This window comes from Myxocyprinus asiaticus, chromosome 16 (assembly GCF_019703515.2).
Source record: "Myxocyprinus asiaticus isolate MX2 ecotype Aquarium Trade chromosome 16, UBuf_Myxa_2, whole genome shotgun sequence".
NCBI lineage: Eukaryota > Metazoa > Chordata > Actinopteri > Cypriniformes > Catostomidae > Myxocyprinus > Myxocyprinus asiaticus.
The window spans coordinates 9,075,169-9,127,772 of NC_059359.1; the positions used below are offsets into that span (position 1 = coordinate 9,075,169).

The 52,604-nt window shown below is 39.5% G+C and overlaps 2 protein-coding genes across 2 annotated transcripts; both read left to right on the forward strand.

Moving 5' to 3' along the window:
- The first annotated feature begins 1,394 nt into the window (after positions 1-1,394).
- Positions 1,395-20,985, forward strand: LOC127454211 (metaxin-1-like). The gene is made up of 8 exons (XM_051721254.1): positions 1,395-1,486; positions 14,669-14,738; positions 15,080-15,159; positions 15,698-15,790; positions 15,871-16,053; positions 18,970-19,046; positions 19,215-19,372; positions 19,723-20,985. The coding sequence occupies exons 1-8, from the start codon at positions 1,406-1,408 to the stop codon at positions 19,944-19,946; spliced, it is 966 nt and encodes a 321-aa protein (XP_051577214.1). The 5' UTR covers positions 1,395-1,405; the 3' UTR covers positions 19,947-20,985.
- Positions 20,986-25,254: 4,269 nt separating this feature from the next.
- LOC127454189 (thrombospondin-3a) lies at positions 25,255-49,923 on the forward strand. The gene is made up of 21 exons (XM_051721217.1): positions 25,255-25,425; positions 29,291-29,497; positions 29,583-29,836; positions 31,197-31,299; positions 31,397-31,423; positions 31,538-31,620; positions 31,695-31,746; positions 32,485-32,633; positions 32,848-32,988; positions 34,620-34,694; positions 34,782-34,934; positions 36,378-36,488; positions 38,458-38,565; positions 38,661-38,820; positions 38,905-39,023; positions 40,574-40,626; positions 40,825-41,027; positions 41,136-41,314; positions 41,707-41,755; positions 41,845-42,041; positions 49,747-49,923. Exons 1-21 carry the CDS (start codon positions 25,350-25,352, stop codon positions 49,921-49,923), a joined length of 2,676 nt encoding a protein of 891 aa, XP_051577177.1. The 5' UTR covers positions 25,255-25,349.
- The last annotated feature ends 2,681 nt before the right edge of the window (positions 49,924-52,604 follow it).

Consider the following 52,604-nt stretch of genomic DNA (forward strand, 5'->3'; position numbering starts at 1 on the left):
GGACTCTAGAGTAGTGGAGACGCGTTCTCTGGAGTGACGAATCACGCTTCTCCATCTGGCAATCTGATGGAGGAGTCTGAGTTTGGCGGTTGCCAGGAGAATGGTACTTGTCTGACTGCATTGTGCCAACTGTGAAGTTTGGTGGAGGGGGGATTATGGTGTGGGGTTGTTTTTCAGGAGCTGGGCTTGGCCCCTTAGTTCCAGTGAAAGGAACTCTGAATGCTTCAGCATACCAAGAGATTTTGGACAATTCCATGCTCCCAACTTTGTGGGAACAGTTTGGGGATGGCCCCTTCCTGTTCCAACATGACTGCGCACCAGTGCACAAAGCAAGGTCCATAAAGACATGGATGAACGAGTTTGGTGTGGAAGAACTTGACTGGCCTGCACAGAGTCCTGACCTCAACCCAACAGAGCACCTTTGGGATGAATTAGAGCGAAGACTGCGAGCCAGGCCTTCTCGTCCAACATCAGTGTCTGACCTCACAAATGCGCTTCTGGAAGAATGGTCAAAAATTCCCATAAACACACTCCTAAACCTTGTGGAAAGCCTTCCCAGAAGAGTTGAAGCTGTTATAGCTGCAAAGGGTGGGCCGACATTATATTAAACCCTATGGATTAAGAATGGGATGTCACTTAACTTCATATGCGTCTAAAGGCAGATGAGCGAATACTTTTGGCAATATAGTGTATATATATATATATATATATATAAACTAATTGTATTCAAAACAACCTTCTGTTGTTATTGTTATTATTTTTTTTCACTCATATTATGTTGCTCCTTCAATATTCAATAAAAATAAACATATTTCTTAAATCTTGAGACACTTTGTGAAAAGAAAAAAGTAAATTTTCCTTAAGGTGGGAATTTAGCCCCGTTGTACCCTATTCAAAAAACATAAAGACTATAACCTTAACATTTTAAGACTTCTGAAAACTTTTTTGTTGTTGTTGTAAACTTTCAGGCAAGGCTGTGTCAGTGATTGTATTTTGGCATAAATATGGTTACCATGATACTTTTCTTTAAGGGTTGCAATATACCAATCTGCTACAAATGATAAAATGCATAATGCCCATTTTTCACAATATCACTAGTTTGTGTGTGTGTGTGTGTGTGTGTGTGTGTTTAGACATAAAACCATCTAAACAAGGTTTGATGCAATTTCCATTGTGAAAGACTCTAGGGCAGGCTATGTATACAAAACTGAATATATGAAAAACTCTTAGTTTTAAGGGCTGTGTTCTGAAAAACAGTTTGTTTCCCTTGCAATTATTTTAAATAAGAATCATATATCTAAATAATTTAAAACAATTATGAGAGCGCTATGAATTTATTAGATTATTTTACACAAAGTTGTTGGTGCAGCATCAGTTCCGGGTCAGAGGTGTTTGGATTGTAAAGATGGCGGCGCCCTGTGAGCTGTTCTGCTGGAAGTCTGGTTTGGGTTTACCGTCAGTAAACACGGACTGTCTGATCGTGTTGGTAAGTTGTCATCACTTGATTATTAAGACCGGAGGTTTATGGGTTGGGTTCTGCTCAAGTGTTCAAGATTCGGTTTTGGACCGTCAATCTGAGCTGATTTAAAAAAGGAGTGTGGCAGTACCATGATACTGTAATATCACATTATAAAACTGTGAGACTTACCTTGATATATAACTACTTAATGATTACCATATTTGTGTGCAGTGCTATTTACAGTGTTTTTTTCAGGTATTTCAAAGAATACCATGGTAATAACACGGTACTTTTTATTCGTTTGTTTTAGTAGTGGAAACTGATAGAGCGTTATTATTATGATTTAATATTGTTAATTCCACCCATTTGTTCTGTGAAACTTGTAATCTTGAGATTTTCAACTGTGATTTTTGATTATGAAAAATTACTATGTTTCAGTTAAGCTCCTCGTTACTTAAAGAACCGATATTGTTGCCATTTTCCATGTTTATTTTGACTTTCGAGTAGCCTGTTTGGAGTGGGTGAAGTAGCTAAAAAAAAAAAAGAATCCTTTTTTTTTTTTTTTAAAAGTGTTTTGATGATATTCAGTACATATATTCGTGATATTTATGTATTTGTCCTGAAATAGTTAAAAATAGTATAAATATGTTACCAAAAATGGTTTATTTTTATAAACAATTATTTTAGGTGGGGTCTTCCTCAGAAGTACTAAAATAATAGTTAAGGAACCAGAATTGTTAAATTCTGTATAATTCACATCTCTATTCGAGCTCTAATATGTCTACTTGATTCTTAAAGCAAAGTTCTTTTCAGCAGTTTTTTTTTTTTGTTTTTTTTTTGTGCATGATTCATCATGTGGGATATACTTTTCCTCCACTTTTCACATTTTTCCAGTGCAGTTTGGTCACACCAGGGCGCCCCTGTCTGTGCTACTTTCTGTAAACCACAAAACCCCTGTCACACTGCTTCAATCTCATCTCCCTTCAGCAGCAAATCAACATGCGGGCAAAGACCAGGATGACTTTTACTGAAATGGCATGTTAAAGTAATTAGGTTACATCAGAGCTGTGTGTTTTGGACTCTTTGAGTGTGGTGATATTTTTCCAGCACTCTAGCAGTTGGGTTGATGCCTGTGTTACAGTCTGTCTGCACCTAATGCAGGTGGTTTGAAAACCACAAGCATGCTTTGCTCCTTTCTGATGGTTTGGAAATGTGAAGTTCATTCAGAATTTTCCAGATTATCTCACTGCACCAACGGATCTAGTTGCATTTTAATTTTTTCATTGTGTTTTTGGCAGCTGAAGAACAAATCTCCAAACATCCTCAAGCCTCAATCAAAATGTTGGAAAATATTTAAACAGTTGATCTGACAGAGACTTCTATTTCTAATGCAGCTAAATATGCAGAGTCAGCTATAAGCCATTCTTAGGTTGATTTCCCCGCAAAGTGTAAACTTTGTGGCTCTATGGCGAGGTCAAAACATTGCTCTGTTTGTTTTATTCTACGAGCTCCAGTCTTAAAAAGGACAGTTCACCCAAAAATAAAAAAAATCTTTAATCTTTTACTCACCCTATTGTTGTTCCAAACACTTATGAATTTTCTTTCTTCCGTAGAACACAAAATATGAGCACTTTTTTTAGGAACACCTGTTCACCTACTTATTCATGCGATTATCTAATCGGCCAATCATATAGCAACAGTGTAATGCATAAAATCATGCAGATTAGTGGTCGACCAATATGTTTTTTTTTAATTACCGATATCCAGAGAGCAGGGTGGCCGATACAATGCCGATACACAGTCAGAAGTTTACATACACCTTAGCTAAATACATTTAAACTCAGTTTTTCACAATTCCTGACATTTAATCGTAGAAAACATTCCCTGTCTTAGGTCAGTTAGGATCACTATTTTAAAAATGTGAAATGTCAGAATAATAGTAGAGGGAATTATTTATTTCATCACATTCCCAGTGGGTCAGAAGTTTACATACACTTTGTTTAGTATTTGGTGGCATTGCCTTTAAATTGTTTAACTTGGGTCAAACATTTTGGGTAGTCCTTCCACAAGCTTCTCACAATAAGTTGCTGGAATTTTGGCCCATTCTTCCTGACAGAACTGGTGTAACTGAGTCAGGTTTGGAGGCCTCCTTGCTCGCACATGCTTTTTCAGTTCTGCCCACAAATTTTCTATTGGATTGAGGTCAGGGCTTTGTGATGGCCACCCCAATACCAATTTACCACAACTTTGGAGGTATGCTTGGGGTCATTGTCCATTTAGAAGACCCATTTACGACCGAGCTTTAACTTCCTGGCTGATGTCTTGAGATTTTGCTTCAATATATCCACATAATTTTCCTTCCTCATGATGCCATCTATTTTGTGAAGTGTACCAGTCCCTCCTGCAGCAAAGCAACCCCACAACATGATGCTGCCACCCCCATGCTTCACGTTTGGGATGGCAAGCCTCACCCTTTTTCCTCCAAACATAATGATGGTCATTATGGCCAAACAGTTACATTTTTGTTTCATTAGACCAGATGAGATTTCTCCAAAAAGTAAGATCTTTGTACCCATGTGCACTTGCAAACTGTAGTCTGGCTTTTTTTGGCAGTTTTGGAGTAGTGCCTTCTTCCTTGCTGAGCAGCCTTTCAGGTTATGTCGATATAGGACTCGTTTTACTGTGGATATAGATACTTGTCTACCAGCATCTTCACAAGGTCCTTTGCTGTTGTTCTGGGATTGATTTGCACTTTTCACACCAAACTACGTTCATCTCTAGGAGACAGAATGTGTCTTCTTCCTGAGCGGTATGATACTTGCGTACTGTTGTTTGTACAGATGAACGTGGTACCTTCATGCATTTGGAAATTGCTCCCAAGGATGAACCAGATGTGGAGCTCCACAATTATTTTTCTGAGGTCTTGGTTGATTTCTTTTGATTTTCCCATGGCAAAGAAGCGCTGAGTTTGAAGGTAGGCCTTAAAATACATCCACAGGTACACCTCCAATTCAGTACACCTCCTATCAGAAGCTAATTGGCTAGTTGTCTAAAGGCATGGCATAATTTTCTGGAATTTTCCAAGCTGCTTAAAGGCACAGTTAACTTAGTGTATGTAAACATCTGACCCACTGAAATTGTGATATAGTCAATTAAAAGTGAAACATCTGTCTGCAAACAATTGTTGGAAAAATTACTCATGTCATGCACAAAGTAGATGTCCTAAACGACTTGCCAAAATTATAGTTTGCTATAGTAAAAAAAAAAAAAAGGTTTTAATGACTTCAACCTAAGTGTGTATGTAAACTTCTGACTTCGACTGTATAACACAATTTAATATAGTAAATAACATATACATAAAATTGCTAAAAAAAATTATAAACTCATACTTGGTACTATATTTACACAATTTCACACAAAACTTTAACTGTGTTTAAAAGAATCTAAAAATAATATTGTATTTAAAATGGTAGATAGCAGTTTCTTCTGATTTCTGTTTAGACATCAAACTTTAGTAATTTATTTGCACATGAATTATTTTATTTTATATATATATATATATATATATATATATATATATATATTAGGAAGAAAGAAATAACAGTACACACAGTAGTCCAGCAACCATTGATGGCATGTCCTCGTTAGCAGTCGCATTTACTCAAAAATTACAGAATCAAACCAATTGCACATACAGTGCATAGTGAACAAGACATTTACTTGTAGCACACATGAAGCGCTTTTACCTTGAAGTTGCACCAGACACTGTTTAGCAGAGACGGGCCACTACTATTAAAATGAATGGGAGAAATTACAACGCCCAACTGCAGCCAATGGTCAACGGATGTAGATAGGAAGTCTCGATTTAAAGGTAAAAGAGCCAATCACCTTTTAGATACAGACATCGCCTGTCAATCAACTCGAGAACGCGCATGCGCATTAACTATAAAAGCTGGGAAAATTGCATTTTTTAGCATAATCTGAGGTAAAGAAGCATCATTTATGATCCCAGTGTTGTCAGATTTTACTACTGATTTGTAATATGTACTGTGATTGTAATCTTGACCAACCGTTTTGGAGATTTCAGTCTTTCTCCATTCAAGTAGATAGGAGCTGAACTTTCATAACTGGAAATAGCTTACCAAGAGTGATCCAAAGATGTAAGACAGTGGACTGACTTGCTAGAAAGATTTTAGTTGCACTCACGCACTCCTGTTGATCCAGTGCGAGCAGCAGTCTCCTGACAGTTTAAACAGACAATTTGGATCGCCTGCTTGGATTGTCACAGACTGACCGTCATGATTTGTGAATCAGAGGAACTTTTGATGCTGATCCTGAAGTTTTGATTCTGGCTGATAGAATACACGCTAAAGAGGAAGATATTAGATGAGTGCTCGATGGGAAGAAAACGCTGGATTTTCATGAGGTTCATGAATTACATCTTTTATCATTAGAATAAGTACAGGGAACTGTTGAGGAGAGAGAGGGAGAATGAAACAGGCGAGCACTTTAACATTATGAGCTCAAACGCTTCTGCTGCGGCTCTGATATTTGGACCGTTTAAATGACAGTGCGTTGCACACCGGTGTATTATTTTAGTAACATGATAGCATGTAACTACAAAACAAACCATGACTGGTCTTTACATGTCTCTGTCGCTTCACATGCAAACAGGTGATTCTCAGCACCCTCAAGAAAAAATCGGCCAAACAGGAATATTTATCGGCTGGTGCGATAATAAAAAGTCAGAATATCGGCCGATTTATCAGCCTCGTTGATATATCAGTCGACCACTAATGCAGATATGGGTCAGGAGCTTCAGTTAATGTTCACATCAACCATCAGAAAGGGGAAAAAATGTGATCTCAGTGATTTACTGACGGGCTGGTTTGAGTATTTTTGAAATTTTCACGTACAACAGTCTCTAGAGTTTACTGCCAAAAACAAAAAACATCCAGTGAGTGGCACACGGAAATGCCTTGTTGATGAGAGAGGTCAGTGGAGAATGGCCAGACATGTTTGACAGAAAGGCTACGGTAACTCAGATAACCACTCTGTACAATTGTAGTGAGCAAAATAGCATCTCAGAATGCACATCACGTCAAAACTTGAGGCGGATGGGCTACAACAGCAGAAGACCATGTCGGGCACTTAAGAGATGTTAGGCCGAATGTTAGCCTTAGGAACCATTCACTTTCATAGTATGGGGAAAAAAAAAAGCAATGGAAGTGAATGGTGACTGAGACAAACTTCTGAACATTGCCTTTTTCATGTTTCGAACAACATGAGGGTGATTAAATGACAAAATTTTAATTTGGGGGTGAACTATCCCTTTAACCTTGAACAATAGTATGCTTACATTCAATTTGTACTGTACTAAGTAATATTTGTTTATATTTCACTGGTTGAATACAATTTTCTTGGCCACCATTAAATAGATTCTTATATGAATTGACATAATTTTCAACACATTTGTCAAAAGTACTATTAATTTCTTTAGGTGTAAAACATTTTTGAAGTGGAAAAACAATTGGTGCACCTTTTAAATTTTAATATTAATAAGTGCTCTAATGAGAGAAACAATGTAATGTTACTATTAGACTGTGATGAGGAGGAGGGCGTGGCCGGGCTGTGATGGTGCATGGCCGGCGCTGAATCAGTTGATCAGTGGGAGAGCGAGATAAAGGGGAGCCGGAGGCACCAGTTCGAGAGAGAGAGAGAGACGCACGCATTGCATGTGTGTCTGTGTTCGTTTATGTTTGTTTTAAGTTAAGTTTGACATTAAAACTTTGTTTACTGTTCAGCTGGTCCCGCCTCCTGCTTGCCCGACCTTTACCTGTTACAGTGGTGCCGAAAAACCTGGGAAATTGGAGGAAATACGCCGGCATGGAGTCCTCGAGTTGGCGGAAGTCATCAAGTCCCTCGCCAGTATGCACCGTGCACAACATCAGGTCCTGCTCAAGCAGAGGACCGGCTTGCGATCCGGAACTTACTGCACCAGGAGAAAGCCCCGGCCGCGACCCCGGACCCAGCAGCCCCCATGCCTCCGGTCACCCTCACGAAGATGGGGGCAGAAGATGATCCGGAGGCATTCTTGGACTTATTTGAGAGGGAGGCCGAGATCTGGTGCTGGCCGCATGTTCAGTGGGCGGCCAGACTCATCCCACTGTTGTCCGGGGAAGCTCAGCTCGCGGCGCGACAACTACCGGCGGTGAGTATCGTGGTGTATTTGAGGAATACCATCCTGCAGCGGGTCAGTCACAGCCCTGAACAATACCGACAACTCTTCTGGTTGATGAAGATGGATGTGTGTGGCCACCCGTTTGCCTTCACTCAACAGCTCCGGGACACCTGCCAGAAGTGGCTGCTGGCTGAGGATCACGATGCTGAGGGAGTTATCGATCTTGTGGTACTGGAACAGCTTATCCGTTGTCTACCGAAAGGAATGGCAGAGTGGGTCCAGTGCCACTGCCCGGCGTAGCTGGAGGAGGTAGTCCAACTGGCAGAGTAACATATGTCGGCGTGTCAGAGGGTGGAAGAGCCCTCCCACTCTCTCTCCCCTCCCCCTGTATTTCCCCCTCTCTCTCCTCTCACTCCTCTCACTCTGTCCCTTTACTGCAGCCCATCCCAATTCCCCGAGGGCATGGAAATGTGCCGCCGGTGGCCCCAATGTCTCATCGCTCTCCCCATCAGGAGGTTGAACCCGCCCATACAGGTGCGGGCATAATGCCTGGGCCGGCCTGCTGGAGTTGCGGGGATCCAGGGCATTTCTGGGACCAATGCCCAGTGATGGAGCTGGGAACTGTAGTCCGGGTCCCCGACACTCCATGGGCTGCCCCAAATGAACTGGAGCATACAGAACGCCGGTGAGTGTCAAGGGGAGTACACATCAAGCCTTGGTGGATACGGGCTGCAACCAGACCACTATACACTAATTTGGTTCAAGACGAGGCTGAGGTGTGTGCATGGGGATATTCACAATTATCCTGAAGTGACACTCATTAAATTTCAGGGGCAGGGGAGGCAGAGCCGGGGCGGTCTTCGTCAGCACAACGTCGGGATGATGTAAGTGAGGGGGAGGCTTTCGCCCCTCTAGTCCTTAGAGGATTTTCTGAAGGGGATTTCTCTCTGGAGCAGTGGAGAGATGAAACCCTTAGGCATGCCCTTGACCAAGTGAAAGTTATTGATGGTCAACGGCTCCAGCCAAACATCGCGCTTTCATATCCGTTTTTCGCTATTATAAAAGAGCGGTTGTATCAAGTGACGCAGGACGCTCAGACAAAAGAGGATGCAACCCAATTTGTTAATGCCGCGTAGCCATCGGGAAATGTTATTCCAGACGGCTCATTATAATCCGATGGCGGGTCACTTAGGGCAAAAGACATTGAACCGACAAATGACCCATTTCTACTGGCCGGGCATTTGCGGGGATGTTCGCAGGTGGTGTGCGGCATGGCCATTATAGCAGACATCAAGCGGACATCGCTTTGTGTTGGTTCTGGTGGACTATATAATGCGATATCCGGAAACAGTGCCTCTGCGCAACATCTCAGCACGATTGTTGTGGAGGCACTCTTCAGAATAAAATCCCGAGTGGGGATACTGAAAGAAATCCTCACTGATCAAGGCACTACATTTATGTCACGAACACTACGCGAACTGTACGAATTATTAGCTATTAAATCGGTTTGCACCAGTGTTTACCACCCACAAACAGATGGGTTGGTGGAACGATTTAATAAAACCCTGAAAAATAGGATTTGTAAATTCGTGCACGAGAATGCTAGAAATTGGGATAAATGGCTTGAACCCCTGTTATTTGCAGTTCGAGAGGTCCCACAAGCCTCCACAGGGTTTTCCCAATGCAAGCTGCTGTATGGGCAGCGGCCGCGTGGCATGCTCGACATCATACGGGAAGCTTGGGAGAAGGGACCTTCAAACACAAAAATGATATTCAGTATGTTCTTGATCTTAGAGCAAAACTCCACACTTTGGGTCAACTAACACAGGAGAATTTGCTCCAAGCTCAAGAACGTCAAAGCCGACTGTATAACAGGGGTATTTGTACCAGGAGATAAAGTGCTCGTTTTACTCCCCACATCGAGCTCCAAATGACTCGCCAAGTGGCAAGGGCCCTTTGAGGTCACACGATGAGTGGGAGATCTCAATTATGAGGTTAAACGAACAGATAGAGGTGACGTACATCAAATATACCATCTCAACTTCCTGAAATTATGGAGGGAGGCGGCCCTTGTGACATTGGCAACGGTAGTTCCGAAAAGGGCGGAGCTTGGGTCAGAGGTGAATGTAAAAGCCAGTCATGTCGCCCCGGTCACTTGTGGAGACCACCTCTCAGTCTCAAGTCACAGAGGTTGCCAAGTTGCAGAAAGTATTTGCAGACGTGTTCTCTCCTCTGCCTGGTTTTACAATCCTCATTTAGCACCACATCGAGACTGTGCCCGGGGTAGTGGTACATAGCTGTCCCTACCGACTGCCCGAGCACAGAAAGAAAATTGTTCAGGAAGAATTAGATGCAATGCTCGATATGGGAGTAATAGAAGAATCCCACAGTGATTGGTCCAGCCCGGTTGTTCTAGTTCCTAAGAATGACGGGTCTGTACGGTTCTGTGTGGATTATAGGAAAGTCAATGCGGTGTCTAAATTTGACGCATACCCAGTGCCTTGTATTGATGAGTTTCTCGATCGGTTGGGCATAGCTCGCTTTTTCTCGACACTGGATTTAACAAAGGGTTATTGGCAGATCCCCTTAACGCCAATGTCCTGTGAAAAAACGGCCTTCTCCACACCGTTTGGCTTACACCAATTTGTGAAACTTCCATTCGGTTTGTTCAGGGCCCCAGCTAAGTTTCAGTGGCTTATGGACCGAGTCCTCAGACCACATACTGCTTATGCCGCTACCTGTCTGGATGACATCATTATATACAGTAATGATTGGCAGCGACACAAGCAGCATCTGAGGGCTGTTCTGAGGTCGCTGCGACGAGCGGGAGGTATGGTATCTGGAGTTTCACTTGGGTCACGGGCAGGTGCGTCCCAAAATTGATAAGACTGTGGCGATTGTGACCTACCCAAGACCAAAAAGGAGGTGAGACAGATCCTGTGGCTGGCTGGCTATTATAGAAGGGCAGATCGGATGACTCCTCAGCCTGAGTCGGGTGGTGGGGATATGTGGCGGCGGTGGTGGGGTTGAGCGTTCGTCCGGAGAGAAAGCAGTAAGGGTGCACACACCTGAGTGCTATAATGTCTAACACGTGTTTCTGATTGCAGTAAGCACTTGGGAGAGCGATATAAGGAGGAACCACTCCAGCGAGAGGCAGAGAGAGAGACACACGAAGACGAGTGTGTGAAAAGTGACTGCTGAAGAAAACAAAATCGTTATAAGTCGGCTGAAAAGCTATTTTTGAGTTTTGTCTAAATAAGAAACCTACCTTTTGAGTTAAAGACCCAATTTTCCCATTTCCTACTTTTCCACCCAACGAACTCCTTCACATAGACAAACACATTAGCACTAGCGTTTGTTAAATGAAAAATAAAACCCTTACTGTGGCTGCTTTGGGTGCATCAGGACTCTGTTCTTCAATGACAGAGCAGTGACTGGTCGCACAGCAGGGTAGGGGCGGGGCATAAAATCAGGACAGCCCAATCCTCTACTGCCTCACTCTATTTAATGATCTTATAAATGGCCCAAACAAATTATTACCATGTGCACTTTCAAGAGCAGCCGTTCTGTCATCAATGGCCTAATTTCAGTGTGTTTACGTGTACAGCAAGAGCCTGATGAATTGCTTTTACTGTGTGGGCTGTAAATTCTAAGTTGGCAAAGTGGACGTCAGCCAGCTGTAGTTTCCTCTTGATGTTTGTATTGGACTGTACTGAGTGGTTCACATAAGAAAGATCGTCTCCAATTTACGAGCCACAATGAAAGATTCTGTAGGAATCAGTCTAGTAATAAATCTGAGGCTATGATGTCAGCCTTTGATGCCATTAACGACACTCCAGCTCACCGCTCGACTGACACCAGAAAAATGAGAATATCTCAGAAACTCAATACTCTGCTCTTTCCACTGATCCTGTTTCCTCTCCCTCCTTTTGCAGTAAAAGTGAGTTTTAGAGTCATGTGCTGGAACTTGTAGTGGAATGTAAAAGGAATAGTTCAATATTGCAGAATAGTTAAATTCTGTCATTATTTACTCACCAACTTATCAGTCCAAACCTGTTTTTTGTTTTTTTTCTCCATGAAACACAAAAGGAGAAATATTGAAGAACATTTATGAAGCAGTTTATAAAGACCACGGCTGCCAAGCTCCTAAAGGGCGAAAAACACTGTAAAATACTGATATGCTATATTCTTTGTCTTCTGAAGCAATACAAAAGCTGTGTGTGAGAAACAAAGAAAATTCATTCACGCTAAAACGACCCCAAAAAAGTTTTTCTTCATGTGTCATAAAAGAATAGGACAGGCTAGAATGAATATGCGGAATGCAGCATGAGGTTTAACAGCTGCAGCAGAAGGGAATATTTTTAGTTAATAACAACCTAAATTTTGTTATGTTCCTCACACAAAGCTATTGTACTGTCTGAATAAAGTATATTCACTCACCAGCCACTTTATTAGGTACACCTGTTCATATACTTATTCATGTGATTATCTAATCAGCCAATCGTGTGGCAGCAGTGTAATGTATAAAATCATGCATATATGGGTCAGGAACTTCAGTTAATGTTCACATCAACCATCAGAATGGGGAAAAAATGTGATCTCAGTGATTTCAACCATGGCATGATTGTTGGTGCCAGACTGGCTGGTTTGAGTATTTCTGTAACTGCTGATCTCCTGGGATTTTCATGCACAAACATTTCTAGAGTGTAAAGAGAATGGTGTGAAAAACAACCAGCAAGCGACAGTTCTGTGGATGAAAACGGCTTGTTAATGACAGAGGTCAGAGGAGAATGGCCAGACTGGTCCGAGCTGACAGGAAGGTGACGGTAACCCAAATAAACACGCGTTACAACTGTGCTATGCAGAAAAGCACTTCAGCACATATAACATGTTGAACATTGAGGCGGATGGACTACAGCAGCAGAAGACCCCTCCGGGTACCACTACTGTCAGCTTAGAACTGGAAACTGAGGCTGCAGTAGGCACAGGCTCACCAAGACTGGTACACAAATGGTAGGCCCACTGCAGCCTCAATTTTCTGTTCTTGGCTGACAGAAGTGGAACCCAACGTGGTCTTCTGCTGTTATAGCCCATCTGCCTAAAGGTTCAACATGTTGTGCATTCTGAGATGCTTTCTGCTCACTACAGTTGTGCAGAGTGGTTATCTGAGTTACCGTAGTCTTTCTGTCAGCTCGAGGTCTGGCCATTCTCTGTTGACATCTCTCATCAACAAGGCGTTTTCATCCACAGAACTGCTGCTCACTGGATGTTTTTTGTTTTTCGCACCATTCACTTTACACTCTAGAAATGTTTGTGCATGAAAATCCCAGGAGATCAGCAGTTACAGAAATACTCAAACCAGCCCGTCTGGCACCAACAATCATGCCACGGTCTAAATCACTGAGATCAGATTTTCCCCATTCTGATGGTTGATGTGAACATTAACTGAAGCTCCTGACCCATATCTGAATTACACTGCTGCCACACAATTGGCTGATTAGATAATTCTCCTTTTGTGTTCAATGGAAAAAATAACAGCATATTAGGAATGACATGAGGGTGAGTAACTAATAAGAGAGAATTGCTCAAGGTTATTTAAGCCCTTTGGTTAGTGTAATAGACGCTTTCAATGGAAGGAATTTGCTAAATGATGTGCAGAGGTTCTACACCAGGTGTGAAGTGTGGAATCTGTCAGCTCATAGCTGCCTGCGCTGGAATGTTGCAAATTATGTCCCTATATTGGACATAATAAAAAAATGAAGCGTGCGGTCCTAAACATTTAAACCTGTCCAAGAGCCGAATGGAGCTGTTGCTAGTTTAGATGTGTGATTGTTGTTTAGTCTGGTTGTATTGTTTTTGTTGCTGTTTGATAATGTCATTTTTGCATGTTTTTTGTACTACAGCCACAAACGATATCTGAAATCATCACCTCAAATAAATGATCTGTGCAAATTTATGATTTTCGTCCTGGGCACAATAAAACAAAATCCATATCCTTACATTAAAGTAATAGTTCACCCTAAAATGAAATTCTTTCATAATTTACTCACACTCATTTCCTCCCACATGTGTATTACTTTTTTCTTCTGTTGAACACAAAGATTTTTAGAAAAATATTTCAGCTCTGTAGATCCATACAATGCAAGTCGACAGGGTCCAAAATTTTGAAGCTCAAAAAGCACACAATGGCAGCATAAAAGTAATCCACATGACTCCAGTTGTTAAATCCATATCTTCAGAAGTGATGTGATAGGTGTGGGTGAGAAACAGATCAATATTTAATTCCTTTTTTACTATAAATCTACTTTCAAACAGCCCTCCTATGTGCGTTCACGAGAGGTCTCCTTTTGTTTTTTGGTGATTCGTCAATGTGCACAAAGAATGCAAATTGCAAAAAAAACACTCTCATGAACGCACATATAGGGGGCTGGTCAAAGTGGAGATTTATAGTAAAAAAGGACTTAAATAGAGATATATTTCTCACCCACACATTTCATTTTGCTTGTAAAGTTATGGATTTAACTGCTGGAGTTATATGGATTAATTTATGCTGCATTGATGTGGTTTTTGGAGCTTCAAAGTTCTGGCCACCAATTACTTGCATTGAATGGACCAACAGAGGAGAGATATTCTTCTAAAAATCTTTGTTTGTGTTCAGCAGAAGAAAGAAAGTCATACACATCTGGGATAGCATGAAGGTGAGTAAATGATGAGAGCGTTTTCATTTTTGGGTGGACTATTCCTTTAAAGCAGGTACCAGAACCATATCTCTGGACCCCAATATCGTCAAGACTTGGGGGTGGACTTTTTTATTCTAGGGCCAATTAGCAACCACCTAGCAACACTCTGGCAACCCCTTAGCACCATTTGTGCTACAGATGCTGCATGATTTGTTTCTATTAAAGAGACTATTTTTAAACATAGACATTAAATGGCCAGAATTGAGATGTTTAGATCCGATTTAACCTGAAGTCTAAAACTGAATTAAAAGTGGGAATTATAATAATGGCATTTTTGTAATTTTCCAGGCATATGCTCGCTTTGCTGGAGCTCCGCTCAAAATTCATAAAATTTCCAACCCCTGGAGGAGCCCCACAGGTAAGCAGTGCCAATTTTAATGATCTGTTTCATGGCAAACACTCAACATTTGTTCAAGAGGATTGTTGAGCACACATTTCAATTGGAGTCTGTAGTTAAAACACAGTTTTCCTGCAGTGCTTCTGATAACTAAGGTCTGTCTGTTTTTCTACACTTATGATTGTTTATCATTTTCCCCTTGTTTCTGAGTAATTCCAAAGATCTTCTATATTAAAGGCTTGTAACTGACCCATCTGTGCAGGTCTGGTGATGGTCTTTGTATTCCTGTAGATGGCAAAACTTTTGTAAGCTAATTCAGACAAAAGAAATGTGCATTACTGACACATATTTCTTCACTGAAGGTTCACTTCCAGCTCTCAGAACCAGAGAGGAAGGCAGCTGCTCCCAACCCAGTCAGATCATCATTCAGTTGAGGAAACAGGTGATCAACTCTTTTCCGCAATAAATCTCACCTGCCTCACTGTTACATTCACATTTTGTTTAACATCATGCATTACACGTCACGTTTTTTAATGAGGCCTCTGGAGCATTTTGCACCAAACAAAGCTTCAGTTTTGTTGCTTTTGGTGGTTTCGGATAAGTTTCAGACATTGATGCTTGTTGCCATGTTTTATTGCATAATGAAGGTACCCATTTGTTTCAAGTTAGAATAAAATGTCACCTGGATATAATTACAACCTTTCCTGGAGAGTAGTAGTGTTATTGTACCCAGAGTTTTCTCTCAGAACTTTTGAGTATCTCAGACCTGTTTTGCCATCAGGAACATTCACATATCAAATGCTTGCAGCTTTATTCACAAAGGTGCGTTGTGTTACTTTTTGGATGTTAAAGTACTTTCTATCCCAGTTTAATGTGCAGAGACAGTTGTAAAATTAGCATTGTTTTCTCTTATTTAAACGCATGAAAAACATTGATGTTCTGTTTTTGATTGTTGTAGTAAAGCCAAGTGTTTGTTTCAGAAATACAATGCAGACTATGATCTGTCGGCCAAAGAGGGTGCAGACACGCTGGCCTTCATCTCGCTGTTGGAGAAGCGACTGTTACCCGCACTGGTGAGACTCAAATCCAGACACTGAACACGGAAGTTTTGGTGGTAGATATGTGATCAAACTCTCTCCTCTTCTCCTGGCAGATCTACACTTTATGGATAGATCCTAAGAACTACGTGGAGGTGACACGCCGATGGCACGCAGAGAATTTCTGCTTCCCGCTCAACTTCTTTCTGCCGGGTCACATGCAGAACAGGCAACTGGAGCGACTCCGTCTGATTCGAGGAAACACTGCGCTGGAGGCGGGAGAGGAGGCAGAGAAGGAGGTGAGAAAGGAGGGAGAGGAGGAGTTTTCTGCATGTTCTCTGGGTGAGAGCTGGTGTGATTCTGGATATCGTGACACTAACACCCTCCATGAGACATCAGGGCTGCTGTTAGACTTTAGGAGGCAACAATGTTCTGGGTCCTGTGGAGAAGGATGCTGATAAACCAGAAATGAGTTCCGGAATCTGGGCTTAGATAGAGAAGAATTTCCATTCTGGCAGAGAATACATTTCTGGCTAGTCTTTAGTTAAGATACAATTGTAATGTTACAAAAGGGAGATGAGTCAGTTGTACATCCTTCCCCTTTATATTTGGATAAGTGGTTCATTATTATGGGTTTTTCAGTGGCAGATTCTTAAACTTGTGTATTTGGTACCACATTCGGTTACATTTGCTTTCCCAACTAAACGAACTGTAATTTTTCTTCTCATTAGGGCAAGGTGATATGTTTTATATTCATGATATATTCTGATAGAAAATTAAGCAACATTGTGAAATGAATATTGCAAATTTGGTAACACTTGACAATAAGGTTCCATTTGTTATCATTAGTTAATGTATTAGTTATCATGAACTAACAATGAACAATATATTTACAGCATTTATTCATCTTTGTTAATGTTAGTTAATAGAAATACAATTGTTCATTGTTAGTCCATGTTAGTTCATAGTGCATTAACTAATGTTAAAGCTGAAGTTTGTAACTTTTTCAGTGTTAAAATACTTTCTTCTATCCCAGTTTAATATGCAGAGACAACTACTATATACTGTAATTAAGCCATTCATAGGTAAATTATTTCAAAAACTGTAAACACTGTGTTTCTGTGGTGCTATAAAAATTCCTGTGTTTTTTGAGCGGCCCGCTAAGACCCGCCACTGGCGCCCCAGCAACATTACTCAACGTGACTGTCTGACTGTTTGAAAAACTGCAGACGAGGGGCATATTCAGAAAGCTTTTTTGAAAAAAAAATTATTTTTGCAAATCCATTTGCAAGAAAGACAAAGATGTTTCAATAGCATCTCTGATTTGAACTTCTAAAGCAAAAATGCTGAGTTGGTAAGATTAATTCATTTCCATGAATCAGTTTTGGCAAATTGATTTAAAACTCTAATTCAACAAATTCTTTGTGTCATCACTCAAATGTTAACAGGGGATCAGTGTTAATTTTCAAAATTTTTGTCTTGACTCTAGTGTCCTTTAAATTTTGACAATATTTTATCATGTCCTATTCACTGATTTAAGTAAATGTTACTTTGACTAATATAGCAGATACGTTTAGACAACAAAACTAAAAAATGTTAGTTGACGATAATGTGCAAAGTGACAAAAATATGTATCATGCTGCAACAGACCAAACTTTTTTTAACAATTATTAAAAAATTTATCAAACATATTAAAGGGATAGTTCACTCAAAAATGAAAATTCTCTCATTTACTCACCCTCATGCCATCCCAGATGTCTATGACTTTCTTTCTTCTGCTGAACACGGAGATTTTTAGAAGAATATTTCTGCTCTGTTGGTCCATTCAACGCAAGTGAATGGTGGCCAGAAATCTGAAAGTCCAAAAAGCATATAAAAACAGCATAAAAGTAATCCATATCCTCAAAAGTGATATGATAGGTGTGGGTGAGACAGAGATCAATATTTAAGTGTTTTTGTACTATAAATCTCCACTTTCACATCTGAAAATCACATGTGGTGCCTGTTTAGTTTCACTTTCACATATGAAAGTGAAAGTGGAGATTTTATAGTAAAAAAGGATTTCAATATTTACCTGTTTCTCACCCACACTAATCATATTGCTTTTGAAGATATAGATTTAACCACTGGAGTCTTACGGACTAGTTTTATGCTGCTTTTGAATGCTTTTTGGACCTTCAGATTTCTGGCCACCATTCACTTGCATTGAAAGGACCAACAGAGCTGAAATATTCTTCTAAAAATCTTGCTTTGTGTTCTGCAGAAGAAAGTAAGTCACACATCTGGCATGGCATGTAGGTGAGTAAATGATGAGAGAATTTTCATTTTTGGGTGAACTATCGCTTTAGAGATTAATATGCTTAATTTTTAAGATAAAATAAATCATTAGAAAGCTGGAAACCTGAGCTCCTGAAATAATAGCATATAGCCTAATAAATGTACTGAAGTTTTAGCTACTTTTTTTTTTAGAAGTTACTCTGTTGTGAAATCCTCACGCTTAGTCAGTTTAGGATATTGCGTTACGAGTAGCATATTTTTAAGGAAACGGCGTATTTCACAGTGTAAATTAAGCATTCTAATATGCACTTAGTTGTAGTTCACCTGTTCATTCGCTTCATTGTCTTTGCAGATGCAGGTTGTAACATTATGTTTATATTGTGAATATAGCTGATTAATCTCGCATATACAGTAGGATGTGTTTGAGTGAGGTAATAAACCCTTTAGGTAAAGTTCATTGTACAGGTGTTCAGCTGTTTCAGCTCACGCAGCTCGAGCAGGGAAATCCCCTACATACTATGATACTAGATTATTTGAATTAATTCATTCTAGATTATTCTTTCATTAAAAAAATAAAAGTTGTTAGTGCATTGTTAATATCTTGCAGTATTATTTTTTTCTTGTCATATTTTAGCATTTTAATTGCAACTGTTGGATTATCGTCAGAATTCATTATTTGTATGTCTGTTTATATTCTTACCTTGTTTTATATTCTGTAATACACTGTAATGTTCTGTGTGTACTTGTTTCTTCTATCACCCCAAAAAATTCCTTGTGTACGTGAGAACACTTGGCAGTAAAGCTCATTCTGATTCTGATAATGCGTCTTTTTCATCAAAAAACCCTTCGTAACATTAAGTCAGTAATTTTGTTGACAAGTAATTAACACTGCTGGGGATTATTTTCTCTGATTCTCTCTATCTCTGTCTTTCTCTCAGCTTTACTGTGATGCTCTGGAGTGCCTGAATCTTCTCTCTCAACGCCTGGGATCAAACAAATTTTTCTTTGGAGATTCGTAAGTCCTACGCTTAAAAGAAAAGCAACTGGGTAACATGATGTTACATGTTTTACATATCACGGTTGATCTTTGTTCCTCACTTTGTGAATTTCAGATGTTAATGGGTGAGTTTAGCATACACTTTCGTATACATTTGATTTCTGTGTGTGTGTGTGTGTTCTGCAGCCCCTCTTCACTGGATGCATATGTGTTTGGTCATCTAGCTCCACTTATTAAGATTCGGCTGCCCAACTGTCGCTTGCAACAGCACTTGAAGAATCTAGAAAACTTGAACACATTTTGTTCAAACATCCTGAGCCTCTACTTCCCCAGTGAGGACAGAGGTGAGCAGCCAACCTCCTTCACACACAAAATAAGGGACTGTTATCTGTTCGTGTCTTTGTTTTTAGTTTTTTTAGCACCTTGGAGCCATAAGCGCTGCATTATTAAAACCCTGTGTCAGGTTAAAAGGAGTTTCAACTTTTAAAAACATGTCTTGAGACACTTGTGCTATTTTCTATTCCATTACGTCTCTATCTGTCTAGATGTTTGAACGCAATAATGCGTCCTGTGTGAATGGCCCCTAAATCATGCAAAAAATGAAGTTGTGCAATCATGTTATTCCACTGTGCAGAGTAAGGGATGTTTTCAGGTTTTATTGGGCTCTGACAATCATGTCTGTTCTGTTTTTTAGAGGATGTTGGTTGTCCGGTACCCAGCACACAGCAGGGGAGTGACTTTGGCAATGAGCCGTACAAGAGACGCAAGCAGCTGCTGTCAGTGCTGGTTGCTGTGGCAGCGATGTTGAGTTACGCTCTCCTCACCGGAATAGTTGCTATCAAGCATGTGCAGGAGGAGGGGCCTGGAGGCCCTGCCTCACTCAGAGGCCCCGCCCATGAGGAAGAAGAAGAAGAGTGAATGAAAGTAGGGCTTACTTTTAGTTGCGCTAGGATGGTCACTTCTACATTTGAGGAACATCATAAAGGAAACATATATTGATGGAGATTTATGTATTATTTATTCCTTATCTTGAGCTTTAATTGCATGGTAATCTTTGGTCTTATATTTTTGTTAGACTTTTTTCACTTTGTATTGAGCAGTATATGTTGCATTCGTGGGTCAATACATTTTTCTGCCAAAGATATTAAAGCATAATTGTTAATAGCTACTTTTAAAGCTACATTAAGCTATGGCAAGTTGTGAAAGCACTTAAAACAGAGCAATGAAATTTAAGGTTTCTTTATTTGTCATCCCCAACTGAGGGATTGCCTCAGCTTTCTTTGTGTGGACCAAAACATGTATGACAACGGAGAGATTTAAACACATTTAATAGTGTGATGGTCTCTTATAATGAGAATGACTGACTGAAATGTGTTCTGTTATTGCCTTATTAGTTGTGAACATCAAGGGATTATTTTCTGCTGTTTTAACGCACATTTTATTAGCTACTTTCATAAATCACTATTAGTACCAGTCTACTGTTATACTGCTGTTATCGAGAGAGGGAGACTCAAATCTGATGGATCCTATTGAGTGAAATAGGAAATGACCAATATTTAATCAAGTTAGAGTCTTAAAGTTCACCCAAAATGGAAAGTTCTTTATCATTAACTCACCAGCATGGCGTTCCAAACCCATATGAGTTTCTTCCTTTTTCCTTGTGGAACACAAAAGGAGATGTTATTTTCCACACAGCCATTCTTAATGTTTTACACCCTCATGTTTCAGGACAAAAACCAATTCAGCCGTAACATTTATATACTGAAATAAGTATATCGATGCACTCTTGTCTGTTTTAGTTCAGAATAAAGTCTTCTACAAAGACTCAAGAAAACAACTCTTCAGACTGGTCAGCCAGTTCAGTTCATCTTATCTATTGTCGTGTGCTGTAAATATATATTGCTTATTGGTTTCTATTTTCATAATTGAAGGGGCAAATAAACAGTCCTTAATAATACTGATACTGAGTTTTCTATTTTTTATGTTTGTTGCAGATACAATTCAGCATTGACACTGATGGAATTGCACCTTCCTGTTGCCCAATTAAAGGTGCACTCAGTTTTTATGTTGCTCTAGCCCAGGGGTTTTCAATCTGCGGTCCGCAAATTTTAGTTTATATTATTACCATTTCATTCTGAAATCATTCGATAAATCACGATTATTTTATTGTATTAAAAGGCATAAAACAGAAATAAAATGGTGTAGAATTCCATATATTATGGGAAAAAAATCTTATTTGAAAGAAATAAGGGTTGTAATTCAATATTCTTTGTAATGCTGCCTTGAAACAATATTAATGGTTTTATTGTATACTTTTACAAATGTATTTATATAGCGCTTTTCACAATAAATATAAATATTCAAAATAAATATGATTCTTTTTACTGTATTATTTTAAAGTGGAATTTAGTTGACCCCACTTCAGGGGTTTTTACATCTAAAATTACTTCAGCATAAGAAAGATAAAAAGAAGTAAATATTTTCCTAATAATATTGTAATAATTTATTTTGGCTTTAGTGCAATGGTAATATAAAAGCCAATTATTTCATTTAGCAAACAAGAAGTCTATATAGTATCATGTACTGTTTTTCTCATACAGGGGGTCCCTTGCAAGGGGAGCATCAAATTTCGGGATCCTTGGCATCAAAAAGTTTGAAAACCCCTGCTCTAGCCAATAATGGGTTATTCTCATAAAACCTCTAGAATTTTACTCAAAAAAAAAAAAACAATATATATATATATATATATATATATATATATTTTGCATATAGAAAATAAAGCCTATTTTTAGGGCATTACAATTGTACAATTACAAAGACATTATTCTCATAACAGTTATGCAAATTAGTCCCCCAAATTCTCATTACTGCAACACGAAAGCAAGATGTTCATTATGAAATTCTCATTACTGCAAGGTGATGTTATTTTATATTTATACATCATTGTTGTACTCCCTTGGTACTGAATGCCTTTTTTTTTGTGCTAATTTTCATTACACAAATTATATTAAAAAAAAAAAACTTTCAGCAACGTCCTTTTTTTACTGTAATATGGTAAAAAAAAAAAGATTGTTATGTTAATGAGAATCATCATTGAAAACTATGGGAAAAGTAATAAGAATTGGGTGGTAAAATGTTCTGAAATGTCAAATGAAAATGTAGGCTTTATTTTCTTTCTGCACAATATGATCTCATATATATGTTATTGAAAGTGCCAGATAACAGGTGGGTTGCTGAGATAAAATAAGTTGTACTGGAACATGGTGTCCACCATAAGGCAGCCAGGTAGCTCCATGTAAAATAAAACTTTTATTAGGATACTGGTATGACTGGAGTCTTTATCCCATGTCAGCATGTGTATGTGTGTGTACTGGAGTGTATGTGAGAATGTTATTCCCTTTAAGTTACAATTAACCTGCCAGCAATGTTTCCGAGCATCAGAGTAGATTGAGGGCTCTGTGAATTTATGCCCTCGGGACACACAGCTGTGTGTTACAGCACCAGACTGGAATCTCACTCTGTTTGTTCCTGGGTTTGTTTCCTTCTATTTGTGTGTGTTTGTGTGTGTGTGTGTGTGTGTGTGTGTGTGTGTGTGTGTGTGCGCATGCTTGTGGAAACAGTGAACCCCCACCAGTTCAGAGCAATCAGGAGCTCCCCAAAGCCGCACTACACCATTTAACCAAAAATAAATACAAAATAAAAAATCATCTAGGAAAAAATTCCTGTTTGAGAGAAGAAGAGAGAAAAAAAAAAGCATTTGGATTGCACTCTTTTTCCACAGAGATTCAGACTGGGAAGTGGAGGGGGGTGGGTTATGCTCCAAACTGTGTCATAGACCAAACGTGTCTGGTTTTGTTCAGGATGTAAAAGTTTGATTCATGACTTAAAATTAAACGATTGTGACCATTTAACTTAAAAACTCATACTTTCCCTTCTTGGAAGAGAGTAACTTAACAAGCCCCCATTTTAAGCTTTCTCATTTTCAGATGGTGTGTAGAGCAAAAGGTTTTTTTTTTTTTTTTTTTTTTGTCTGCTTGCAGGGTCCAGTAAAGCTCAAGTATGACAACTGTTCCCTTGACACCTGCTGTTAAAAGCTGTTTCTAAGGAAACTCAGTGGTAATGAAAAATAAACATCACTCCGGGACTAAACATTGAAACTGAACAGCCCTCTCACACTGCTCTGCTTTAAAATGTCATAATCTTTATGCCATTAAATACTGATTGCATGCTAACTGGCACAACATCAAGCAGATGTAGACAGAGGAATTATGAACTTAAGAATTTTGCACTGAATAAAACAACAGATCATTTTTAATTGCTGCTTTACATGTAATATTTTCTGCATTGAATATGCCACAGCCAATATGTTTGCATTTGCTTGTTCTAAAATTCTTAAAATACACTAGCAAAAAGAACCATTACGGTATTACCAAAAAAATGTTCAGACATGTAGGCTACTATGGTAGTATCATTATATTCTTTGAAATACCTTGGAGTACCACGTAAATATCATTGGATATTATATAAGCAGTCACTTCATGGTATTACAATCTGATACCATCACAGTACCATGGTACTGTCACAGTACTTTACTGTAAAGGGAAATCTTGTGTTCACATTGGCAGAGGTTAGGGTTACATTTTTTAAAGTTAAATATTTGGGGTCAGTAAGAGGTCAGAATGCAATTTGGGGGGGGTGAATTCTGACCCAAACAAGGGCGTAGGTTTGCCATTCCTCGCGTTCAGATTCAAAAGTGGCAGTTTGAAGATGCAGATTGGAAAATGAATGGGGAAGATTTTCAGTGAATAACAATCTAAATTTAGGTTTGCTCCTCACACAGAGGTATTTTATGGCTTCAGAAGACATAGAATCAGTGTTGGGTAAGTTACTTAAAAAATAGTAATCCACTACAAATTTCTAATTATTTCTCTAAAATTGTAATCAGATTACTTTACTAATTCATTGAAAAAGTAATCACATCAAAATAATCAAAATCTATATTTCTTGCTTGTTCATTGTTACACAAGTCTTTCACTCAGCACCTCACATTTCTCCTCCACAATGACTCGTTACGGGGCCATAATTCATTTATTCTACATAAATAATATATTAGAAATAAGCATAACCCTATAATGTACTTAAAAAGTTCTTAAATTAATTGAAAGTCAGTAACTGTAATCTGATTACAATATAAAATGTAATTAATTACACTACTTTTTGACTAAGAAGTAATTAGACTACAGTATCGAATTACTTTGTAATTGAATTACACCCAACATTGCATAGAATATAGCACACGAGACATATGTCACAAGGGTGTAGGTTTGGCTTGATATATTTGTTTTTTTTGTACCTCCCCCCATCCCCCCCGGAATCTACGCCCCGGACCCACACGTTTGGCAAAGTACGTGTTCCTGAAGACAGAAAACAGATTATTGTTCATATTACATAAGGAACGTTTCAAAAAGCGTTTTCAAACAACATTTCACTTACCACAAAAAGGTAATAAATGAGACGCATATTTTCACTTGACGCCAAATAGGCGCTCGCGATATGCCTAAGGGCGAAACCATTTCAGTACACGAAGCGTTTTCCTTATCTCACGAAATATCGACCGACCATCATTATTGATCACTTTATTATAGATTCACATATCACAAGTGTATCACAGAGCAAAACGGTGTAATGTTTAAAAAGACTTCAACATAGTTTGGCTACCTGTGATGGGGCGGCGAAATGTAATTTGGGAATCGCGCGAGACGAACAAATTGCGACCCAAAAAGTACCAATAGAAATAAATAAATAACGATCCTAACACACTCCCAAGCACACACACAGGACGCGGTTTTATGGTCCATGTACGTGATTTATGTGCACATGCGTCGGACGTCCTGCTGCTGTCTGTGTTGCTTTTATAGACGGCGTGTCAAGTGAAAAATAAATAAAAATAGCCACTTTTTGAAAACACGTCTCGAGATCACTGCGTACTGTTATTGAACGCAAGAACGGCCCCAGAGTATGTAAACACCCTTGCCATCAATCTTGTGTTGTTTTATATGCGTTTGATGTGTTGTAGCCTAGTTGTACGATGATGAAAAGGGCGGATTTTCCCCTCAGTTCTCAGATCGGCTTGTTTTATTCAGTCTGCATCTCTCTCTCTCTCTCTCTCTCTCTCTCTCTCTCTCTCTCTCTCTCTCTCTCTCTCTCTCCCCCCTACAGAAACCTGCGCTCCTGTGGAAATATTTCGCTTTTCAATGCATTGCTGATGGATCTGTTCTCCTGTATGTTTCCTGCATCACATTCTCGTGTATTTTTGTGAATATGACCGTCTGGATCAGTCTTCTCGTGTTGATGTTCGCCTGGTCTGCAGAGACCGCACAGAAACAAGACGTGCCAGGTAATTATTCTGACTGTATTTTATGTGTTCACAATTCTAAAAATCACCATAGTCACAGCCTCCTCTCTTCAGATTCGTTCTGTGTCTTATATATGTACTTCAGGTTTAGAACCTCACTCTCCTTTTCTCTTTTTGTCATTTTTTTAAATTCCCATGCACTCTTTTCTTCTGCCTTTAATCCGCATTCACTATTTTCTTCTGCTTTTGAATTCCCATGCACTCTTTTCTTCTGTCTGTAATCTGCATTCATTTTTTTTTATAAGTTTAACCTGATTCCAGATCAAGTTAATAATAAAAACGCAAAAAGAAAAAGAGTGAATAGAAATGAGGAGATAGATAATGAAATGGAAGAAGAGAAGTTATTAGAAAGGTTATGATTTACCAGGCACTAGAGAGAGAGAGAGAGAGAGAGAGAGAATGAACTGGCAACCATTCTGGAGCGATCTGCAGCCCCTGGTCTCACTTTTCACGACTCAGAAATCAAATGCCTGCTCTATGCAGATGACCTGGTTCTGCTGTCCCGTACTGAACAGGGTCTATAGCAGAACCTGGACCTGCTGGAGCAGTACTGTCAGACCTGGGCCCTGAATAAAGCTAAGATCACGATCTTCAAGAAAATATCCAGATCTCAGGGAACACAACGCACATTCACATTAGGAACTAACCAAATAACACACTCATCACACTACAATTATCTAGGGCTAAAAATCACTTCCACTGGAAACTTCAACCCTGCAGTGAATGAACTGAGAGATAAAGCCCGCAGGGCCTTCTATGCCATAAAAAGTCAATGTCCTATAGATTTACCTATTAGAATTTGGTTAAAAATGTTAGAATCATTGATTGAGCCGATTGCTCTTTATGGCAGTGAGGTGTGGGGTCCACTGACAAATCCAAATCAAGAATTCACCAGATGGGGAAAAACATCCAATAGAGATCCTGCATGCAGAAGTTTGGGAAAATATTCTACAAGTACACCGAAACTGTGCACACACAACAAATAATGCATGCCGGGCAGAATTAGACAAATATCCACTAATTATAAAATATAAAAATACAAAAAACGGGCAATCAAATTCTGGAAACATCAAAAACTCAGTGACCCCCCACTCATACCATTATAAAGCCCTGCAATACCAAGAGTTGAGCAAAGTAAACAGTCTCCTCTCAGCTGGTCCGGAGCTTCAGTCCTTATGGTTCACTAACATCTACTAACCCCCATCACACTGGAGACCTGGACCAGAACAATACTGCTAAAATAATTATATACAGGCAAATTACAGCACAAATGAAAGATAATTATATCACCTATTGGGAAAATCAAACACTATAGAGTAAAATGCAATGCTATCTGTCCCTAAAAAGATAATAAACCATGGCAGGCTATCTGTACACAGTGGCAGATAAAAAACTGAGAGCCACCTTGGCAAGTTACAGGCTCAGTGGACATAATCTCGCTATAGAAACGGGCAGTCACAGGAAAACATGGCTGCCACAGGAAGAAAGGTTATGTTCACACTGTGATCAAAGCAAAATCGAGACTGAGCTGCATTTTCTAACCATTATACCTTATTTGTCAAGTAAACATTGTATTTCTTATTTCTTATTATGTAATGCACATTGTTTTGCACTGTCTTTGTTTTGCAGTCTTATTTGTATATGCAGCTCAGCTGTAAATGCTTTGGCAATACTTTGTACAAAACTTTGTCATGCCAATAAAGCGCCTTAAAACTGAGAGAGAGAGAGAGAGGGAGAGAGTCTGACAGATGGTGACTGACAGAAAGTTAAGAAAAGCACTGACGATGTACAGACTCAGTGAGCACAGTCTGGCTATAGAAATGGGCCGCCAGACTGTGTACAGACTGTGCTCCCAATGCAACCTGGGAGTGATTGAGACTGAGCTGCACTTTCTCACAGAATAACTAAAATACCAATCGAATAGAAACAAATACTACCAAAAAATTAACAATATATGCCCAGATTTCAATGAATGTAAGCCGCCACAAAAAATGTGTTTTATTCTAGGTGAAAAACAAGAATGTGCAAATATAGCTGCAAGATTTCTAGCATACTGTAGTAACCTGAGGGACAACCAGAACTAAAATAAAAAATAAATAAATAAAATAATACATGAATGTATTGACCCCTGACTCCCATCCCCTACCCCTGTTACCGACCGTATATACTGATATGTTGCATTAATGCTGAACTGTTTATTATTATGTATTTATTTCTTCATAATTATTATTGTTTTCATGTTCTAGTTCTTGTTCAATTCCTGTTCTGTTTCTCTGTGTAACTGCTTTGGCAATACAAATTATGTCATGCCAATAAAGCACTTTAAATTGAATAGAACTGAGAGAGAGAGAGAGAGAGAGACTACAGTTATCACTGCAGTATTTAAGTTTTAATGACTCACAGACTGTAGAACTGTGGAATCCAGCATAGCTGTCTTTTTCCTCTTTGTAATTTACTCAACCTCAAACCCGTCTACGTATTTTTTTTTTCTCTGTGGAACACAAAATCAGACATTTTTAAGAATCTTCACTCAGCTTGTTTTCCATACAAGGATAGTTGAACGTATATTAATGACAAATGTCTTTGAAACAAAAAAGCACAGTAAACTGCACTAATTGAAAAATAAACAAATTGCATTACCAGTGCTTTCATTTTTGGGGGATGCAATTTCACGGGGGAACTTAACCCTTTAAGCTTGAAGGTGTTTTTAAAGATTTCCTGTTTCAGTGGCATATGCTAAATTAAAGGCATATAACTCGAAAAAAAGTGTTTGGTATCATTGTAAAGACAACTTTTCAAAATGTATAATTATATAGATTACTATACATTCTGAGACTCAGTCTAAGATACTGATTAAAAGTCACACAAATAATTGAGCCAAAATATTTCTCTTTTTTTTTTCTGATTTTACATTATATATCTCTGGGAGTAAATAAGGTGGCTCTGAAAAACTGCTTTTGTTTTGCTCCCAATCATGACAACTGTATCTAAGAACAAATTTGTCGTGATACGACAAAGCAATCAAAAGTTAATAATTTAAAATAATTTATCATAGTGCCAAAAAATGTCTCCAAGTGTCCTAAAGCTTCTCCAAACAAATAAAAAATAAAATAATTGTACATAAGAAATAATTACACATGCAAACACTACAGTGACTAAAGGTATGCATAGCATGTAGACATGATTTTAGTAATGAGATTTCACAGAATGAGTGCTTTTTGACATTTACTTGGCGTTATCTTACTTGTGCTTCGTATGGATAATCTAATGATCTATGAATCTGATTACCTTCTGTGTGGCTCATCTGAAAGATAATCGCCTCCTCTAAGTAATGGTCCATTTATTTGTTTTATGTTCCATTTATTTTTCGTGAAATTATAATAGAAAACGTGGCATATAAGCAACACCAACATTGTCAAAGACATACACTTAGCTATTACTCGCTATATTTTTGTCTGAGTAAAACAAATAGGCTGATTGTATTCTACTCATTGAGAGGTTTCCAACAACATATGACACATAGCTTTTTGATGGGTTTGATGTTTTTACATTTTGCAATAATTTGTACAATGCAATTTTTATTTTTTATAAATGATCAAAACGGAACACTTCTGATTTCTCTGCAAATTTCACATTTCTTGTTCAGTTTTGGTCATAATGCCTGCATGCCTTGGAAAGTTGAGCTTCTAAGATTTTGTGTTGGTCAAGACTGTAGTTATTAAATTCTTCAAAGATTTTCATTTTATGTACCACAGAAACAAAAACGACATCGGAGTATGAGTAGATAATAACAGAATTTGGTTTTGGATGAACTATTCCGATCTGTCTCTCTGTTTCTCTTTCTAAGTGATAGATGTGTTGAGTTTGGATGATGTGAAACAGACTGTGGCTGCAGTGGAGAAGGTCTCTTTAGCTCTGAAGACTCTCAGTGATGTGTATGTGTTGTCTAACTTCCGTCTGCCTCCTAAACTGGGTGGAGTTCTGCTGGGCCTCTACAACAAGCAGGACAACAAGAAATACCTGGAGCTTGCCATCATGAGCAAAATTAACAAAGGTAACACTTCTCTGACCCATTGAGGCACATATTTTAAGTGAAATGTAGGTGCTTGGAGCTGTCTGAAAGGTTTGTTCTATTCTAGTTCTTGTCCGGTATGTTCGTGAAGATGGAAAACTGCACACAGTGAATCTGCAGAGCCCAAATGTTGCAGACGGACGTACTCAGTCTCTTATTCTCCGTGTCGGTGGCCTGCGCAGAGAGTACCTGAGCCTTGAGCTCTATGTAAACTGCCGGCTGGCTGACTCTGCCCAGCGGCTGCCTCAACTGGTCACTCTGCCCAAAGACACAGAGCTGGTGGAGATTCGTAATGGCCACAAGGCTTATGCTCGGATGCAGGTGAGACCAGCTTTGACCTCAATCTGGCCTTTTCTTTGATATACTGTATATGGTGACAATCAGTGTAAACAATGAGAGGAAATTTTTAAGTTGATAATGTATTCTCAGCTCTTGAATAGACCTCTAATACTTAAAAAGGAATAGTTCACCTAAAAGTTATGTCATTATTTACTCACTCTCATGTCGTTCCAACCCTGTATGCTGTAATATGTGATTTATTTCGTAAAGCACAAAAGGATACATTTTCATACAAAGTGGTTTAGAGTCACCACATCTGTCAAGTTACAAAAAGGACAAACATAAAGGCACTGTAGTCAATGTGACACACACTATATGCAATAGATATGTGTTTGACAAAAATTTAAGTTGAAATTCACTGATAATTTCCCCCTCTGCTAAAACTCTGAAATCTTATTGCTCTTCGCATTCAGATTCAAAAGTGGCAGTTTGAAGATGCAGATTGGAAAATGAATGGGGAAGATTTTCAGTGAATAACAATCTAAATTTAGGTTTGCTCCTCACACAGAGGTATTTTATGGCTTCAGAAGACATAGAATCAGTGTTGGGTAAGTTACTTAAAAATAGTAATCTACTACAAATTTCTAATTATTTCTCTAAAATTGTAATCAGATTACTTTACTAATTCATTCATTGAAAAAGTAATCACATCACTAATTACTTTACTTTTAAATTACTTTCTAAAACACTTTTCCGATTAACAAATTCAAAATAATCCAAATCTATATTTCTTGCTTGTTCATTGTTACACAAGTCTTTCACTCAGCACCTCACATTTCTCCTCCACAATGATTCGTTATGGGGCCATAATTCGTTTATTCTACATAAATAATTTATTAGAAATAAGCATAACCCTATAATGTACTTAAATATAATTAAATTAATTGAAAGTCAGTAACTGTAATCTGATTACAATAATATAAAATGTAATTAATTACACTACTTTTTGACTAAGAAGTAATTAGATTACAGTATCAAATTACTTTGTAATTTAATTACACCCAACACTGCATAGAATATAGCACACGAGACATATGTTCTACTTTTCTGATATTTTAATGAGTTTTTGTCCTTTTTATGCTTGGCAGATGTAGTCACTATTTACTGTCCATGTATGGAAAAGTGTAATGTGAAGATTCTTTGTGTAACACCAAAAGGGTTTGGAATGACATTAGGTTGGGTAAATAATGATGGAATTTCCTTTTTCGGATAAACTATTTCTCTAATACACACAAAGAGCTGAAGTCCCTTTAACAAGACTGATATTCTATAAGACTGTACGATCAGACTATGAACATATAGAAAGTTAAACTCTTGTAAATGACTGATGCTGTTCCTCCAGGGCTCGGTGGAGTCTCTTAAACTGGCACTAGGGGGCACTGTTGCTCAAGCTGGGGCTCTCACTGATTGCCCCTTTCAGGGAGATGCCTCTTCGTATAATACAGGTTAAACAGCACCAACACATTTTCCTGCTTGAAAGATTGTAAACGGTACTTGAATGTTAATTTGTAATATCTTGCAAATTTTTTTATTTTTTTTCAGTGAATGGTGAGGTGAATTCTATTCTAGGTTAGTTCTACACAGCATCTAAAAGCATGTTTCGAACTGAAGTGAGGATTATGCATGATTTGGTGTTTTTTATTTCCTTTTTTGTTAGAAGATATTTTGGTTGTTTATTTACAGGGGACCACACTAAAGCTCTGATTGGACAGCTCATCATATTTAATCAGATCCTAGGAGAGTTGAGAGAGGACATCAGAGAACAGGTACGTGTGCGTGCGTATGCAAGTGTATCTGTTCTAAACGTGAAATTAACGTTCAGGTGTTTTGTGTTCATTAGGTGAAAGAAATGTCTCTCATCAGGAACACTATTCTGGAGTGCCAGATGTGTGGTGAGTAGCAAAATATAGTTATCAGCCTTGTTAATAGTGATTAATACGGTTGATCATACTCAGTTTGGTTATGAAAGAGAGTAGGTATCCTTATTTTATAACCAAAGTGGCTACCTAAAATTTTCTACCTGAACCAAATTTGTGAACAAAAAAAAAGTGCTGTCGGAACGGACTCGCAGTCGACAACAAGTTGTTTGTTATGCCATTGTATATAGTATATGAACTATTTTTTCATAAATGTAAGGTTGAAAGCAGTGGCAGTGTTCCGATATACTTGACCTTCCATTTCCAATGTGATGAATGAACCGGAAGTTCTACCTTGACTCATTATTCAATATGTCTTCCAAATGTTAAGACAATAACAAAAACTTTATACAAAACTGGAGAAAAAAAAAAAATGCAAAATAAATATTTTTTATTTCAGGGACCAAGTGCCATTCACTGACTTAAACATAATGAGGTCATGTCACATCAATGTAACATTCTACTGTTCAAAATGTTTATTATTGCAGAATGTGTACTATTTTACATACTGTCATTTTTTTTCCATTATAGGCATTATAAAGTGCAGTATGCATGGTATGCTAGTATTCCACGAGCATAGCCTAGAACTCTCTGCTGACTGACAGACGGCTTTAAATTCCTAGATTCATCCGTACTTGAAGTGAAATGTCTTGAGTTCATTTTCAACTACACGGAATTGTAGCTGTATTTGATCATTCTTTTCTTTGCTTGAAGGATTTCATGAGCCGCGCTCGCGCTGTCAGCCCAACCCCTGCTTTAAGGGTGTGGCTTGCATGGAGACGTTTGACTTCCCAGGGTACCTCTGCGGCCCCTGTCCAGAGGGCACGATAGGGAACGGCACACACTGTCAGGACATAGATGAGGTGGGGAGGGGAGGGGGTGATTGCCTCAACATTTATCTTCTGATTTATGTCATGTCTTTAAGGCTTTGCTTAGTTTCCAGGGATCCTGATTAACACACGGGTTTGTTTTTTAATCATGAGATGTGATTTATCCAGGCTGATTCATATTTCACTTATTTGAATCTTTAAGATGTCTAAATAGATGCCTCCCTGTTTCTCTCTGTCTCTTTCTCAGTGTGCAACAGCTCAGCCGTGTTATTCACCAGGTGCCTGTATTAACACAGCAAAAGGTTTTACCTGTGAGCCCTGCCCACCAGGTTTGTGGGGCCCGCCTCTCTCCGGAGTCGGTCTGGAATATGCTAAAAAGCACCAACAGGTACAGTGGCCTCAAAAAGTATTTGCACACTTAACCCTCCTATTGTCTTAAGAAACTGCACCCTCCTTTTGTACTTCGGGTCATTTTTGACCCGTATTGAAAACCATTCAAAATGAATAAATTCTTGATTAGTGTACAAAAGCAGTAGAGACCCCCCTTAATGAAAATTGTATTGTGGTCCCAAAGTGTGTAATGATAGGGGAAAACATCATACATACTGAATATTAATGGAGCAACATATATTTGATATGTCATTTTTGGCAAACATGAAAATTGAAAAGGATGGAAAGGATGTCTCAGTTTATGTTTATTTGAATCACTTTTGGAATTTTATAATATCTTAACTATATTACAACATTTTTCTAATTTATTCTGCTTGTAGAAAATCACCAGTGTAAATTTCAGAGTTACAATTTTAGTACATGCCTATTTCACAAATGAATCTCTATTGCCTTTTCCAGCAGTCAAAACGGGCCCGCTTTGCACGTCCATTGCAACAAATGTATTCCTTCATACTAATTTCAAACCATTTGTTGCAGTGTTACAGGGGTTTAGAAGGTGTCATAATAGTTATTTCTGCCATCTAATGTTTTTGTAGAAAATTATATTTAATAGGTCTTTTACAATTAAGGGGCCTTCAGCTTAAACTTATTTACTAAAATATTACCAGTTCGGAACTGTAAAAATTACTATCTCTGTGTGTGCTTGTGTGTGTAGATGTGTGCATGTGAGCAGAAACCCCGTTTTAGAGGAAAGTATGCAATTTGTGGGAAAGATGCAGTACCCTGTGGAGCAGATGTGGGAGCTAGAGAGCAGTATAGTGGATAAAATATTTTTAGGTCAAATTTGATTCGTAGATATACAAAAACCTATTTAAAGCTGTACAACATCCAGAAAGTCAGAAGGTGAAAGGTCAAAACTGGTTCTTCCCAAAATTGACCCGTTAAGACAATGGATAGAACAATTAGTTTGAAATTATTATTTCTCTAAGACAATAGGAGGGTTAAGTTTCACTTAAACCTGGTGTTCCTGGGGGCCTGGGTAGCTCAGCGAGTAAAGACCAAATTGGCCCGGTTGCTAGAGACAATGGAGTCACATGGGGTAACCTCCTCATGGTCACTATAATGTGGTTCTCACTCTCAGTGGGCCGCGTGGTGAGTTGTGTGTGGATGCTGCGGAGAATAGCATGAAGCCTCCACACGTGCTAAGTCTCCGCGGTAACGCGCTCAACAAGCCACGTGATAAGATGCGCGGATTGATGGTCTCAGACGTGGAGGCAACTGAGACTCGTCCTCCGCCACCAGGATTCAGGCGAGTCACAATGCCACCACAAGGTCTTAGAGTGCATTGGGAATTGGGAATTCCAAATTGGGGAGAAAAGGGGAGAAAACAAAAACAAAACCCTGGTGTTCCTGTGGCTCAACTGGTAAAGCATGGTGCTAGCAATGCAAAGGCACAGATTCGATTTCTAGAGAACACACATACTGATAAAATGTATACCTTGAATGCTCTGTGAATCGCTTTGCATAAACAGTAAATCGTATTGGATAATGAAAAGTGGTGTTGAATGTGTGTTTGGGAATTAGCTGTGTGAATAATGTGAAGGCTCACATTCAGCACTGTTGTTTCAGGAATGCTCTGATATCGATGAATGTGTTGGTTTGGCCAGTGCTTGCACACCCAACTCCATTTGCATCAACACCATCGTGAGTATGAAACAGAAAAACTACCTGACTTCCTGAGGGCAGACACAGAGCGTGCTAATGTTTTTCAACTTTTTCTTCCTCTCACAGGGATCATATAGATGCGGTCAATGTAAGGTTGGGTATGTTGGGAATCAAACATCTGGATGTTTTCCGCGGAAATCATGCTCTTCCCTCAGTTTCAACCCCTGTGATGTTAATGCTCACTGCATCATTCAGCGGAACGGAGATGTGACCTGCGCTGTATGTTTAAAATTTTCAGTCACTTAAACCAGTGGTTTTTAACTGGTTTTGCTTCAGGATCCAGATTTTACGTTGGACATCAAGTGGCGACCCATCACAGAAACATAATTGTTTAGCGTACAAAAGTAAACAAAAATGTTCTTAAAATCAAAGACTGAAAGGTATAAATATTAACTGCACAAGCCCAATAATATGCAAAATGCAATATTAAAGGGATAGTTCACCCAAAATGAAAATGTTGACATCATTTACACACCCTCATGTTGTTCTAAACCCATATGAATTACTTTCTTCCATGAAACTTAAAAAGAGATGGTAGGCAGTCACCATGTACAAAGATGAAACTGAATGTTGACCGAGGCTGTCATTCTGCTTAACAACTTCTTTTGTGTTTCACGGAAGAAAGAAAGTCGTACAGGTTTGGAACAACATGAGGGTAAGTAAAAGAATAACAGAATTTTCTTTTTGGGTGGACTACCCCTTTAACTGCCAAATAATTAAATATTAACATGACAGGCTGAATAGGAAAATTCACAATTTTGTAAATGCATAGAAAACAGCAGAAGTGTGATTTACCAGCCTAACACATGACACAAACACTGGGCCAAATATTGCAGTTATGTTAGCAATATTACCATGTGACAGATGAATTTGTGTCAAAATACCACAAAGTTTAACGTAAACAAAAAAAAGAAAAAGGAATATTTCCTCCTCCCTTTTAAAAGTTGATAAGCCTTTTTATTTTGCTATCCTGAATATGCATGATTATATGGTAAGTTGCATTTAATTATTTATTTGTTGTAATTTGTTTTCCCTTGCTGTCCTTGACCCTATCAGAACAGACCTGCAACCCAGTTTGGGTTGTTTCTTTCTTCTGCAGAACACAAACAAAGATTTTTAGAAGAACATTTCAGCTCTGTAGGTCCATAGAATGCAAGTAAATGGTGACCAGACCTTTTATGCTCCAAAAATCACATAAAAGCAGCATTAAAGTAATCCATATGACTACAGTGGTTTAATCCATATCTTCAGAAGTGATATAATAGGTGTGGGTGAGAAACAGATCAATATTTAAGTCCTTTTCACATTCTGAAAGTGAAAGTGGGATTTATAGTAAAAAATGATTGAAATATTGATCTGTTTCTCACTCAAAGTGGAGATGTATAGATTACTTTTATGCTGCTTTTATGTGATTTTTGGAGTGTAAAAGGTCTGGTCATCATTTACTTGCATTGTATGGATCTACACAGCTGAAATATTCTTCTAAAAATCTTTGTTTGTGTTCAGCTGAAGAAAGAAAGTCATACACATCTGGGATGGCATGAGGGTTAGTAAATGATGAGAGAATTTTCATTTTGGGGTGAACTATCCCTTTAAATCACTGTAAGTCTGCTTTAAGATTGCAGATACACAATTATCTAATTATCAATCTTTCTCTCTTAGTGTAATGTCGGATGGGCAGGTAATGGTCACACCTGTGGAAAGGACACAGATATTGACGGTTATCCAGATCGCGCTCTTCCCTGCATGGACAACGACAAGCACTGCAAACAGGTCAGAAACAATGTTTTTACCCACAACTATCCTCCCTGCTCACACTGACACAGAATGTGACTTTTTATATTGGTTGGAAAACCATATTGTTCTCCTTACTCAGATGGTTTATATAAAAAAGAAGGCTTGATTCATTCCAGGAAAAATGTTTGTACATCTATCAAGTAAATTAAGCTATTCATCCTCGATGAGGTAATCCGTTACATAAACCAAGTTTGTTTTTGCATTTGTTTGGACTGTTTTATATCATAGTTTCACCATAGCTGCAGTCCCAGAACTATTTATCATAAATGCTCATAGATTCAGTATGTCTAAAAAAGGGATTGTATTTAGCTCTGTTTTTTGGTTGGGGTGTTGTGTTAGTATTTTTGATGCTGGTATTCAGGGGGGATTTCACTAAGAATGAATTGCAACCTCTGACAGCCTCATTTATTTACACATGCTGTGCAACATTATTTGTTTGTGCTAACTTTTGTGAATATTTATAATAAGCCTAATTTACATAGGAAGGAGGCATGTTTGCACTGAAAATTTAAAATCCTCATCATTTACGCACCCTCATGCCGTCCCAGATGTGTATGACTTTCCTCTGCTGAACACAAATGAAGATTTTTGGAAGAGTATCTCTGCTCTGTATGTCCATACAATGCAAGCGAATGGTGGCCAGAAATCTGAAGATCCAAAAAGCAGATAAAAGCAGCAAAAATGTAATCCATAAGACTCCAGTGGTTTAATCTATATCTTTTCCACTTGATATTAATATGCGTCTCGGGTGATCCGATCACGTGTGGTCAGTTGAGCCAGATCGCTGTTTAAACCTGGTCACTTAAATATGTCTCCTGTGACCACTTGTGTTTGGATTTGGAAAGGGAGGGTCTCTGTTTCATGACGATATACATTAATCACTCTGTCATTGTGTTACTGCATGATATTAAAGCGCAACAAAGTCAGAAATGACAAAGAAAGCGCAAAAAATAAAACAGCGTGATTTCTCCCAGATGTGGTTGAAATTTTATCTAAGTACAAATGCAACATGTCAAGCAGAATTATTTGTCATTTTAGTGGATTACCTGTATTAAAGGAGCTTCAGGTGTTCGTGCTTGTCACCTGTGTTTGATATCAGACACTAAAGATGATCCATGAAGCTCTAGTGATTGTGTATGCATCTCCTTTTAAATTTTCCGATTGGACGGTTGTTTTCTTTCAATGCCGCTCGTAAATGACAAAGTTTAAACTCTTGTTATAGTGCAACGGTTGATTGACAGGTGAGGGGTGGCGCTTCACTGCTGCCGAGGCACATACTGGACTGATTAGCCTTTACACCTCAAATGCGATGTGGATACATGCGTTTTTTGACCACATTCCTATGTGGTTTCTGTTATCCGATCACAAAACGTTTTAGACCCTGTTTAGACCTGTATTTAGGGCTAACCACATGTGATCAGATCACCCAAAACACATCCTAATAACAGGTGGAAATGGAGTCTTAGATGTGAAAGTGAAAGTGGAGACTTAAATATTGATCTGTTTCTTACCCACACTTATCATATCGCTTTTGAAGATATGGATTAAGCCAACGGAGTCTTATGGACTGCTTTTATGCTGCTTTTATATGCTTTTTGGACCTTCTGATTTCTGGCCACCATTCACTTGCACTGTATGGACCTACAGAGCTGAGATATTCTTCTAAAAATCTACGTTTGTGTTCTGCAGAAGAAACAAAATCATTCACTTCTGGAATGGTATGAGGGTGAGTAAATGATGAGAGAATTTTCATTTTTGGGTGAATTGTCCCTTTTAATACACAGCGTTAGACCAGTGCAGATAGTGGCTGCTTAAACTGGATTGTGGGTGGTTAGTGAACAAGACAAAGGGTTAATGCGCTAACATACCATGCAAAAAAAATAATAATAATAATTAAAAAAAATGGTGCAGCTGTTCAGTGTATTCGGCCCTCTGTGTTTTCCAGGATAACTGCGTCTTTACGCCCAACTCTGGTCAGGAAGATGCAGATAATGATGGGATCGGAGATCAGTGCGATGAGGATGCTGACGGAGATGGAATAAAGAATGTAGAGGTGCGTTGTGGCCCACTGCATCCCACATGAGCTGTAGCCAAACTCTTGTCTGTGGGCATGTTGAGTTATCCGGACTCTATTGGTGTTTATTTCAGGATAACTGTCGGCTGGTGTCCAATAAAGATCAGCAGAACTCCGACACCGATTCCTTTGGTGATGCATGTGATAACTGTCCTACCGTCTCTAACATTGACCAGAAAGATACAGACAACAATGGAGAGGGAGATGCCTGTGATGATGACGTCGATGGAGATGGTAAAGAATCTTGAACTTCAGGAAACAGTCCGGTCTGTATCCTTCGGTCTGATATGTGTGATGTTTGTGCATGTTTTTTTTCAGGAATCCAAAACGTGCTGGATAACTGTCCCAAAGTGCCGAACCCGATGCAGACGGACCGGGATGGAGACGGAGTGGGTGATGCATGTGACAGCTGTCCTGAGATCAGCAACCCCATGCAGGTGCTGACATTACACATCCAACTTAATAAGTTACAATGTCAAAAAGAATTGTTAATGTCAGTCTAATCAATATTAAAAAGAGTTAACCAAAAATGAAATATCTGTCATCATTTACTCTCCCTAATGTGGTTCCAAACCCATATTATTTTATTCTGTGGAAGATAAAAGGTGAAATTCTGAAGACTATCCTAGCTGCTCTTTTTTGTATTATGATTGAATGGGGGCGGCTGTTGGATAGCTCTAAATTGACAAATAAGCACCATAAAAGCACAGATTAGTGTGCCATATTCAAAGACTTCTGAAGCCATACAAAAGCTTTTTGTGAGGAACAGACTCAAATCTGTGTCTGCAGCAGCAAGGAAATAAAAAATGGCAATTTTAGACATGCTGTGTCAGGTTTGTATCAACATGAGGAGTAAATGATGACAGAATTTTCTGGAATATTCTGGGTTTCATTAAAATTAAGCTCAATCAACAGCACTTGTGGCATAATGTTGACCACCACAAAAAATAATTTAGACTCCACAATTTGGAATGCCCAATTCCCAATGCACTCTAGGTCCTCATGGTGGCATAGTGACTCGGCTCAATCCGGGTGGCGGAGAACGAATCTCAGTTTTGAATCTGAGACCGTCAATCCGCGCATCTTGGCTTGTTGAGAGCGTTACCGCGGAGACGTAGCTCGTGTGGAGGCTTCACGGTATTCTCCGCAGCATCCACGCTTAACTCACCATATGTCCCACCGAGAGCGAGAACCACATTATAGCGACCAACGTGGAGGTTAACCCAACGTGACTCTACCCACCCTAGCAACCGGGCCAACTGGGTGCTTAGGAAGCCTGACTGGAGACACCCAGCACACCCTAGATTCGAACTTGCGACTCCAGGTGTGGTAGTCAGCGTCTTTACTTGCTGAGCTACCCAGGCCCCCTCATCTGTCCTTTTCTTTAAAAAAGAGCAAAAATCGAGGTTACAGTGAGGCACTTACAATGGAAGTGAATGGGGCCAATTTTTGGAGGGTTCAAAGGCAGAAATGTGAAGCTTATAATTTTATAAAAGCACTTACATTAATTCTTCTGTTAAAACTCTTCTGTATTATTTGAGCTGTAAAGTTTTTTAGATCATCATTTTTACAGTCATTTTAGGGATTTAGGGTTTGTTCACATACAATTGACTATATCTTAACACAGAAAAGGTCAGTAAGTGTTTTTATCACACTAAAATCATGTTAACACGCATATTGTTTACGTCTTGTGGCTATACTTTTAAAATAGTGAGTATTTTAACGTTTATGGATTGGCCCCATTCACTTCCATTGTAAGTGCCTCAATGTAACCCAGATTTTTGCTTTTTTTTGTTTTTAAGAAAAAGAGGGGAAAGTCAAAATAAATTTTTTGTGTTAATCAATATTATGCCACAAATGCAGTCGATTTAGCTTAACTTGTATTGAACCCGAAATATTCCTTTAAACCAGAATTTCACAAACTATCTCTTCCTATCTCTGTAACTTTCGATTGTATGTATAATTAAATAAATTAATGCTCTTGCAGACAGACATAGACAATGACTTAGTGGGGGATGTTTGTGACACCAACCAAGACACGTGAGTACACACACACACACAACTCATAAAACCTGTCATATTCAAACATAGTTTGTGTTCATTATGTTCATTTGCTCATTTATCATTATAGAGGAAGATTGCTTTGCTGCCATCTGGTGTCTGATAGTTGCAGTAGTGTATATTATCAGCTGAATGACATACTGTAGTTCTGCTCATAGTGTGTGTGTGTGTTTTCAGTGATGGAGACGGACATCAGGACACTCGGGATAACTGCCCCGACATTCCAAACAGCTCTCAGCTGGACTCAGATAACGACGGCATTGGAGATGACTGTGATGATGATGACGATAATGATGGGATCCCAGATAATCAGTCTATCAACGGCATCGGACCCGATAACTGCAGACTCATTTCCAACCCCAACCAGAAAGACTCGGACAGTAAGACTTATCAGAGTCCAGTGCCCTTTTAAAGTGACAGTGAATAATCTAGCTGATTGATGACTCAATTTCACTAAATTCATTTTCTGACGCTTTCTAATTTTTCAGGTAATGGAGTCGGTGATGTGTGTGAGAATGACTTTGACAATGATGCTGTACTGGATTTCATCGACGTGTGTCCTGAAAGTGCCGAAGTCACACTCACAGATTTCAGAGCCTATCAGACAGTGATACTGGACCCGGAAGGCGACGCCCAGATTGACCCGAATTGGGTGGTGCTCAATCAGGTAAACTTTCCTGGTAATCCTGTTGATTCTTGATCTCACTGACAAAAGTTCATCATGCACATAAGGTTACTGTACTGTTCTCTCCCCAGAGATTTATTTAGATGGTTCTAATTATTCTTAAATATTACATTGATGTTTTGGTCATCCGTGATGTTATGGATATCATTTAAAGTTGAAGTGTGTAGTTTCTGCACCACTTGTTGGGTTGCTTAAACCAACAGATTGCGTTTGTTGCCATTAGTGTTATGTAAATCACACATTGCAACTTTAACTTTAAACAGAAAAGAAGCATTGTAAGTTTTTTGTTTTTGCAAGATTTTGTTTAAACTGGTTTAATTGAAGTCATACATTCAATAGGTGATTGTGTTATAAAAATTTAATTTGGGTTTCAGGGTATGGAGATTGTTCAAACTATGAACAGTGACCCAGGGTTGGCAGTGGGTGAGTCTTGTTTCAGATTTCAAGAGCTAAACTCCCAGCAAACACTGCAGAGCTGACCAGCACTCAAACTTTACATTTTATCTGCACAGGTTACACAGCGTTTAATGGTGTGGACTTTGAGGGTACGTTTCACGTTAACACAGTGACTGACGATGACTATGCCGGATTCATCTTTGGCTATCAGGATTCATCCAGTTTTTATGTGGTGATGTGGAAGCAGACAGAGCAGACATACTGGCAGTCTGTCCCATTCAGGGCCATGGCTGAACCAGGCCTACAGCTCAAGGTACAAACGCTTAAGAGACTTAATTTTTCTAAATCGTGATTAACGCATTTATCAGAATCAGAATCAGCTTTATTGCCAAGTATGCTTACACATACAAGGAATTTGTCTTGGTGACAGGAGCTTCCAGTGTACAACAATACAAAAACAATACAAAAACAGCAGCAAGACATAGATAATAATAAAAAATAAAACTAATTATACACATACGTACAGACACACACATACATACATACATACATACACATGGGTAGTGCAAATCGAATACAATCTGTTATGTACAGTGCAAATGTTTTTTTTTTCAGAGGAATGAAATGGCAGAAGAGGTTGGATGTGTTGGACAAATATAAGAAAGACTAAACTGTGTATTGCACATAGTTATTGCTCAATGGGGCAGTTTAACTGTTTATGAGATGGATAGCCTGAGGGAAAAAACTGTTCCTGTGCCTGACAGTTCTGGTGCTCAGAGCTCTGAAGCGTCGGCCAGAAGGCAACAGTTCAAAAAGCAGGGTGAGTGGGGTCCAGAGTGATTTTTCCAGCCTTTTTCCTCAATCAAAAAGTGTATAGTTCTGATGTCTGATTTCGTAGCTGAATCATACCAGACAGGTATTGAAGTGCAGAGGACAGACTCAATAACTGCGGAGTAAAACTGTATCAGCAGCTCCTGTGGCAGGTTGAATTTCCTCAGCTGGTGAAGGAAGTACAACATCTGCTGGGCCTTTTTCACAATGGAGTCAAAGTGGGTCTCCCACTTCAGATCCTGGGAGATGGTAGTGCCCAGGAACCTGAATGACTCCACTGCTGCCACAATGCTGTTTAGAATGGTGAGGGGGGTCAGTGTTGGGGTGTTTCTCCTAAAGTCCACAATGATCTCCACCGTTTTGAGCTTGTTCAGCTCAAGGTTATTTTGACTGCACCAGACAGCCAGCTGTTCAACCTCCCTTCTGTATGCAAACTCATCATTATCTCAGATGAGGCCGATGACAGTGGTGTCGTCTGCAATCTTCAGGAGCTTGACAGGGGTCCTTGGCGATGCAGTCATTGGTGTAGAGGGAGAAGAGTAGTGGGGAGAGCACACATCCATGGGGGGCACCAGTGCTGATTGTATAGGTGCTGGAAGTGAGTTTCCCCTGTCTCACAAGCTGCTGCCTGTCTGTCAGAAAGCTGGTAATCCACTGACAGATAGACATGGGAACAGAGAGTTGGTGTAATTTATTCTGGAGTATAGCTGGGATGATGGTGTTGAAAGCTGAACTGAAGTTCACAAAAAGGATCCTTGCATATGTCCCTGGTCTGTCCAGATGTTGCAGGATATGATGCAATCCTATGTTGACTGCATCATCCACAAACCTGTTTGCTCGATAAGCAAATTGAAGGGGATCTAGAAAGGGTCCAGTGATGTTCTTCAGGTGGGCCAACACCAGTCTCTCAAATGATTTCATGACCACAGACGTCAGGGCGACAGGTCTGTAGTCATTAAGTCCTGTGATTTTTGGTTTCTTTGGGACAGGAATAATGATTGAGCATTTGAAGCAACATGGGACTTCACACTGCTCCAGTGATCTATTGAAGATCTCTGTGAAGATGGGGGCCAGCTGGTTAGCACAGGATAGAAGACACGCTGGTGAGACGCCATCTGGGCCTGAAGCCTTCCTCGTCTTTTGTTTCCGAAAGACGCGGCTCACATCATCTTCACAGATCTTAAGTGCAGGTTGAGTAGCAGGAGGGGGAGGAAGGGGGTTGCAGGAGGTGTTGGTGTTTGTGTGAAGTAAAGATCAGAGTGGGTGTGGGGTGTGAGATTGGGCCTTTAAAATCTGCAGTAGAACACATTCAGGTCATCAGCCAGTTGTTGGTTCCCTACAGGGTTGGGGGTAGGAGTCCTGTAATTTGCCACTCCACACTGATGCAGGGTCGTTAGCTGAAAACTTGTTTTTCAGCTTCTCAGAGTATCTTCTTTTAGCCACTCTGATTCCCCTGTTCAGTGTGTTCCTGGCCTGATTGTACAAGACTTTATCCCCACCCCTGTAAGCATCCTCTTTGGCCTGACGAAGCTGCCTGAGCTCTGCTGTAAACCAGGGTTTGTCATTGTTGAACTTTAGTCCTAGTAGGAATGCACATATCCTCACAGAAACTGATATATGATGTAACAGTATCTGTGAGCTCGTCCAGGTCTGTGGCTGCAGCCTCAAAAACACTCCAATCCATGCAATTGAAGCAGGCTTGTAGTTCCCGCTCTGCTTCATTGGTCCATCTCTTTACAGTCCTTACAACTGGCTTGGTTGATTTTAATTTCTGCCTGTAGGTTGGAAGAAGATGAACCAGTGATCAGAGAGTCCCAAAGCTGCTCAAGGGACAGAGCGATATGCATCCTTTATTGTTGTGTAACAATGATCCAGTATATTCCTGTCTCTGGTGGGGCATGTGATGTGCTGTTTGTATTTGGGCAGTTCACGTGTGAGATTTGCTTTGTTAAAATCCCCAAGAATAATAATAACTGAGTCCGGGTATTGTTGTTCCGTGTCTGTGATTTGATCAGCCAGCTGTTGCAGCGCGGCATTCAAACACACGTTTGGCGCGATATACACACTCACCAGAATAAATGAGGAAAACTCCCAAGGCGAGTAGAAAGGCTTACAGTTAATAAAGAGCGCTTCCAAATTAGGACAGCACATCCTCTTTAACGTTGTTACATCTGTACACCAACTTTCATTGATATAAAAGCATGTTCCAGTGCCTCTAGTTTTCCCCGTTAACTCCACGATGCGATCTGCTCTGAACAGCTGGAAACCCGGCAGATGTAACGTGCTGTCCGTAATGGCTTCACTCAGCCAGGTTTCTGTGAAGCACAAGGCAGCAGAGGTTGAAAAGTCCTTGTTTGTGCGGGTGAGGAGATGTAGTTCGTCCGTTTCGTTAGGAAGAGAGCGGAGATTCGCTAAGTGAATACTCGGCAGCGCTGTTCGAAATCCGTGCCGACGGAGTTTGACCAGCGCACCGGCTCGTCTCCCTCGCCTGCATCTCTTGAACAGCAGAGCTGCGCCTCCAACTAAAATGTCTAGCAAAACGTCTGAATATTCGAAAACCAGGAAAAGATTGTCTGGTACATGCTGTCGAATGTTCAGCAGTTCGTGTCTGTTAAAACTGGCTGGAAAAATATTACTAAACACAGGACAAACAAACAAAAACAACAAAAGAACTGAGGAGCTCCACACCAAGGCAGCCGTCCGTGGCGCCATCATGATGATCCTCAATCATCAAATCGTGATTACTGCATTTACCATTAATACAGCATAAACCAGTATAAACGCTGATTGGAAGGCCTTTGCGATGTGAGTGAATATGCAACCAATGGGAAGACTAGTTCTTTCAATTAGTCAACCTCCCAATAGACTTTGGGAAACGTTTAATATTACTTAAATTGGTGCTATTTTAGTGCATTTCTATCTTTATACTGTGGAAGGCTTTGTTTGGAAAATGTTAATGAAGCATTATATTGTTACATATTGTTTTGTTTTCTTTCCTAAGAAGGAAATAAATGCATTTTGACAGGAAAAGAAGTATATTTAGAGTCAAATTTCAGCACTTTCAAAATCTGTGATTAATTGCGATTAACTACGAAAAATTATGCGATTAAAAATATAATAAACTGAAAGCAGTAATATATATATTTATATATATTTACTGTATATACACTGCTGTTCTATTCTATATAAGGAATGTTTGGAAATCTAAAATTTATATTTCCTACTGACACACTAAAGCTGAAGATATAAAATAACTGTCTCAAGACAAATATTTTTGTGAAACATCTAATGTGCCTAAGACTTTTGCACAGTACTGTGTATATACATATACAGGTGCATCTCAATAAATTAGAATGTCATGGAAAAGTTTTTTTATTTCAGTAATTCAACTCAAATTGTGAAACTCGTGTATTAAATAAATAAAATGCACACAGATTGAAGTAGTTTAAGTCTTTGGTTCTTTTAATTGTGATGATTTTGGCTCACATTTAACAAAAACCCACCAATTCACTATCTCAACAAATTAGAATATGGTGACATGCCAATCAGCTAATCAACTCAAAACATTTGCAAAGGTTTCCTGAGCCCTCTAAATGGTCTCTCAGTTTGGTTCACTAGGCTACACAATCATGGGGAAGACTGCTGATCTGACAGTTGTCCAGAAGACAATCATTGACACCCTTCACAAGGAGGGTAAGCCACAAACATTCATTGGCAAAGAAGCTGGCTGTTCACAGAGTGCTGTATCCAAGCATGTTAACAGAAAGTTGAGTGGAAGGAAAAAGTGTGGAAGAAAAAGATGCACAACCAACCGAGAGAACCGCAGCCTTATGAGGATTGTCAAGCAAAATCTATTCAAGAATTTGGGTGAACTTTACAAGGAATGGACTGAGGCTGGGGTCAATGCATCAAGAGCCACCACACACAGATGTGTCAAGGAATTTGGCTACAGTTGTCGTATTCCTCTTGTTAAGCCACTCCTGAACCACAGACAACGTCAGAGGCGTCTTACCTGGGCTAAAGAGAAGAAGAACTGGAGTGTTGCCCAGTTGTCCAAAGTCCTCTTTTCAGATGAGAGCAAGTTTTGTATTTCATTTGGAAACCAAGGTCCTAGAGTCTGGAGGAAGAGTGGAGAAGCTCATAGCCCAAGTTGCTTGAAGTCCAGTGTTAAGTTTCCACAGTCTGTGATGATTTGGGGTGCAATGTCATCTGCTGGTGTTGATCCATTGTGTTTTTTGAAAACCAAAGTCACTGCACCCATTTACCAAGCAATTTTGGAGCACTTCATGCTTCCTTCTGCTGACCAGCTTTTTAAAGATGCTGATTTCATTTTCCAGCAGGATTTGGCACCTGCCCACACTGCCAAAAGCACCAAAAGTTGGTTAAATGACCATGGTGTTGGTGTGCTTGACTGGCCAGCAAACTCACCAGAACTGAACCCCATAGAGAATCTATGGGGTATTGTCAAGAGGAAAATGAGAAACAAGAGACCATAAAATGCAGATGAGCTGAAGGCCACTGTCAAAGAAACCTGGGCTTTCATACCACCTCAGCAGTGCCACAAACTGATCACCTCCATGCCACGCCAAATTGAGGCAGTATTTAAAGCAAAAGGAGCCCCTACCAAGTATTGAGTACATATACAGTAAATGAACATACTTTCCAGAAGGCCAACAATTCACTAAAAATGTTTTTTTTATTGGTCTTATGATGTATTCTAATTTTTTGAGATAGTGAATTGGTGGGTTTTTGTTAAATGTGAGCCAAAATCATCACAATTAAAAGAACCAAAGACTTAAACTACTTCAGTCTGTGTGCATTGAATTTATTTAATACACGAGTTTCACAATTTGAGTTGAATTATTGAAATAAATGAAATTTTCCACGACATTCTAATTTATTGAGATGCACCTGCTTATACAGTGCATTCAGAAAGTATTCAGACCCCTTAATTTTTCACATTTTGTTATGTTGCAGCCTTATGCTAAAATGCTTTAAAAAGAAATGTTTCACATCAGTCTATACTCCATACCCCATAATGACAAGACAAAAACCAGATTTTTGATAACATTGCAAATTTATTAAAAACAAACAAAAACTGAAATATCACATTGACATAAGTATTAAGACCCTTTGCTATGACACTTGAAATTTAACTCATTTGCATCCCATTACTCTGGATCATCTTTGAGATGTTTCTACACTTTGATTTGAGTCCACTGGTGGCAAATTCAATTGATTGGACATGATTTGGAAAGGCACACACCTGTCTATATAAAGTCTCACAGCTGAAAATGCATATCAGAGCAAAAACCAAGTCATGAGGTCAAAGGAACTGCCTGCAGATCTCAGAGACAGGATTGTGTTGAGGCACAGATCTGGGGAAGGCTATAAATATTTTCGGCTTCATTGAAGGTTCCCAAGAGCACAGTGGCCTCCATAATTCTTTTTTTTAAAATTATTTTATCCCCTTTTCTCGCAATTTGGAATGCCCAATTCCCATTACTTAGTAGGTCCTGGTGGTGGCGTGGTTACTCTCCTCACTCCGGGTGGCGGAGGACAAGTCTCAGTTGCCTCCGCTTCTGAGTCCATCAGTCTGCACATCTTATTACGTGGCATGACACCGCGGAGACTCACAGTATGTGGAGGCTCATGCTACTCCCGCGATCCACGCACAACTTACCACATGCCCCATTGAGAGCGAGAACCCCTAATCGCGACCACAAGGAGGTTACCCCATGTGACTCTATCCTCCCTAGCAACCAGGCCAATTTGGTTGCTTAGGAGACCTATCTGGAGTGACTCATCATGCCTTGGATTCGAACTCGTGACTCCAGGGGTGGTAGTCAGCATCAATACTCGATGAGCTACCCAGGCCCCCCTGGCCTCCATAATTCTTAAATGGAAGAAGTTTGGAACACCAGGACTCTTCCTAGAGCTGGTGCCCGGAGAAACTGAGCAATTAGGGGAGAAGGGCCTTTGTAAGAGAGGTGACCAAGAGCCCGATGGTCACTCTGGCTGAGCTCCAGAGATCATGTGTGGAGATAAACTTGCAGAAGGACAACCATCACTGCAACACTCCACTGATCTGAGTTTTATGGCAGAATGGCCAGACAGAAGCCTCTCCTCAGTGCAAGACATATATAAAAGCACCTAAAGGACTCTCAGACTGTGAGAAACAAGATTCTCTGGTCTGATGAAATGAAGATTGAACTGTTTCAAGCATCATGTCTGGAGGAAACCAGGCACCGCTCATCATCTGTGCAATACCATCACAACTGTGAAGCATGGTGGTGGTAGCATCATGCTGTGGGGGTGGACTGGTCAGGGTTGAAGGAAAACTGAATGAAGCAAAATACAGAGATATCCTTAATGAAAACCTGATCCAGAGTGCTCAAGATCTCAGACTGGGCTGAAGGTTCACCTTCCAAAAGGACAGTGACCCTAAGCACACAGTTAAAACATTGCAAGGTTGGCTTAGGGACAACTCTGTGAATGTCCTTGAGTGGCCCAGCTAGAGCCCAGACTTGAACCCAATCGAACATCTCTGGAGAGACCTGAAAATGGCTGTCCACCGACGGTCCCCATCCAACCTGACACAGTTTGAGAGGGTCTGCTGAGAAGAATGGCAGACAATCCCCAAATCCAGGTGTGCAAAGCTTTGCATCATACCCAAAGATTTGAGGCTGTAATCGCTGCCAAAAAGTGCTTCAACTAAGTACTAAGTTAAGGGTGTGAATACTTATGTCAGTGTGATATTTCAGTTTTTTCTTTTTAATAAATTTGCAAAGTTATCAAAAATCAGTTTTTTACTTTGTCATTATGGGGTATGGAGTGTGGATTGATGTGAAAAAATAAATAATTTAAAGCATTTAAGCGCAAGGCAGCAACATAACAAAATGCGTAAAAATTAAGGGGTCTGAATACTTTCTGAATGCACTGTATGTGTGTGTTTGCTAACTGGGTAAGAAAAATAAACTCTATCCAAGGAAAAACAAGTTTTTCTTACACCATTGGCAATTTTTTCTTTTCTTGTTTTAAGCATAAATCTCACTAAATTTTGTTAGATTTTTCTGAAAACAAGATATAAAATCTTATATAATCTTACATAAAAAAATAAATTATTATAACAGGCCTCTTTTTAATAAAACTTTAAGGTTAATATGGTTTTGTGTTATGTTCTGTAGGCGGTGAAGTCTCGTACAGGCCCTGGTGAGTTTCTTCGTAACGCTCTGTGGCACACAGGGAATACTGATGGAGAGGCGAAACTTCTGTGGAAAGACCCACGAAACGTCGGCTGGCAAGACAAAACTTCATACCGCTGGCAGCTTACCCACCGGCCACAGGTCGGCTACATCAGGTGAAACCCCCAACTGATCTAGAAGCAATTGCACATACTATCACACCATACCAAAGAATTTTAAAGAAATATTCTGGGTTAAAATCAATGTAGGCTCTCCCGGATAGTTACGTCCCTGTCTTACGTACCTATATGTCCCTACAAACTTAGGCCCCACAGTAAGACCCTGTTTCCACCTGGTATTAAGATGCGTTTCAGGTGATCCGATCACATGTGGTCAGGTGAGACACATGGCTGTTTACACCTAGTCGTCTAAATGCGTCTCCTGTGACCACTTGTGTTCGGATTTGGAGGGGAGGGTCTGTTTCATTATGACATACATCATTCACTAGGCCAGTGTGTTACTGCATGATATTAAAGTGCAACAAAGTCAAAGAAAGCATGAAAAACGGTGCACTGTTTCTCCCATATGCGGCTGAAATGTTATCTAAGCACAAACACAACATGTCAAGCAGAATAGTGTTGATATCAGACAGACTAAAGAAGATCTGAGAAGATCTCATGATTATGTATTCGCTTTTTAAAATGTTCAGATCAGACGGTTATTTCCTTTTAAAGCCGCTTGTAAACGGCAAAGTTTAAACTCTTGTTTTAGCACAGCGGTGGATAGACAGGTGAGGGGCGGCGTTTCACTGCTGCGGGGACGCATACAGGACTGATTAGCGTTTACATCTGAAATGCGATCTGGTCACATGAGTTTTTGATGACATTTGTATGTGGTTTTTGTGATCCGATCACAAAATTTTTTAGACCCCGTTTAGACCTGTATTTAGGGCTGACCACATGTGATCGGATCACCCGAAACGCATCTTAATACCAGGTGAAAACAGGGTCTAAGAAAATAAGGAGTCCGTCCCTGCTGAACCTACTTATCTTTCAGAACTACCTTAAGAAATTGCCTTGTAATTTAATAATGTATTTTGATTAATATTGATTAGTATCACTTGAAACAAATAAGTTTGGATTATGACACTTTTTGGCCTGTCCCAATGTGGACTGCTTTTTAAAAATCTCTTATGGTCACAAGAGGGCGCTGTACTAGATTGGACTTCACTGGTATGAGCAAGAGCTGAAGGTAGCTTGTGCTGATAGGCAGGTGTGTGTTTGTGTGTTTGTGTGTGTGGGGGGGGGGGGGGGTTGATCTGACTGGTTATCCTTAAAATTTCGTCTCAGTTGCCCCCTCCTCTTGCCCCCTCACACCCCTGAGACTATGCTGAGTGGTTGGGCCCCTTGGCCATCCATTGTTGTGGTTGCCATGCCAATGAAATCCTTGGCAAGAATTTTCTTGGTTCCTGTTCATATGCAGATCCAATGGAAACTACTGTAGTGGATGGGTGTGAAAGAAAGAGAGGGACAGAGAACAGACCGCAGAAGACAGTTTAAGATGTATTGTGTATGATTTCCTGTACGAATACTTTTTTGGGGGAATTGTGGCGTAAATCAGATGCTCTTTACCCCAAAAACAATGCACAAATTCCAGCCAATGTTCCAGTCATAAATTTGTTTTCAGAAAAAGCATGACAGAAGTAGATGTATAATTCTCATTTTATGGTCAAGTAGTTCTGAAGATTTGATCCCCTTTTTTTAAACGATGTATATCAGAATTACCAAGCCGTATAGATCCGAAGTTACTAAAATCTCCATGCATAAATACCAACAGCAGGGAGAGAGCCTGTCTTGAGCTCAGTGTGTATGGTGTGTGTGTGTATACACCAATATGCACGTTTGTGAGACAATGTGTAGCCAAAGCTTTCAAACACACACACCTGCTTTGTATTCAGTTAGAGTGAATAGAGCACTGGACTTCAGTACACACACACTCATGCAGGACTGTGCTGCAGGCGTGCTCCACTCATACATAATGCAATTTAGATCCAGCCTGCTGCAAAATCAAATCAGATCTAATTAATTATCAGGTAATTAGAGGGCGATCAAGTAGAGTTTAGCAGCAGCCTGTAGCACTGATATTCTAGAATCCCACACAGTATCGTTTTATAGTCTAGCAGTACAGTACTTTCTTTTGTGTTTTTGCCCGTTGTAGGGTGAAGCTCTACGAAGGCACCGAAATGGTGGCTGACTCAGATGTTGTGATAGACACCACCATGAGAGGAGGGCGCTTGGGTGTGTTCTGCTTTTCTCAAGAGAACATAATTTGGTCCAATCTGCGCTACCGCTGTAACGGTAAAGTTTAATCCACTCTTTGATATTTAAATCATGATCTCCAACTCCTCAATTCCAACCCTCAAACCCAGAACCAATTTTAAAGAAATCTAAAAGCTAGAAATTCTGAAAGAGTTCTTTATTGACAAAATTGCATACTTATAAAACAGATTTTTTTTTTTTTTTTTTGTAAAACAGCATAACACAAACAAGACAATACACTCACTTAATATATTAAACATATTTTTACGTTTTATTCCCCCCCCCAGATACTGTTCCAGATGACTTTAATCTGCATCGTAAACAGGTTCTAATGCACATAAAGGTGTGAGGAGAGTGAGGCACCCTCTGTCTCTCTCTAGACCCCCTGAAATCCAGTGTGAGGCCACTGAACTCCTGTGTTTGATGGGTCAAACAATCAGGAAAGAAGAAAGATTTACCCAGCATTTGAGTCACTCTGGATTGAAGAGACTGAGTGAAAGGAGATAAAAGACTTTTATTTGACTTTTAACGTGTTTATGTGTG

Bases quoted from the DNA above. Each gene is read 5' to 3' on its own strand.
- LOC127454211 (XM_051721254.1), top strand. From the start codon at position 1,406: ATGGCGGCGCCCTGTGAGCTGTTCTGCTGGAAGTCTGGTTTGGGTTTA. The intron at 15,160-15,697 runs GTGATCAACTCT...TGTTTGTTTCAG, and splicing joins TCATTCAGTTGAGGAAACAG to AAATACAATGCAGACTATGA. The intron at 16,054-18,969 runs GTGAGAAAGGAG...TCTTTCTCTCAG, and splicing joins GAGAGGAGGCAGAGAAGGAG to CTTTACTGTGATGCTCTGGA.
- LOC127454189 (XM_051721217.1), top strand. From the start codon at position 25,350: ATGACCGTCTGGATCAGTCTTCTCGTGTTGATGTTCGCCTGGTCTGCA. The intron at 39,024-40,573 runs GTGCTGACATTA...ATGCTCTTGCAG, and splicing joins AGATCAGCAACCCCATGCAG to ACAGACATAGACAATGACTT. The intron at 42,042-49,746 runs GTACAAACGCTT...TATGTTCTGTAG, and splicing joins AACCAGGCCTACAGCTCAAG to GCGGTGAAGTCTCGTACAGG.